Here is a 72,089-nt window from a genome sequence, read left to right on the forward strand (position 1 = left end):
AAAGGCCCTGAACTGCATCACTGACTCCGTGTCGTTACTGCTGCTGCCCTGCACCATCACCCCCATCCTCCGCATACACTGCCCTGAGGCTATACTCCTCCCGTGGGGAGTTATGCTACGCTCTGCTGCACCCACAACACCAGCCTTAGCGGTCTGCCCTGTAGCGGCGGTTCACTCTGACCGCAATCCACGGGTGGCGTAGTCGGACATTTAAACATCAAAACCACATAAATAGTTCCGCCACTGGTTTGACCGCCCTGAGCCACGGAACCGGATCGCCGCCACGAAGACTACAACCACCAGCATCCACCAAAAAGGGTCCGGCTCCGGGTGTCCCAAGGCCCAGGGGGTGCGTCAGAACATTTTCATCACCTTTCACAATCACCAATGGGACAAGGCAGGGATGTCCTCTGTCCCCTCTCTTATACATCCTAGTGACGGAGCACCTGCTCTCATCAATTCGCCATAACCCCAATATTAGGTGGATTGAGGTGGGAGGCACCGAGTACAAGTGCTCTCTATTTGCTGATGATGTCCTAGTATATATCACTCAATCACATATATCCATCCCTGCTGTTATGGCTGAAATAGATCACTTTGTTACATGGTAAAATTTTAAAATCAATGCAGCGAAGTCTGAGGCCCTCGATGTCTCCCTCCCTAAATCCATATAGGATTCCATCCAGTCCAACTTTCCCTTTGCCTGGCCCTCACAGGGTATCAAATACTTAGGAATTCCTATTCATAGAGACCTCTCCCATCTATGTTATCTTAATTTTGGGCCCTTTATTGAACAATTCCATACAGACCACGGTTGGCAAGTTAGAACTGTAAGATTCACTACGTGAACCACTGGTGTTTTGTGGAAAAGCACATGTACACCGCGTTCCAAATTATTATGCAAAAAGTGTTTAGGAGTGATAAGGGAAGAATTTGTTTGTTTGTCAGTTAAACTCATTGATGGTGATGTGTGTCAGGGCTCCTTATATCACTGTAAGCAATTGCAGACACCTGTGCTAATTAGTTTGGCAGGTGTGTCCAATGAAAGGCAAGACTACTTAAGAAGGCTCTCTCACATTATTAAGCAGCCTACATTTTCTGCCAAAATGGGAAAGAAAAAGGATGTGTCGGCTGCTGAGAAGCAACAAATTGTGGAGTGTTTAGGTCAAGGCATGACTACAATCAACATTGTGCGATGATCAGGATGAAGTGTCTTGGCAATCAAGAAGTATGTAGCTGATTCACAGTACACACGTGTGCGTGCTGATAAGGGCAAATTGAGGACTCTTTCCTACAGGCAATTACGTCAGGTTGAAAGAGCAGCGGCAAAAAAGCCTTGTCATAGCAGCAGACAAGTTTTTGAAGCTGCTTGTGCCTCCAACGTCCCCCGAACAACAAGATGCAGGGTCCTTCAGAGGTTTGCAGCTGTGCATACGCCATCCTGTCGACCTCCTCTATCCACTTCACACAAGCAGAAACGGCTCCAGTGGGCCAAACATTACACGAAGACTGATTTCAAAACTGTTTTGTTCACGGATGAGTGCCGTGCAGCGCTCGATGGTCCAGATGAATGGAGTGGAGGATGGCTGGTTGATGGACACCCCACGCAAACACGGCTACAGCACCAACAAGGAGGAGGTGGAGTAATGTTTTGGGCTGGAATCATGGGGAGAGAGATTGTCGGCCCCTTTAGGATCCCTGAAGGCGCTAAAGATGAACTCCATAATGTATGTGGATTTTCTCAAACAGCACTTCCTGCCATGGTTCAAGAAGAAGAACCGTGTATTTCACAGCAAGATCATTTTTCTGCATGATAATGCACCATCTCATGCTGCACATAAAACATCTGCATCTCTGGCTGATATGGGCATAAAAGGGGACAAACTTATGGTGTGACCCCCATGCTCCCCTGACCTCTACCCCATTCAGAACCTTTGGAGCATCATTAAAAGGAGTGTCTATGATGGCGGGAGGCAGTTCACATCTAAGCAACAGCTCTGGGAGGGTATTCTGTCCTCATGCAAAACAATTGAAGCAGAAACCATCCAAAACCTGACAAATTCAATGGACGAGAGAGTTCAGAAGCTCCTTTCGAACAAGGGGTCCTATGTGAAAATGTAACATCACCTAGAATAAAGTTTTGAGTTGAAAACTGTTTGATTTCAGTTTCTAACAACCTGCTAATGCTTATAATTTCAAAAATGACCATTTTTTTGGTCTTTATTAAAATGAAAAGGTTGATCGAAAAGTTTGGGGGATCTAAGAGTGTGGCAACCCAGTAGTCATGATTACTTCGAATTCTGACAATATGAGGGTCATGCTGCAGGTAGTGCAGCAAGAAGGCACTTATGTGTCTTGCGCATCTCGGAGCCCCAAAATTATTTTCCGGGCTAGATGCAGCTAAAAATTATTTTTAATTTTAAATCTGGTGAAGCTTATTATAGATGGCCTAATAGGATCAGTGCTGCACACTGCTACAAAGCCCAAATTATTTTCCAGTCAAGATACAGATAAACATGATTAGTAATTTGAAAGCTTAAAACGGTTGGTAGGGTGATTTTAACCAATCATCAAGCTTTTACTCTCCCCAGGATGACACAGGGGTAGAAAAGTCGTTTCGGATCCATGATTTGTTCATCTTTATGAACGTGAGTCTGTCTACATTATCAGTGGAGAGCCGCGTGCGCTTATCTGTCAGCACACCACCAGCAGCGCTGAACACACGTTCAGACAGAACGCTGGCTGCGGGGCATGACAAGATCTCCAAGGCGTAAGTGGCTAGCTCCGGCCATTTATCCAGATTGGAAGCCCAAAAAGAGCAAGGGTCCAGTGACACAGTCGTGGCTTCAATGTTTACTTGGAGATACTCCTGTACCATCGTCTCTAGGCGTTGACTATGTGTCAGACTTCTTGTCTCCTGTGGCCTTGCAAAGGATGGGCTAAAAAAGTGGTGAAATGATTCCGCAAAATTGATGTTACCAGCAGATACTGTGGTTCTGTTACGGTTTGAGTGCTGAACACTTGACGGTCCCACGGTTGGCAAGTTGGAACTGTGAGATTCACTACGTGCACCACTGGTATTTTGTGGAAAAGCACGTGTAAGATTCTGCAACAGTCTCTGCTGATACTCCTGCATGCGTGCATCCCTTTCTATGGCAGGAATAATTTCTGCAAATTTACTTTTGTACCGGGGATCTAACAGTGTGTCAACCCAGTAGTCAGGATTATTTCTAATTCTCACAATTCGAGGGTCATGTTGCAGGTAGTGCAGCAAGAAGGCACTCATGTGTGTTGCGCATCCAGGAACACCAAGTCCCTGTTGTGTTGGTGGCGAGGTAACAATCATGCTTCCTTCCTCTGTCCTCTCCCCCCAACCTCGCACAACAGAACTGTGATCAAGGTCTCCCTCATCTGATGAGTCTTCCATCAGTTCGTCCTCCACTTCTTCCTGGGCTCCTGCACCTTCCTCACTAGTTTGGCTGCTACCATGCGCCCTGGTTAAACCATCTCCCCCACCCTCACATGCCTGCCGCCCTGGTGCTGCCGACCGTCTGGACCTTGCAGATGTTAGCCCTTCCGCATACAACTCCTCCTCCTCTACTTCCTCCACCTCCTCTTGTGCCACCACCTGACTCCGAATTCTGTTTAACATGTGCTCCAGCATGTAAATCACCGGAATAGTCATGCTGATAATGGCATCGTCAGCACTAAACATCTTCGTCGCCATTTCAAAACTGTGCAGAAGGGTGCATAGGTCCCTGATCTGAGACCACTCCTCCAGCGTGATTTGCCCCACCTCTGAATCTCGTTGGCCCAGGCTATACGTCAGAACGTATTGCACCAGGGCTTGTCGGTGCTGCCACAGTCGCTGCAACATGTGCAGAGTTGAATTCCACCGGGTAGGCACATCGCATTTTAGCCGGTGAAGTGGCAGGCCCAACGACTTCTGTAGAGATGTAAGTCGCTGAGCTGCGGGATGCGAACGGCGGAAGTGAGCACACAGCGACCGTGCCCTCTGCAGAAGGCCATCTAGTCTGGGATAGTGGGCTAAAAATTGCTGGACAACCAGGTTCAACACGTGAGCCATACAAGGCACGTGTGTGACATTGCCCTGGCGAAGGGCCGCACCCAGGTTTGCAGCATTGTCGCACACGGCCTTCCCTGGTTTCAGGTCCAGTGGAGACAACCATTCATGAAATTGGTTCTCCAGAGCTGACCACAACTCCTCAGCTGTGTGACTCACATTTCCCAGACATTTCAATGTAAAAACCGCCTGATGACGTTGAGCCCTACTGCCAGCATAGTAAGGAGGTGTGCAGGATCCCTTCTGCGCAGTTAGAAAGCTTGTGGCATGACCAGACAGGCTTTGGGTGCAGGTGGAAGACCGAGAGGAGGTTGAGGAGGCAGAAGCAGTGGAGGAAAAATGACATAAAGAGGATTGACGCACAACTCGTGGGGACGGCAAGACTTGGACAGCAGCCCCTTGTCCTGCTGTCACCATAGTTACCCAGTGCCCAGTCAGCGACATGTAACGCCCCTGTCCATGCCTACTCGTCCAAGTGTCTGTGGTGAAATGCACCCTGTCACACACAGAGTTTCTCAAAGAAGCGGTGATGTTGTGTGCGACATGCTGGTGGAGCGCAGGCACACCTTTCTTTGAGAAGTAGTGCCGACTGGGCATCTGGTACTGGGGCACTGCGACGGACATAAGGTCTCGAAAATCCTCTGTGTCCACCAGGCGGAAAGGCAGCATTTCTGTAGCCAAGAGCTTGCAGATGGTGAAATTCAACCTCTTAGCTTTCTCATGGCTAGGAGGAAATGGTCTTTTACTTGTCCACATCTGAGGGACCGAGGGCTGGCTATTGTGCTTAGATGGGGTTGATAAGGGTGTCCCCGGCAAACTGCCGGTCTGTGAGGAAGATGCAGGCGGACATGTTAGGTTGCCTTGATCCAAAGGTGGTGCTATCGATGTCGGACAGCGCTCAAGACCAGCTGGTGTTACCACCTCCAAAGAAAATGATGACCTGCCAATCACGCTGGCTGTTGCGGGTAAAGAGGTGGCAGGTCTGCGCCCCAAAACAGGTGTGACTGCTGTCCCCCCAGTCACAGAGGATGAAGAGGCCGCGGATGCACAAGATATGGCAGACGGTGGTTGGCCCGGCCGGCTAGACCGCATTGTAGCACACTGAGCTTCCCACTGCAACTTATGCTTCATGTCCATGTGCCGGTTCATGCATGAAGTACTCAAACTATGTATTTTTTGGCCTCTACTTAGCTTTTGCTGACAAATGTTACAGATAACACGAGTTGGGTCATCTTTATCGATCTGAAAAAATGCCCAGGCTATGCAAGGCTTAGCACCCATGCGACCTGAAGAGCCACCACGACTTGTGGTGAGAGGCAGAGTTGTGTTTGAGGATGCAGTTGTTGACGTGCTTCCAGTACTACGTCTCTGTCCAGGAAGGCGCAACCTGACCTCGTCGTCACTAGCATCTTCCTCCACCTCCTCTGCTGACCTCATCTCTTGGCTGACTGTGGGTTGACAGTAAGTGGGATCTCCGACCTCATCATCATCACCCTGTGCGTTATCACACCCGTCGTCCTCAGAGCCAACCTGTTCCTGCCCTGACAAAAAACTAAAGTTGTCGCTCCAATCAGGTATTTGAGTCTTATCATCGTCTTCCTCATTGTCTCCACCAACAGGAGTTACAGTTTGGGAATGAGGGTCTACATTATGGTCAGAACCTTCTGCGTCTGGTCCTGGATCCGACTCATAAAGATTCTGGGCATCAGTGCAGATCATTTCCTCGTCTGGATTCACAGAAGCGCTGGAGTCGACCTCTGATTCCCAGGCTATAGTATGAGTAAACAGCTCTGCAGACTCAACCATCTGTTCCACCTCATACTCAGACGGGCAGCTGGAGATTTGGGAGCTGTGAGGAAGCAAGTGCGATTTGGGTGACACCTTTGAGGACTGGAGTATTTGTGATGTTGAAGTTGATGTGGAGGAGAGCCCACTTAAAGGAGCACTTGATATCCGTTGAAGCACCTGCTGTTTTTGTGCCTCATCTGGAATTTGTAGCGATTGGCGTGGCCGTAAGAAAGGGATCTTATCACATTGTCCGCTAAAAGAAGTAGACATTTTAGTTTGGCTGGAAGATGGTCTTTCTTCTGCACCTACCCCACGGACACAACCTTTTTTCCCCTTCCCAACACGCCTATTCCCCTTTCCACCAGCAGCAGGCCTTTTTCCACTCATTTTGGTGGTTAACTAATTCACAACTCTGGAGTTGTTTGCACAAAAAAACAATGGATGGTAACCGAGCAGAGCTGAGTGGCCAAACTGTGGTATTAGGCCAAAACTATTGGCTGGGTTAGATGCAGAAAAAAATTATTTTTAATTTGCAACCTGATGGAGGTCAGTATAGATGGACTAATAGACCAAGTCCCACACACCGCTAGAAGCCCAAATATTTTTTCAGAGCTAGATGCAGAAATTTTTTTTATTCAATTTGCAACCTGATGGAGGTCAGTATAGATGGACTAATAGACCAAGTCCCACACACTGCTAGAAGCCCAAATATTTTTTCAGAGCTAGATGCAGAAAAAAATTATTTTTAATTTGCAACCTGATGGAGGTCAGTATAGATGGACTAATAGACCAAGTCCCACACACTGCTAGAAGCCCAAATATTTTTTCAGAGCTAGATGCAGAAAAAAATTATTTTTAGTTTGCAACCTGATGGAGGTCAGTATAGATGGACTAATAGACCAAGTCCCACACACTGCTAGAAGCCCAAATATTTTTTCAGAGCTAGATGCAGAAAAAAATTATTTTTAATTTGCAACCTGATGGAGGTCAGTATAGATGGACTAATAGACCAAGTCCCACACACCGCTAGAAGGCCAAATATTTTTTCAGAGCTAGATGCAGAAAAAAATTATATTCAATTTGCAACCTGCTGGACGTCAGTATAGAAGGACTAATAGAACAAGTCCCACACACTGCTAGAAGCCCAAATATTTTTTCAGAGCTAGATGCAGAAAAAAATTATTTTTAATTTGCAACCTGATGGAGGTCAGTATAGATGGACTAATAGACCAAGTCCCACACACCGCTAGAAGCCCAAATATTTTTTCAGAGCTAGATGCAGAAAATTTTTTTATTCAATTTGCAACCTGATGGAGGTCAGTATAGATGGACTAATAGACCAAGTCCCACACACTGCTAGAAGCCCAAATATTTTTTCAGAGCTAGATGCAGAAAAAAATTATTTTTAATTTGCAACCTGATGGAGGTCAGTATAGATGGACTAATAGACCAAGTCCCACACACTGCTAGAAGCCCAAATATTTTTTCAGAGCTAGATGCAGAAAAAAATTATTTTTAATTTGCAACCTGATGGAGGTCAGTATAGATGGACTAATAGAACAAGTCCCACACGCTGCTAGAAGCCCAAATATTTTTTCAGAGATAAATGAAGAAAAAAATTATTTTTAATTTGCAACCTGATGGAGGTCAGTATAGATGGACTAATAGATCAAGTCCCACACACTGCTAGAAGCCCAAATATTTTTTCAGAGCTAGATGCAGAAAAAAATTATTTTTAATTTGCAACCTGATGGAGGTCAGTATAGATGGACTAATAGACCAAGTCCCACACACCGCTAGAAGCCCAAATATTTTTTCAGAGCTAGATGCAGAAAAAAATTATATTCAGTTTGCAACCTGATGGAGGTCAGTATAGATGGACTAATAGAATGATGCTATGCCCAAAAGATTTTACTTCGCTAGGTGCAGTAAAAAAATTGGTATTCTATACACAGGTGGTATATCTTGCAACACAGATAGGCTACTCCACTGACTAACACACTCTGCAATAGGCCAAAAAGGATTAGCTTTGCTAGATTCAGCCAAATGCTGTGAAAAAAACTTGCACAGCACTGGCACAGACCTGCCTGGCAAAAACTGATAGGAACTGATGTAACCTAGTCCTGAAAAGGACTCCAATTACAATTAGTCTTTACTCCCACAATCTATCTATTTAAGAGCACAGACCTGCCTGATAAAAGTCGTAGGAAATGCTGTAACCTAGTCCTTAAAAGGACTGCAATCACAACTATTCCCTACTCCCAAGCTATCTGTATATTTGTGCGAAAATTGGCTTGAAATTAACAAGGTATATCGCACACAGCAACAGCGGTGCCGTCTAACACGCAGCTGCAGCAGTGAGAAAATGGTGGCGACGGGGAAAATGGCTTGGTCTTATAGGGCAAGGACATGTGACATACACTGCCAATCACACATGCCCTTGCTTGTGTGAAAAAAAGCACTTCGCTCCGTGTGTGCGCTGCTGATAGGCTGACAGATTGCACCTCCCCACTGCAAATGCGGGAAAGAGAAAAAAAAATTGAGATCTTCATTGTTCCTGCAGAGATCCATCCCCTGCCCCTCCCCCCGCCCCGCTGTACACTCAAACTGCGTATTAACATTAATTTTCATCATTACTGAGAAAAAATCCAGTTATGATTTTGGTGCACGAACAGTTATCGAACATAACCTCGAACAGCCGAATTTTTCTCAAATTGTTCGTGTTCGCCGACCGGCTCGAACACCGCCCAAAACAGCTCGAATTTGAGATTGGCGAACAGTTCGAGTAGAACAACGCTCATCTCTAGTCCTGGCCACCTGGGGGGAGGACTGTCGCAGGGATACTAACCCGGCTGAGGGACACCTTTGATACCCGCACCTCAGCCGAGATCAAGCTTAGATTCTACGGGTGCAAACAGCGGGCACATGAGAGTATAAGGGACTATGCCCTGAACCTACAAGAGGCCCTGAGAGCCATTAAGCAGACCGACACTGACGGCGTGGGAGACGAGGACAGGCTGTTGACTGAACAATTTATAGAGGGTTTATATTGCAATGCCCACCGAACCCAGTTGCGGGCAATGGCCTTACAGGACCCTCATCTGGGATTTGCACAGTTCAAGGACAGAGCCATCCGGGTGCTTAGAGAACCGGCACCAGGTGGCGTTGTGACCCCCAGACGCCCCACTACCACTTACCATCAGGAGGCGGCGCCCTTGTCGGCAGGGCCTGTGGGAGCTGATGCGCAGGCTTTGAACAATGACCCGGCTCCAGACCTGCACCATCAGGTCCAAGAGCTAGCTAAAAGCGTTGCTGCGCTAACCCGAACTGTGCAGTCTTTACAGGTTTCCACTCCAGGGAAGATCCAGCTGGCATCCGGACCGGAGGACATCCCGTGGCGTCGACCAAGGAGGACCCCACCGGCCAGAGGAAGACCCAGCGACCGATACAACGAGGACGGACGACCCATCTGCCGCCGCTGCAATCAACCCAGACATATGGCAAGGTACTGTCCTTTAAACTGGCACAACCTGGGGTAGAGGGCCAACCCCCAGGAAAAAGATCACCAGGCCCATCGAACTGGCGCGACAAATATGTGGGAGGACATCCAGTCTTACCCGTGGTACTGGATGGCATTCCTATGAGTGCCCTACTGGACACCGGGTCACAGGTCACCACCATCCCGTACGTGCTCTTCAAGCAGTACTGGAATGACTCGGATATCACCCGCTACCCTGACGACGACTTGAGTATCATCGCCAGCAATGGTCAGCCCGTGCCACAGATTGGATTTAAAGAGGTGACCATTAAAATCGGTAGAGTCGAACTGGCAGCACAGGGACTGATCATTGTAGACATTGACAAACACGAGAGTCACCCAAAGATAACTCTAGGAACTAATGTAATTGAAAATTGTCTTGCAGAGGTGATTTTCCTTTTACAGCAGGTTGCCAAGAACGCCACCTCCGGCCAGCAGCGAGTGCTCCAGAAAGAGATCCGGGCACTGATGCGACGGCAACAGCTAGAACTCTCCGGTGGTGAGATTGGTAGCGTAAGAATGTGTGACCCTTTCCCTATTGCCATGCCCCCAAAAAGTGAAATGATGATATGGTGCCGGGCAGCTATTGGTCTGAGAGGTAGAGATTACCAGGCAATGGTAGAACCAGTTTACTCAGACAGTAGGCCCACCATTTTGACAGCACGGGGGGTGGTCAATGTACGCCATGGGAGGGTGCCCGTTCGCATAATAAATATCGGGAAGAGGGAAGTGTACCTGCCCCGGTATGCCACGCTAGCCAAATTGTATACCATCAATCAAAATTCCATACAGTCCGTAGAACCCTTGCCTCCATCTTCCCCGGAGGAAGGTAACGGCTCTAAAGAAACAATGGAGGACTGGTGTCAGCAACTACATTTGGGTACTGACTCCACTCCCTCACACCAGAAACAGGGAGTCTATCGGGTGGTTCAAGAGTACGAGAGAGTGTTTAGTAAACACCCGTTAGACTTCGGGCGAGTCAAGGGGGTAGAACACCACATCCCCACGGGAGACCATCCTCCCATAAAAGAGAGGTATCGACCCGTACCCCCTGCACACTACCAACACGCCAAGGGGATGCTTAGAGACATGAAGGAGGCTGGGGTGATCAGGGATAGCTGTAGCCCCTGGGCAGCTCCACTAGTCTTAGTCAAAAAGAAAGACAACACCATGAGGATGTGTGTAGATTACCGGAAAATCAACCGTATCACACACAAGGATGCGTACCCCTTACCAAGGATAGAGGAGTCTTTGGCTGCTTTAAGATCTGCTAACTTCTTCTCTACCTTGGATCTCACTAGTGGGTACTGGCAGGTTCCTGTAGCAGAGGCGGACCGGGAGAAGACCGCATTCACCACCCCGATGGGACTTAGCGAGTTTACCTGCATGCCGTTCGGACTCTGCAACGCACCGGGAACCTTCCAACGATTAATGGAGTGCTGTCTGGGCCACAGAAACTTCGAGACGGTCCTGTTGTACCTGGACGATGTCATCGTATATTCCAAGACTTATGAGGACCACCTGAAACACCTGGCGGAAGTGTTCGAAGCTCTGGCAAGCTACGGCTTAAAGGTAAAACCCTCCAAGTGTCACCTCTTGAAACCAAAGGTGCAGTACCTGGGACACGTGGTGAGCGCTGACGGAGTGGCTCCCGACCCTGATAAGATCACCGCAATTAAGGAATGGCCAAGTCCCTCCAGTGTAAAGGAAGTGCGGCAGTTCCTCGGGTTGGTAGGCTATTACCGCAGATTCATCCCCGGTTTCACCAAAAAGGGAACTCCTATGCAGGACCTCCTGATAGGCCAGTCCCGGAAGGCCAAGAACCAGAAGCCGCCCTTCAAATGGGAGAAGTTAGAAGAAGAGTCCTTCCGCCAGCTGAAGATGGCCCTCACGGGGGATGAAATCCTGGCGTACCCTGATTACAGCCAGCCCTTTATCCTCTACACCGACGCAAGTAACATCGGGCTAGGAGCCGTACTGTCCCAGATCCAGCAGGGGAAAGAACGAGTAATCGCTTACGCTAGCCGAAAACTGCGACCCACCGAAAGAAACCCTGAGAATTACAGCTCATTTAAGCTAGAGTTCCTGGCAGTGGTGTGGGCAGTCACCGAACGCTTTAAGCACTACCTCGCTTCTTCCCGGTTCACCGTGTACACGGATAACAACCCGTTGACACACCTGGACACGGCAAGACTCGGTGCCCTAGAGCAGAGATGGATGGCCCGTCTGTCCAACTACGAGTTCACAATCAAATACCGGGCAGGACGCTCCAATACCAACGCGGACACCCTGTCCAGGATGCCAAACCTACCGGACGTAGGAGAAGATCCAGAGGGACTGGAAGAAGTCGAACTCCCCGCGTTCCACCGTCATGGGACTATCCAGTATTCCCATCGGGTAAGGAGTAAGCAAGCCGCTACGTTTAACCCCTTGCCTCACTACGACTGGGAGGAAACGCAAGACAGTGACCCTGCCGTCCGGCTGGTAAAAGAGATGCTGACTCGGCCAGAGGCTCGCCTTGACCCAGACGCTCCAGAGGAAGCCAAGCAACTGTGGGCTGAGAAGAGTCGACTGTTCCTTTACAAGGGGAAGTTGTGCCGCAGAATGGTTAACTCCCGGACGCATGAACTAATCTGGCAAGTAGTGGTGCCACGGAGAGACGCAGCCATGGTGATGGAGGCATACCACGACGGGGCTGGACACTTCGGATGGAAGACGCTGGATTTCCTGCTGCGTGGGCGGTTCCACTGGGTAGGCATGAGGGGAACCATCGAGAGGTGGTGCAGAGACTGTGGCCCGTGCAACCTAAGAAGGAAGGACCGTGCCAGCCAGAAGACTCCCCTGCAGTCCATCGTCACCCGGCAGCCGTTGGAACTGGTAGCCTTGGATCATGTAAAACTGACCCCAAGCAGAAGTGGCTACGTCTACGCGTTAACCATTGTGGATCATTACTCCCGGTTCTTGGTTGTCGTCCTCGTCAAGGACTTAACGGCTCAAACAGCAGCTAGAGCCTTCCAGCAGCACTTCTGCCGTCCACACGGGTACCCGGACCAAGTGCTGATGGACCAGGGACCTGCCTTTGAAGCGGAGGTCTTCCAGGAATTCTGCAATCTGTATGGCTGCTGGAAGATAAGGACGACACCCTATCATCCGCAAACTAATGGACTTTGTGAGAAAATGAACCAGGTGGTAATGGATCTCCTGAAAACGTTGCCCCTGGAAGAACGCAGTCTGTGGCCTGAGAAGCTGCCCGATCTAGTGGACCTATACAACCACATCCCGGTAGGTTCCACCAACTGTACCCCGGCTTACCTAATGAGGGCGAGACCTGGTAAGTTACCTGTTGACCTGGAAATGGGAGTCCTGACACCCGAGGACACTTCACCAGAAACAGACTGGGACACAGAGAGGCAGCGGCAGTACCGGAAAGTACAGGAGAGCGTGGAGCGAAGTCTCTGTCAGGCTAGGGAAAGACAAGAGAAAACTTACAACCAGTATGCTCCCGCTGTTCCCCTGGTACCCGGAGAGCAGGTCTTGAAGAGGAAAAGACGGCTCCACAAGTTGGACGACCAGTGGGAGAAGGACCCGTACACCGTACTGCCCTCAAGCCACGAGAACCCGAAAGTCTGTACCATCAGTAAAGACGGAGGGGAGACCATAGCCATTGTATCCCGGGATCACCTGAAGAAGTGTCCTGAACAGCTACGGAACCCTGAAGAGGAACAAGAAGACCATCGACCCGTAGAGGAAAGGGAGGATATGGTTAGTACTGTGCTCGGAGACTTCCCTCGGTCCTGGACTCAAGTCAATGGTGCAGTTGTGGTACCCGTCCTCACGTTCCTCCAACCAGCATCCCAAGTGCCTACGGAGCAACAGGTAGAGCTGGAAGAGCAGCCGGTCCAGGAGGCAGAAGACTCCACACAAGCAGAACAGGAGGATCAACCCTCTGCTTATAGTGAGCCTGCCGTACCCCTAGTGAGCCAAAGAGCCGGTAGACAGCTGCCCAGTTTACCCTTGACAGCTCCTACACCCTGTAGGTCAGGGCTAGACAGTCAGCTCCGTAGGTCCACTAGGGCCACTAGAGGCCAGTTACCCGAACGTTGGAGGATTTGAAGTGTATAAATTGTTTTATTTGTGGTTACCTGTTTTTCTTGTTGCTTGTGTATAATTATGTGTTTCTAGTTATTTATAGGAGTCCTTGGTGGATTTACCGGGAATCCTTGTACATGGTTGGAGCGTAACCTAGGAATGGACTAAAGACTGTTAAGGACTCGGGGCAGGACAGACCCCTACCTGGTTACGTCTCCCTGTTTTGGTGAAATGGACACCTTGCTTTTCTTCAAAAACTGCACCCGGTTGCGGACACGCCGTAACCATCTTTATGTGTTTTTCTTATTGTATTATTATTGTTTATACCTTGTTATGTTTTTCTAAAAATATGTTTAGTCCCGGAGTACTAAATTTCACTAGGGGGGAATGTGGCACCCCAGGGGTCTGGTTTCCACAGTAACAGCAATGTTATGTCTGAGAGCAGGTGGGAGGTCTCTTGGTCAGGAATCCTATGCATGCCACACCTCCTGCCCAGTCCTGGGAGGGGAAGAACTTCCCCTATATAAACCTAGGGCTGAGGCAGGGTTAGTGAGTAGAGAAGAAGTAGAGACAGAGAAGAGAAGCAGATATAGGAAAGAACATCAGGAGCTCTGTGGGAGCAGTACTACAAGGAGTCAGGGGCTGGCAGCTGCAGAGCTCGCCCTGACTGAGAAGTTATCTCCGGACCCGGAGTCCGAGGCTGTGGGGACTAACTCCTATCCAGCAGCAGAAACCGACCGGTAGGGGATTGCAGGTCCTCTGGCCCAGAAACCCGAAGGCACGGTCACACGCGTGGGACCAGCACCGCCGTCGTGGAGCGGAAGCTACTAGAAGGCCCCGAGTCACCGGCCATACGGGTGAGCACCACACGGTACACTCAGGGACGTGGGCTACTTATACCCGCTTCTAGCAAGGTAGCCAGAAGAGTATCGTTAGTTTGGGAGGCCTACAACTCCGCCTGGCCAGGGGAGATCCCATCTGCTCAAGGACTGACCAGGCCCCAATCGCTAGCCAGTACTCCGGGAGGGTCTATCGTTGTCACCAGTAAAGACCCTGAACTACACCGTACCGTCTCTGAGTGGTTCCTGCTACCCCCATCATCCACGTCGGCTGCCCTGAGGCCATACCCCTCCCGTTGGGGGTTATACTATCACGCTGCACAATCCTACCACCGGCCTCAGCGGTCTGCCCTGCAGCAGCAGCTCCTTAGCTGTACTCAACGGGTGGCGTAGTCGTCCAACATCTACCGCTAATACAGCGCCACTTAGTCTGACTCCCTGGGCACGGACCGGATCACCGCCACGAGACTACAACCCTCAAGAGATCCGGCTCCGGGTAAGCTCCCGCATGCGCAACGCAGCGCGACACAGGCCCAGGGGCGCGTCACTGGCAACGGCAAATTTTCACAGCACGCAGTAAGCGCGATGTGAGCATTCACAAGTCTGCAGTTACATAGAGCAAATTGTAGTTTTAGACAGGACAACCCCTTTACAGTAAATACAGTGCAGCTCATGCCATAGTTACTCTACACTAACAGGCTGGGGATTATAATAAGCTTCCTACCTCCCCATCTCCACCCTCCCCAGTCAGCAACCATGACATGAGCTTGCATATAATCTCATAACACTAAGAAGTATAGTAATAAGGCCCCCAGCGCCACCTCCACCACCCCTTCAGCTCCCCCTCTCCTTCCACATTCTCCCGATTCCTACAGTAGGCATGTTTGAAATTAATATACATAATAATAGTAATTTCAGCAGTCCTTACAGGCCTAATGGATGGCAATTTCCCATTCAAAGCTTGGCGGGTGGCAGTGATGATTAAAAAAAGGTCAGGGACAGGAAGTGTCTTCCTTCAACCTATGGTGGGTACTAGGACCCAGAGGAAGTCCAGCATATGTGGACCAATCAGAGTGCGGGAAAGGGGTGGAGCAAACCGTAGTGCTGCCAGCCTGTAGGAAGTAGCTTGTCACTTCTGTCAGGTCAGCTCCAGCCCGCACCGTGCACTACACAGAGACTCAGACGTAGTGTGGAGAGTCTCACTCAGACAAGGGAGAAGCCGGCCTGTCCCTGACACCTCAGAGATCTGTCTTCTGCCTAATGAAAGAAGCGGCCATTAGTTCAAGTGGGCCCAGGGCAGCTGTCCTTTCTGCCTGCCCAATAGCTATTGTGGCGCCCCTGAAGGTTCAGTCGCCACAGAGATACTGCACCTCACCCTGAGGTGTGGTGTCTCCCTTCTCTCAGGTAAGGAGGGAGTGCTACATGGAATCCCAAACACCTGCATCCATTACTACACTGCTCCAGGCCGGCTGGAGGGGCAAAATGCAGAGCGCAGCTACTGAGCCCTGTCCCTGGCTGGAGAGGGGGGAACCCAAAGGTAGGGGGAACCAATAGTGGGTGTGGGTGGAGGAAGCAGATACAGGAAGCACTTTTACAGTAGATATATAAAAGGTAGATAACTTACAGTGAGGAGAGTGTATTTAGTGAGGGCTGTTCAGAGGAACAGTCCGGGAGCAGAGGCTCATCAGCAGCTCTGCTCCACAAGTTAGGGCCCAGGATAGAGGCCCCAGAGGGGAGCAAGGAGTAGGCTCCGTTCTAAGGAAAGGATCCCAGGGGGTACGGCGCGTGCAGGACGGCACCCGTGCGCCCCGCTCCTGCCAGGTGTCAGGAGGGATCGGTTGCTTCATTCTAATCTCCAGGGGGTCAGGTTGGTCCCGGATCCGATGTACAGGAAGGAATTCAGCATACCTGAGTGGGATTGAGAGTGGGCAGCGAAGGGCAGAGGAGAGAAGTACCAAGTGTAAAGCCGGTCAAAATAGGAACACGAGAAAGTGGGGTTCCGCCAGACATTCCTAAGCTGCTTGAAGAGGGATTGAACCCCTGTCCGGTGAACGCGGCGCCACGAGGGAGGCCTTCACCTGTAAAGTGCACTTGTGAATTGCCCAAGAACTGTAAGTAAAATCTTTGACGACTGCATTGAACTGCCTCTGACTGTTTCTTCACCGGCGCCATTCCTCCTCCCCCGCACTACAACGCCCAGCGCACCATTCATCTACTTTTATACTGCAATGAGGCGAGCTCCGCCTGTGAGGAGCCGTACCATCTTTAGCTGCCCTGACATCTGCCTCAGAGGACTGTTGCAGCACTGGTGATCCTCACCAGACACCACAGGTGGCGTCACGTACTCTCTGAACTTTTCACTAATAAGTGATACCCCTTTGTGCACTGACCGCCCTGGGCCAGCCACCGTGATTTTCTCTCAAAGAGTGCACCGAGGCCCCAAAGCATCACTATGCTTCTGGCCCCAAGGCAAAATCTGCAAAATGGTTCCCAACTTTCATTAAAATAATGTTGTCTTCTTATGTGGTAGAAAGGCTTTTGAGATAATAATGTCCTACTGCGTTTGCCGCTGCTGCAGTTCCGACATGCTGAGACTAGACTGTCAGCTTCTAGAGTTGCAATGGAAACAGAAATTACAACCCTGCATGTTTATATATCTGTCTATACATATATAGGTATGTGTGAGATTGAGAACCCTACCTTAGCAGTCCCAAGAATGCTGGAGTATTGTAATGTCATTGTAACTAGAGCTGTTTATAGACTTGGGATTTTTATCTGATGATCATTGGCAGATCATTCTTATTTGGTAGAATTTGTACTGCCACAAACATCCCAGTATTGTATCTCATCAAATTTTAATGTGTCTTTCAATGGTCAGCAGATAATTATCCCATAATCATTGAATGATTTAGTAGATTATTTAAGGGTGTATTTTGTGAAAGTACATTTATCTAAATTCAGGACCCTTTTTAAGTTAAATGTATCTTAACTTGAGCAATTGCAATTAGTCATTTTATACAAATAGAAAGACAAAAGAATGAAAGACTAGAAAATGTGCTTTATTCCAAATCTATGGTAATTTTTTTTATTATAAATAAAGTAACAGAAAATCAAAGTAAGGGTTACATTTTTTTAATACATTGTTTTCCTTGAAAATACTTATCCAAATAATTTTTGCATGCTTTCCTGTATCTTATGCCCCCTAAACTGTAAAAAACATTCCCCCATATGCTGTACACTGAACGTTTCACCAAATTTTAGCATATTAAACTGACCACATCATAGAATAGTGGCTGCACAGCTGAATAAAACTCATTTTTTTATTTTTTATTTCTCATCTCTGTTGCGGAGATATTAGCTAGTAAAGTATATATTCTAATTTCTTCTTCAAACAAGGGGGAGTTATTGGAGAATCGGCTCTGAGGGCAGTTATTTTCTCACCTGCATGACATAGGCCAATAATAAGCAGGAGGCATCATGCAGGAAAAAAAAAATGGTTGAAGGGGAAATTAGACTCTAAATTTTACAAGCTAGTATCCAATGGAGTTGAAAAATTATTAAATGCAAAATATGTTTTATTCAGTTCTGCAGCCACTATTCCATAAAATGACCAGTTTAACATGTTAAACTAGTGAAAAGTAGCGATGAGCGAGCGTGCTCTTTACTCGTGATTTACGAGCATGCTCGGGTGCTCGCCGAGTATCTTCGGTGGGCTCGGGTGATATGTTTGAGTCGCTCCGTGTGCATTATTTACGACTGTTTGACAGCTTTAATACATGTGTGGAATGCTTGTTTCTTAGGCATTCCTCACATGTATTAAAGCTATCAAACAGTTGCAAATCATGCACACGGAGTGACTCAAACAAAACACCCGAGCACGCTGAAGATACTCGGCGAGCAACCGAGCATGCTCGCTGAAAGGGTTAACAGAACATGCTCGCTCATCACTAGTGAAAAGTCTTCTTTGAAAGGCCATGTTAAGCGTATTGTTGTGAAATCTACATTCTCAAGATTGCTGGGAGTCCCAGGTGTCAGGTGACAACAGATCGTAAAGTCATTGTATATCTCAGCAATATGTTATAACTTGTTAAGTTGGCATTTAGATTGCTACATATTATATATCAAACTCTCTACTTTTCCTTTGCCATTTCTGAAATCCATCAACAGCACATTGGAGATCTCTCATTTGATGATCCCAATGTTAACCTCCATTTTTGTTCAACAATTAATATAACAAATGTGAAATTCAAAGACCCATGTGTTGTTTCCATTCTGTGGCCTTGATTCATGATTTGTGCTTTTTCAGTAATTTTTCTTTTAGCATCTTGTGGTAGTCGCTGAAGCTTTTTTGCGTCAAATTCATCAAAATGGCGCAGAGGAATTAACAAAAAACAGGTGCAAATGCAATAATGAATCAGGCCATTTTGCCAACTTTTGTACATTACTCCAATGCAGCTAAAATGAAGATACTTTGCAAATGGTCTTAATTGAAAGTACTCTACAGTTTTTTGTATAGAGTTCTATGGGTCTCTTTGACTACAAAAACTAGTGTGTCTGATGCAACTAGTAACTTGTCTGATTCTGCGATCATGTATTAATCCTTTCCAATTGCCCATACTTGTATTGATAGGAGTCTAGCACAATTGGATTAGGTCAAACTACACACAGGACTAGTCTGTAATCTGCAACTATGAAGATACAAAAGGTAATGGAGGTGAGCGAATCGATCCATAACAAAATTAATTCATTACAAATTTGCAAAGATTTGGAATTCAATTTACACAAACCCAACAAAATTGTGGCCAAGTGTCCTAGGCCCTCTCTTGTCCTCACATGTCCTTACATGGCTTCTGCAGCTACCTGGAAGTCCTCTGCATGGCTCTTCAGTTCTTCTGGCCGTGAGTCCAGTTATTGGTTTCATGCAGTCATGTGGTTGAGGGATGTGATGCAGATCATTGATGCCGATGCATGTGCCCCCCCCATGTGACCACATGAGGCTAATCGATGCAATGGGTGAAGAATAGAACTAAAGTGATAGAGGCTTCTAATCTACAGCCTAATTTTCATATCAGTTAACATGCTGATTTCTCAGTAACAGGAATGGAATGGCCATGTAAAGGTATTGCTGGACTTGTCTTTGAAAGATTTACATGTGCATGTAAAGAGTTTGGGGTGTGAAATCCTGCTGACCATGGAGGAAAATTGGCGTGCACACAGTAGTAGAGGGGAGGTGCAGGTAGAAGGAGGTTATGAGCCCCTAAGGCATCTAGTTAGGCAAATTCACAGCACACTCTTGTGATGAATGTAGTTTCTTTTTCTTTCAAAATTAAAGTGCAAGTAGACATAAGCTCAGAGAAAGCATAGGGTGCAAATTATAAATTCAACATATAACGTTTCGACCCGGTCCCAGGTCTTGTTCACAAATTCGCTCTTAGTGTGCTGAACTTGTCTATGAGAGATACTGGTGGTCCTTGGTGGGGTAACGCAAGGAAGTTTGTCCTTGGCTGTGGTATCCTGGGTTCACACATCAGAGGCGCAGACGCGCACAACAGGATACCACAGCCAAGGACAAACTTCTTTGCTTTACTTGCTCTGGAACTTTGAAATAAAAAGAAATTGCATTCATCACTCGAGTGTGTGGTGAATCTGCTGAACTAGAAATCCTGCTGACAGATTCCCTTTAATGAATTGGCTCCAATGTGTTTAGCTTTTTTAACAACTTCCTACCATTTATTATGCTTTGCAATATTGAGAAAAATGAAAGCATGATACACATCTTTTCACGGCAATAAGGGCACTTTAAATTTAGATTGATTTTCATTGGACTGAATCTAATCTATCTTCCGAATTGAGACAATGTGCTCCAAAACATTTCGGGACATTCGCTCGATATCTGAGCTGTATTAATCAAATTGTAGATTTTTAACTATTTGCAAAGGTGTTTTATTTCTTTAATTGATACATTTAAACAAATTGTTTGTATATATGCACATATTCTATATATGTATATATTCTATAAAAACTGTTATTTCCACATCATGTGATATCAACACATGATGTGAAAATAACTTTAGAAGCAGCTAAATATTCCCATAGGGGTGAGGAACCTTTTTCCTGCCAGGGGCATTTGGATATTTATAACCTAATCTGGGGGCTGTACAAAATTATCAACTTGAAATTCATCCTGCTTTGTTTTGTCAAATATTTAATTAACTCACCAGTAATGAGATGGCTGTTAGTGCGTCTCTTTAGTGAGCCATGTAATCTTTCGTGGTATTGATGATGTTGCTACTCACAACTACTTTTCCAGGTTTGCGTCTACCTGGAGCGCAGTCGATGCTTTGCAATAAGTTTTGTAAAGAATTTTTCACAGCAGTAAATTGTTCCACACACAGATGTACAGTATATTACATTGCATGTCTCCCCATTATGGGAAATTCATCACTGCTCACGTTACATTATAGAACTCAGAGAAGAGCTACCAGGATGGCGAGCGGACTGCAAACTGTGTCCTATGAGGAACGGTTAAAGGATCTGGGAATGTTTTGCTTGCAAAAAAGAAGACTGAGAGGAGACTTAATAGCTGTCTGCAAATATCCAAAGGGATGTCACAGTATAAAGGGATAATCTTTATTCTCATTTGCACATTGAAACACGAGAAGCAATGGGATGAAACTGAATGGGAGAAGATACAGAATAGATATTATAAAAACTTTTTAACAGTGAGAGTGATCAATTAGTGGAACAGGCTGCCATGAGAGGTGGTGAGTTCTCCTTCAATGGAAGTCTTCAAACAGAGTCTGGACAGACATCTGTCTGAGATGGTTTTGTGAATCCTGCATTGATCAGGGGGTTGGACATGATGACCCTGGAGGTTCCATCCAACTCCAACATTCTATGAACTCAAGCAGTGAGAGGTCTGCTGTATACATCACATTGGGGACACTGGGTTTGCTATATTTACATCACATAGGAGACACCGATACTGCTGTATATACATCACATAGGAGACACAGAGACTGCAGTATTCAACAATTAGGAGACACAAAGATGGCAGTATACATCACATGGATGACGCCAAGACTGCTGTCTACATCACAAAGATGATGCTGAAGCATATACATCAAATAGGAGACAACAAGACTGGTGTATTTACATCACATAGGATACTCTGGGGGGCTTGTGCATATACATCACATAGGAGACACTAGAGCTGGGTAATATACATAACATAGGAGACAATGGGGCATATACATCACTTATGAGATGCTGGAGCTGCAGCTTATACATCACATGGGGGATGCTGTGGCTGAAGCATATACATCACATGGGAGATACTGAGGCTGCAGTATATACATCACACATGAGACACTGGGACTGCAGCATATACATCACATATGAAATGCTGTGGCTGCAGCCTATGCATCACATGGTAGATGATGGAACTCCAGGTTATACATTACACAGGAGATGCTGTCATCAGTGAGACGAGAGCAGAGTGCCCAAACTCAGCCCACAAAGTATGTACTGATGCTGGCACTGGCCATAGTCAGGATGTAATCCTTCATTGCATGTGCTACAGAGAATGTAGTGAATGCTGGGTGTGCATGCTTTCTGTGTAAAGAGTAATTCAAGGGCTGGCGGCTGGCAAAATGGGACCATTCGCCCACGCACTGTGAATTTTACATCAGATCTCACTTTCCATATAGAGGGAATACTCTGTGTGGACTGAAAGGCCATATAAAGTTTTATCTTTAAAGGTAATCTTGCAAGATAACATATAAAAATATATATTTACATGTCTCTTTTAGGCATCATATCTTAAAGTTTACAATTTTTTTGCCATGAATATTTATTTTGCAGACCAGCTGTAGATATTTTCATTATTGGTAGAGATGGGTAAAATTTAAGTCTACAAATTTAATACAAATACAATTTTTTTGTGATTTGCTTCACATGAATTCAGCAAATTGGAAGTCAGCTGTGCCTGCTATCTTCCTAAATAGTAAAACCCAGGCCAAAAGTTTAAAAAAAACAACAACATACTCACCATTTATCTCTTTTGCCATTCCGACTGTTCCCTGCCTGCTGTCTGGTCCTCCACACTTCCATAGCATTACAACTCTTACCCAGTGTTCATTCTAGGCCAGGAATTCCATACACAATGAGGTCCCGGACTTCACTGCACATGCTCCAAGACCTACTCGCGGTTGGAAGTCCCAGACTACAGTGAACACCTGGCCGCAACTTCTAGCCACAGGCCCTGGAGGTCACCGCGCATGCCCAGTGATCTCCGTGGCCTGTTTGCAGCCTAAAGCTTTGGCCTAGAGTGAACATCAGACTGGAGATGAGATGCGACAGAGATATGGAGAACCAAACAGTGGCAGGGGACAGCAGGGATAGCCAGAAAGGTGAGTGGTGAAGTGAGTATGTTTTATTTTTTTTTTAACCTTTTGCCAGCCACTTACATCATTGCTGCTCCCTGCCCGGTCCTTCACACCTCGGTCCCATCCCATCTCCGGCCTGGTATTAACACTAGGCTTGGGGGCCTAAAGTGAGCACCTGGTCGAAGATGCGATGGAGGCACTTAGAACTATATTGTGGGCAGGGAACAGAGGGAGCGGCCAGACAGGTAAGTTGAGAAGTGAGTATAAGTATTTTTTCAAATTTTTACATCTTACCTTTATTGTAAGCATAAATAGCGGACATTCAATTCATGGAGAATAACTTGTCTGCTAATCAAATTTCCCAATAAAATTGTGTACAATATGGTGTACATTATCAGTGCTAGATGTTTTTAGACTCCAGTATATGGCAAGCGTTGCTTGCATGGGTATGCAATATATCTAATGTATTTATCTAATGTATTATACCAATCTTTACATTATGACAAGCTCAGGTTATCGTATTCTCAACTTGTGTCATACTTGAATATTTCCTTTTAACTAATTTGCTTTGAAATTCCTTTCCCATAAAATAGTAGGTGATGGCATCAAGACAGCAGTTAATGTTAGCAATGCAGAGAGCAACTTGCACAAAGAGACTGATGTGTTCCTTAGCCATGCAGTTTGAAATGACGTGCTTTCTGACCAAAAACTGCAGGAAAATACCAATATGGCTGAGAAAAAAAGACAGCATGAACACGACCAAATTAGAGATAATGATGCGTATGACATTAGTCTTCGATCTCTCACACTGTACTGATGAGGATGACAGTGGAACCTGCAGAGTCCTGATACTCTGGATAGAACAGTACAACATGACAGTCATAGGGATCAAAAATCCAAAAATCTCTAGAGGTATAATAATGTGGGTACTCCAGACACTATCTGACATAGTATGGAAACAGCTTCCACTCCTGAAGTTATTGGAAAAATCAAAAGTGCAGAGAGCCACGGTCCACACAAAAACCCAGACAAAAATGCAGATGCATGAAGTTTTCTTGGGCGAACGCAACACTTTGGACAGGAAGGGGTGTTTGATGGCAATATATCTGTCCACACTGATGAACATGATTGTGTAGATACTCCCATAGATATTAGTGAAGTAGAGGGACTCTAACAAGCTGCATAACCGTCCATCTATAATGATCCTAGATATCGTGAAGTAGAGTCGGAAAGGTAAAGAGAGAACAAGACAAAAATCTAACACTGCCAAATTCAGAAGATATATTGAGGCTTCCGTATGCTTTTTCATGGAAGAACAGAAAATCCATAGGGCTGATACATTGAGGATGAATCCTATGATAATTGTAGGAATGCAGATGAATAGTTGAACAGTGTTCATTATTGATGTTACATTTACAAGTGAGTATTTGTTCAGGCACTCATTCATTTCTCTGTTAAGAAAACAGAAATTTCATAAAGTCAACATGTGAGGTCTAAGAATCCATCTTATCAAAAAAAAACTCTGAATTTTCTTTGTGATGCTTACATCAGACCATTATCTGTCACAATTTTACCTTTTATTAGCTGTGCTTTTCTTGCACCTATTTATCTTTATAAAATACTTGCCTTTCATTTTGTATGGCTGTTTTCTAAAGGTACAAAGAAACCAAAAAGTATCTGCTTGTGTGTGAACATATATAGACCATAATTGTAGCGCTATATAGACTTACATGCTGAAAGAGTTTGCTATAGAGGAATAGGAAATTTTGGGGGAAATAAAGCGAAACTGTCAGAAATGAACTGTCCTAGTTTCCTTCATGGCTGGATAGTAGCATGAATCTCCAAGATGGTGCCTAGATATTTTATACCGATTGTGCCATACATTATGAATACTGTATAAAACCAAACATGTAGAAGAATACAGTGAAATATATACAAAATCCCCAAATTTATTATAAAACTTAACACTTTTAATAAATATAAAAACTCAAAAATGACATACTACATACAGTACACTTTAGTATTTCAAATCCTGATTCAAGCATCCAGAAAGGTCAGGAAATGACTAACACAAAAAGACAAAAACAAAAACCCTTGGACTCTCTAGATTATATATTAAAATTATACAGCTCATATGTATTTCTATATAAGGGCTAATACTCATCTGTGTTTAATTCGGATGAGTGCAATCTGATAAGTCATTTTGCACTCTGACTAATGTTATTGAATGATTATGTGTTCATCTGCAATTTTTTTTTTTTTTTCTCAGCTTGGATGGGACCGAGAAAAAAAAAATCGCAGCATACTGCAAGTGGCTGTGTATATCGGACAAGACTCGGCAATGCAAGTCAATGGGTGCGAAAACAAAAACGCACAGCACATGGACCATGTGTGTGCGGTCCGATTTCTACGCACACATCTCATAGGAAAAACAACATTTCATCAGCCGAGTAAAGTAAATTCACAGCGTGAACTGTCAGAATAGATAGAAAGATGTTATTGAGATATATAATTAGTGCAGTGCGTGTGCAGCTTACTGTACATGTATTTATCTAATAAATAAATAATTTAAAGAAAAAAATGGTGTAGGGTCCCCCTCATTTTTCTTAACTACCTCTGGGAGATAACTATTATTATTATTCTGGGAAGGGGCCACTATCCATGAATCTTACCAGTTTATTAATAACAACTATGAACTCTGGTCATCTTACTAATGTTAGCTCTGGACATTGCAGGCCCGTTCTCACGTTACTGTTAGTGTGTTCCAGCTAGCGTGCTAAGTGGTCGCATACTTATGCCACAGCTCAACACACCATCCGGATGTAGCAAAGCTAGGGATAGTCATGGGACATCATCAGTATGAATTATCTGCGGACAGGTGAGGATTACTTTTTTTTTTATGTGGCTCTTAATAAATGGGTAAAAGAGGTTTGGGGAGTGTTTTGTTCAAATAAAGGACTTTGCTCTGTGTGTGTTGTTTTACTTGAACTTACAGGGTTAGTAATGGGGGTGTCTTATTGACGCATCTCCATTACTTACCCCTGGGATTGATGTCAACAAACATAAAACAGCTAACATCAACCCCCAAACCATTATCCCATCTGCCAACGCACCAGGGCAAGTGGGAAGAGTGCCAGAATTGGAGCATCTAATGGATAATGCACCATTTCTGTGGAGGCTGAGGGCTGATGTTATTAGTCTAAGAAGGGGCCAATATCTATGGACTCTTCTCAGCCTATTAATATCAGCCTGCAGTTTGTTTAGTCTTTGCTGGTTATTAAAAATAGGAGGGCCCCCACTACATTTTTGGGGGGTACCTCTTTTTTAATAACCAGTAAAGGCTTCGCAGATAACTGTGAGCTGTTATTAATGAGCTGGGAAGATCCAAGGATAGTGGCCCCTTCCCAGAATAATAACACCAGCCCCTAGCTGTCTGCTTTCCCTCAGCTGGTTAATAAAAATGAGGGAGACCCCACGCCACACCATTTTTTCTTTAAATTATTTATTAACTAAATACATATACAATAAGCTACACACACAATGCACTGATTATATATCTCACTGAGATATTTCTTTCTATCTATCTATCTATCCACTGTGTTCCAAATTATTATGCAAATAATATTTTCTCAGATTTTCCCAAATTACCTATAAGAATTGCAGTCATTGTAATTTTCCAGTCAAATAACTATTAGAGTACAATTGAAAGGTTTTTGTACAAACTGCCTATGATAACAGTATATTTTAAAAAAAATAAAAAACTCAAACTGCACTCAAAATGCATGTTCCAAATTATTATGCACAGCAGAGTTTTCAACCTTTTCATTTTAATAAAGAACAAAAAAATGGTCATTTTTGAAATTATAAGCATTAGCAGGTTATTACAAACAGAAATCAAACAGTTTTCAACTCAAAACTTTATTCTAGGTGATGTTACATTTGCACATAGGACCGCTTGTTCGACAGGAGCTTCTGAACTCTCTCGTCCATTGAATTTGTCAGGTTTTGAATGCTTTCTGCTTTAATTGTTTTGCATGAGGACAGAATACCCTCCCAGAGCTGCTGCTTAGATGTGAACTGCCTCTCGCCATCATAGACACTCCTTTTGATGATGCTCCAGAGGTTCTCAATGGGGTTGAGGTCAGGGGAGCATGGGTGCCACACTATAAGTTTGTCCCCTTTTATGCCCACAGCAGCCAGAGATGCAGATGTGTTATGTGCAGCATGAGACGGGGCATTATCATGCATGAAAATGATCTTGCTGCGGAATGCACGGTTCTTCTTCTTGAACCATGGAAGGAAGTGCAGCTTGAGAAACTCAACATACATTATGGAGTTCATCTTTACCCCTTCAGGGATCCTAAAAGGGCCGACAATCTCTCTCCCCATGATTCCAGCCCAAAACATTACTCCACCTCCTCCTTGTTAGCGCCGAAGCCGTGTTTGCATGGGGTGTCCATCAACCAGCCATCCTCCACTCCATCCATCTGGACCATCGAGATCATTTCATGCATGATAATGCCCCGTCTCATGCTGCACATAACACATCTGCATCTCTGGCTGCTGTGGGCAAAAAAGGGGACAAACTTATGGTGTGGCACCCATGCTCCCCTGACCTCAACCCCATTGAGAACCTCTGGAGCATCATCAAAAGGAGTGTCTATGATGGCGGGAGGCAGTTCACATCTAAGCAACAGCTCTGGGAGGGTATTCTGTCCTCATGCAAAACAATTAAAGCAGAAACCATCCAAAACCTGACAAATTCAATGGACGAGAGAGTTCAGAAGCTCCTTTCGAACAAGCGGTCCTATGTGCAAATGTAACATCACCTAGAATAAAGTTTTGAGTTGTAAACTGTTTGATTTCAGTTTGTAATAACCTGCTAATGCTTAGAATTTCAAAAATGACCATTTTTTTGTTCTTTATTAAAATGAAAAGGTTGAAAACTCTGCTGTGCATAATAATTTGGAACATGCATTTTGAGTGCAGTTTGAGTTTTTTTTTTTTAAACAAAATATACTGTTATCATAGGCAGTTTGTACAAAAACCTTTCAATTGTACTCTAATAGTTATTTGACTGGAAAATTACAATGACTGCAATTCATATAGGTAATTTGGGAAAATCTGAGAAAATATTATTTGCATAATAATTTGGAACACAGTGTATATGCTTTTAAGATTCTTTTACTATCTAGAAATCAGCTTGAAATGACATAGAAAATTCTTGTATGTAAAAGTTGATGTTAAAAATTCATTGCATACGCATGTCATACGGATGTCATACGGATGCTACTTAATAAAAATTGCATTGTACTTGTATGACACTCACATGAGACTCGCATGACTCTCGTCCTACTTTTCAGGAACAACATAGGAACAATTTTATTTACGCTGATGAGTGCGAGCCCTAATAAACAAACCCCTTAAACTTATGCCTCATCTCTATGCATTTCATTGCCACTATGACAAACGACTCATGAGGAGATAGTTATTTTCGACATTAGTCTCATATTGCTAAATAACAGACTCCCCTAAAAAAACAAAAAGGTAATTCTACATGTCCATGTTCTGAAATAGGAGAATAGTACAAGGCCTTATAGTATTATGTCTAATTTCTTAAAAAATAAGCAAGGTCCTATATAATCGGATGCGTCATCCACATGAAGCAGGGAAGGGGGACAGCATCGCAAGAAGAGAGGATGTGCCGGATCAAGACCAGAGATGCTGATCGGATCGACCGCGCCATCTGTGAGCATAATTGTCTTGCTAGGTATGGGGAGAACCCAACATATAAAGACGGGAACAGGGGAGGAAGTCCTACAACTAGGGAAAGGGAGAGTGGAAACTCCTAAGCAGATTTTACAACACCCACACTCTCCTACCAACCCTAAATAGGTTCCGCACCTATCGCTAAGCAGGATACCTTAGCCTTAGCTGACCCTAGAGCTAGGCCCTAGGTAAGGAAGGGAAGGGGTGAGCACTAGTCAGCCCAACTGCAAACAAAAGTACAAATCAGGGAAACAAACAACAAACAAGGGAATACACTTATCTTAAAGATGACAGCAGAGAGAACATGGCTACAATCCACAAAGGAACTCCAAGGAAATTCTAGCCGACTACTAGAATTTCAGGCCTGAATAGAAGAGGAAGCTCTGTGAGTGGCGCTATTGCTGACTGCTCACTAGGTATCACGTGACCCCTGATGTCACGTTAAGTTCCAGCTGTAGTCGGGGGTGACCCAGTGATGCGCTCCCCCCTTATTGATGGGCTGTGGGCAGGGTTTCACCACATGTCACAGCCCAGCAATCACCGCTCTCTTTCCCTTTCTGCTTTCGTTGGAAAAGCACGGATGCAGGGCTGTGATGTGCGGTGAAACCTCGCCCACAGCCCATAAATCAGGGGTAAGCGCGTGAATGGGTCACGCCTGGCTGCAGCCGGAACTTGACGTGACATCAGCAGATGTCGGAGTCGGCTGCAGCCGGGTCATGTGATGCCTGGTGAGCGGTCAGCAATAGCACCACTCACAGGCAATAAAGACCTTACAAGATATTTACAAAAATAGTTGTTTCCACAATTTAAATCGATGGGGGCATTGTTAATAGTAGTGGACAACCTCTTTAACCTTATTATTTCAAGCACTACATTTACAGATACAGGGTACTGAAAGTGTATCCTACAAACACGGTATATCAAATGGCACCTTGAACACGCCGATCATTTAAAGTTTTCAGTCACGCCCATACCATGATGTCACACCCATGCCGGAATCCGATTGGTTTACTAAAATCAGATAAAAAAACATGATATTCCAGAAGGAGATGTCACAGGGGGCTCAACCCATGCGACCAATCATAAATTGGAATGTCTTCTCCAGAGCAGTGAATTTAACGAAGGGCTATGACTAAAACAATAAAAATGCAGGCAAATACTACCCAGGTTTTTTTACACAGTAAAAATATATATTCTTGTACCGTGTTAGCCAGTAGATAGAAAAATATTTAGATTTGAGAGTCCTCAGCGGTTGATACCTTTTAATGGCTAACTGAAAAGATGGTAACAAATTGCAAGCTTTCAAGACTACGCAGGTCTCTTCATCAGGCTAGTGGTTCAGATTTTGTGGTATACCAGCCTGATGAAGAGATGTGCGTAGTCTCAAAACCTTGCAATTTGTTACCATCTTTTCAGTTAGCCATTAAAAGGTATCAACCACTGAGGACTCTCAAATCGAAATATTTTACACAGTAAAAGAGCATAACCTTAGATAGAAACAAAATGAACATATATACTGCTATAAGTAAGTAAAAAGCAATAGCGCTTAGGGTACTTAGTAAACACTGTTTTGATCAAAAAAGCATAAAAGTCATCCCACTAGGCTAGCAACAAGGTGTACCCAGTTGCGGTGGTGCTAATCTCTAGTATTAAAACCTTACCATATGTCAAAAATGACCTCAATGTGAATAAGGGCCGAGTAGGACCGGGACCCGATTATGGACACCCCAGCCATGGGAAGCTATATAAACATGCCCAGCTCAAAGAAAGGGAGGCCATGCCCTTACTTGCACTGTGCAAGAACCTAAAGCAAAACCAAAATTTGATTGGGAAGTCAGTTTTTAATCCTTCCCACATTTTGACTGCGATAATGCCTCTTCCAAAACCCGATCTTAAGATGTCATCCAATTGGGTCTTGAATAGATTGGTGGGGTTGCTATCAAGTCTCTTATAACACTGGATCATATTTAGCTGGTGCTTTGCAGCTTCTCAAAGAAATAAACCATGTTATTTTCAAACCTTGTGCAGAGATAATTTATACCACAAACATCTGAATAAAACTACTAAAATTAAAAAAAAAAGTATGAAATGCTGAAAGTTATAACAACTTAACTGAATTAAGCATTAACGTTATTGACAAAAATTGTTCAGAAATCCATTAAATGATATTACCATCATTGTAAAAATAAAATAATAGGCCACACATTAAAAACATAAGCCACAAAAATATGTAATTAAAATCTGTGGGTGGGGGAACAGGCAGGAGTATGATCATACAGTGCTGGCCAAAAGTATTGGCACCCTGCAATTCTGTCAGATAATACTCAGTTTCTTCCTGAAAATGATTGCAATCACAAATTCTTTGGTATTATTCTCTTCATTTAATTTGTCTTCAATGAAAAAAACACAAAAAGAATTGTCCTAAAGCCAAATTGGATATAATTCCACACCAAACCTAAAAAAGGTGGTGAAAAAAAGTATTGGCACCCTTTGAAAAATCATGTGATGCTTCGTGTAATTAATAGCACCTGTAACTTACCTGTGGCACCTAACAGGTGTTGGCAATAACTAAATCACACTTGCAGCCAGTTAACATGGATTAAAGTTGACTCAACAACTCCTGTGTCCTTGTGTGTACCACATTGAGCATGGAGAAAAGAAAGAAGACCAAAGAACTGTCTGAGGACTTGAGAAACCAAATTGTGAGGAAGGATGAGCAATCTCAAGGCTGCAAGTCCATCTCCAAAGACCTGAATGTTCCTGTGTCTTCCGTGCGCAGTGTCATCAAGAAGTTTAAAGCCCATGGCACTGTGGATAACCTCCCTAGATGTGGACGGAAAAGAAAAATTGACAAGAGATTTCAACGCAAGATTGTGCGGATGGTGGATAAAGAACCTCGACTAACATCCAAACAAGTTCAAGCTGCCCTGCAGTCCGAGGGTCCAACAGTGTCAACCCGTACTATCCGTCGGTGTCTGAATGAAAAGGGACTGTATGGTAGGATACCCAGGAAGACCCCACTTCTTACCCCGAGACATAAAAAAGCCAGGCTGGAGTTTGCCAAAACTTACCTGAGAAAGCCTAAAACATTTTGGAAGAATGTTCTCTGGTCAGATGAGACAAAAGTAGAGCTTTTTGGGAAAAAGCATCAACATAGAGTCTATAGGAAAAAAAAAGAGGCATTCAAAGAAAAGAACACGGTCCCTACAGTCAAACATGGCGGAGGTTCCCTGATGTTTTGGGGTTGCTTTGCTACCTCTGGCACTGGACTGCTTGACCGTGTGCATGGCATTATGAAGTCTGAAGACTACCAACAAATCTTGCAGCATAATGTAGGGCCCAGTGTGAGAAAGCTGGGTCTTCCTCAGAGGTCATGAGTCTTCCAGCAGGACAATGTCCCAAAACACACTTCCAAAAGCACTATAAAATGGTTTGAGAGAAAGCACTGGAGACTTCTAAGGTGGCCAGCAATGAGTCCAGACCTGAATCCCATAGAACACCTGTGGAGAGATCTCAAAATGGCAGTTTGGAGAAGGCACCCTTCAAATATCAGGGACCTGGAGCAGTTTGCCAAAGACGAATGGTCTACAATTCCAGCAGAGCATTGTAAGAAACTCATTGATGGTTACCGGAAGGGGTTGTTCGCAGTTATTTTGGCTAAAGGTTGTGCAACCAAGTATTAGGCTGAGGGTGCCAATACTTTTGTCTGGCCCTTTTTTGGAGTTTTGTGTGAAATGATCAATGATTTGATTTTTGCTTCATTCTCTTTTGTGTTTTTTCCTTGCAAGCAAATTAAATGAAGAGAATAATACCAAAGAATTTGTGATTGCAATCATTTTTAGGAAGAAACTGAGTATTATCTGACAGAATTGCAGGGGTGCCAATACTTTTGGCCAGCACTGTATGTGCATGCCCATACAAAATAAGTAAGTACCAGGATAACCACAACACCAGTGTATTCAGCCACAAATGTATATATTATGACTGGAAATTTTAAATGTAAAGTATGTCAGAAAGGAAAGAATATAAATATGAAAATGATAAAAAACTAATATTCAAGAACCATAAAATATACATATTTATAGCAATAAATGTATTAAAGCCATAATTGGGTTTTGAACTGTATGTAGACTTTAGAAGACACAGTAATAAAAAAAAACCATAGATAATCATAATATAATTGATTCCAGTCATAGAAAACAATACATAATGTATACTCAATGTTTAATTAATACTCATTTGCAAGCTGATTCTCCTTCCACATACTCCAAAGCACGTTTTGCAGCATTTCTTATTCAGAGAATCCTTGATGAAGCAACACTGTGAAATGCACATTGGAGGAGTATGAATTATATTATGTCTGAAACATTTTGATATTCTGACAAACTTTACATTTGTACTTTTCAGTAATAGTATAATAATAATAATAATAATAATAAACTATTATACTAATAATATATACTCTTTGTATTTGGTCGCACCATTATTGTGGTTATCATGGTCCCTACTTATTTAGCATAGGCACAGTACTCCCATATATACACATAAATATGTTCTTATTTCTTTCCCTGCCCACCAGTTTTAATCATGTCTTGATGTGGTTTATATGTTTAATGTGTATTTTATTATCTATTTTTAATGTTTAATGTCTATTTTAAATAAAGAATTTATTTGTAGTTACGGAAATATTATTTTGTCTGTATTCAAACTGTGTACATAGGACCAATATTGCTTTTTCATCTGATGTATTTCTAAATTTGACGCTATTAAGTATTATCATGCATTCACAAGGATGTTCAAGATCAAGACAAGTGTCAGTTATTTTTTCCAGAAACAGCATCACATTTGTTGATGGAACTTGATGAAATATTAGATATAGCCCATGACAAGAATAGTGCTGTTTCTTTTGGGAGTCCCTGTCATCAAGATTTTTTTGTATATAAAGGTGATTTAATGCTGACTAAATCCATAACCTTCTTGCAAATTTCCGTTTTGCTGTTATGGAGAAATCCATAGTTGTATGTTAATGAGTAGCATCATGTGCAGTGGGTGGGCCCTGCACTTACAGCTCTCCTACTTATCTGCCTTTTATCTGCTTCCTGTGTCTGACTGACAGGTTACTGAAACATTAGTGACCTATCAGCCATAGACAGAGGAAGGCAGCAGGTGGTAAATAGGAAGAACACGGGAAAGCTGTAAGTGCATTGTCCAATCCACTGCACTTGCAACTCATTAGCATACAATTACAGTAATGGACTTTTCTAAAACAGCAAAACAGATTCCTTCAAGAAAGGAAAGAATTAGTGTTGAGTGAGCACTAAAATGCTCGGGTGCTCGAAGCTCGGGCTGAGCTCACCGTGATACTCGGGTGCTCGACCCGAGCAACGAGCCCAATGTTAGTCTATGGGAGACCCGAGCATTTTTGCGGCGGCACCCCCGGCAGTCTGTAGAAAGCCTAAAAAGTGCCCAAAACGATAGTGACAGTGCTCAAATGACATGGGGACAGCATGGGGATCATCCCAGGAAGCATTTCTGACCCCCGGGTCACTGCTGTCAACAACGTGGTCAGAGGTATTAAGCCACTTTTACGGGCTCACAATAAAACGTTCAAAAACGAAACTGAAATGGTTTTCCTGTGAAATATATTAAGGAACTTCCTTTCCAGGGTAAAGACTTGTGTATAAGGTAAAATAAATAACCAAAAACAAAGATACTCCTCCACACCTTGGGCTATGTTCACAAGTAGCATTTTTTATGCATTTTTGCACTTTTGTATTGCTTTCAACCGTGACAAATGCATTCACCGGGAAATGTCATTTTAACATTTTACAATCTTATCTGGCCATGTGCTGTGTGACACATGCATACAGTGCTGAAAATACATGGGAACAGCATGGGGAAGACCCCTGGAAGCATCTCTGACACCCAGGTCACTGCCTAAAAGTGTGCCCATTAGAAGTGATCCTTGCCGCATCAGAAGATGCAGACTTGCAACTATCCCCGTGCAAGTCCTTGTCCCAGGGCAGTGTTGCAATGCAAGCGCAAGTATGCAGCCTGCCACCCACCCACCCCCAGGCTGCAATACCATACTGCTAGCTTACACTTGAAATGGGGCCTTTTAGTTTGGAGGAGGCCGAAGCTGGCCACTACCTCATGGCTGCTTCGGCAGCGAGGTATCCATACTCAGTCCCCAGCCGCCTGGCGGCCGGGTGTCCACGCTCGGTCCCTAGCCGCCAGGGGGCGGCCGGGTGTCCATACTCGGTCCCCAGCCGCCCTGCGGCCGGATGCCCACACACGGTCCCCAGCCACCTGGGGGTGGCCGGGTGTCCATAAACGGTCCCCAGCCGCCCCTATTTCTCATTGGAACTTCCCCCACACTTTTCTTAGCCTGGCCTGCTTTAGGGCAGCATTGGACGAGCCCACCAGAGAACCAGACTCCTCCGGTGGGCCCTGGCTTCTCCATCAGGGGAGTTGAGAGTGCCAAGGTGAGGAGCATGATGATGATGATAGAAGATAGCATCTGCTTTGTTTTCTTGGAATGCAAGCGTAAGTGTGCAACCTGCCACCCACCCACCCCCAGGCTGCAATACCATACTGTTAGCTAGCTTGCACTTGAAATTGGGCCTTTTAGGCATGTGGAGGCAGACGCCGGCCTCCATGTTATGGCTGCATCGGCGGCCTGGTGTCCATACTCAGTCCCCATCCGCCTGGCGGCCGGGTGTCCATACTCGGTCTCCAGCCGCCAGGGGGCGGTCGGGTGTCCATACTCGGTCCCCAGCCGCCCTTCGGCCGGATGTTCACACACGGTCCCCAGCCGCCTGGGGGCGGCTGGGTGTCCATAAACGGTCCCCAGCCGCCACTATTTCTCCTTGGAACTTCCCCCACACTTTTCTTAGCCTGGCCTGCTTTAGGGCAGCATTGGACGAGCCCACCAGAGAGCCGGACTCCTCCGGTGAGCCCTGGCTTCTCCATCAGGGGAGTTGAGAGTGCCAAGGTGAGGAGCATGATGATAGAAGTTAGCATCTGCTTTGTTTACTTGGAATGCAAGCGCATGAATGTAGTAGCGGCTAGGCCTGAGGTGGTCAGCGTTTTGGCGCATATCCTACCTCCTCCGAGGATTGCTGGATGTTTTCTTGTTACTCTCCCAGTTCTAAAACTCCCGTTAAAACATAGCTTCAGGTGATGAATGATGGATTAGGTGGTGGCAAAGGAGAAAGCAGGAGGAACAGGGACCATTCACACCAATATCAGGCCTGTCAACCACACATGTCTTGTAGGATATGTTTCTGTACCAAAAGGAGCGGTTCGGCTACACAGTTAAAGGGCATGCAGTGAGTGTAATGCCTACCAAAAATTTCGAGGCACTCCAATGCCCCTTGGAAGTGACATGGAGGTTAGAGGGCCTTAACTAAACCGTTTTTTCCATTTATAGCAACTGGGTCTCCTGTGCACTGTTGGCCTAAGCAGTGAATGGAAGGCTTTCCAAAAATTATGAGGAACTGCAATGCCCCTTGAAACAGACGTGGATTACAGCATACTAAAAACCTTCTACCCATTATTGGGGAGTGGGTCTCCCTTAGTGTTCACCTATGCATTGAAAAGCAAAAGCTGACTAAAATTAGGAGGAAATCCAATGCCCGTTGGAAGAATAGTGGAGGTCGCAGTGGAATAAAAAGACAATATTAATGCCCCTGGGAAAAGTGGTGGAGGTCGCAGTAGCTTAACAAGATGGTTTTAATGCCCCTTGGAAGAGACGTAGAGGTCGCAGTAGTTTAACAAGACGGTTTTAATGCCCCTTGGAAGAGACGTGGAGGTCGCAGTGGAATAAAAAGACAATATCAATGCCCCGGGGAAAAGTGGTGGAGGTCGCAGTAGCTTAGCAAGATGGTTTTAATGCCCCTGGGTAAAGTGGTGCAGGACACAGTAGCTTAACAAGATGGTTTTAATGCCCCTTGGAAGAGATGTGGAGGTCGCAGTAGCTTAACAAGATGGTTTTAATGCCCCTTGGAAGAGACGTGGAGGTCGCAGTGGAATAAAAAGACAATATCAATGCCCCTGGGAAAAGTGGTGGAGGTCGCAGTAGCTTAATAAGACGGTTTTAATGCCCCTTGGAAGAATGGTGGAGGTCGCAGTAGCTTAACAAGATGGTTTTCATGCCCCTTACAAGAGCCATGCAGTACAGCATATTAAAAACATTATTCCCATTATTGGGGAGTGGGTCTTCCATAGTCTTTGCCTATGCCTTCCAAGCAAAAGCTGCCAAAAATTAGGATGGAGGAACTTGCAATGCTGGCAACACGGACCACGGTCACCCTGGTGTTATAGTGGTGGTGGAGGCTGAGGATAAGGAGAAGAGCAAAATACAGCCGAAATGAGGAAGCGTATACCCATGTGTGGGTGTGAAGCGGTGCATGGGAATACACCTCCCGAAATAACACAGTGGATTTTACTTTATGTTACTCTGCTGACATTTGGTGGTGATGAGAAGTCTGGCCCAATCCAGCCCTTGTTCATTTTGATAAGGGTCAGCTTGTCAGCATTGTCAGTTGACAGGCGAGTGTGCTTATCAGCTATAATTCCCCCAGCGGCACTAAAAACACGCTCCGATAACACACTAGCGGCAGGGCAGGCCAGGACCTCCAAGGCGTACAGAGCGAGTTCATTCCAAGTGTCCAGCTTGAATACCCAATAATTAAAAGGCACAGAGGAATCACGGAGGACGCTGGTACGGTCGGCAAGGTACTCCCTCACCATCTTTTGAAACTTTCCATTCCTTGTGAGAGTACCCCGCGCCTCAGGGCCTGTAAGCTGGGCGGATCTCAGAAAACTGTCCCAGAATGTTGACAGTGTTCCCCTGCCTCTGCTGGATTGGAGTTGCGTCTCTCTCGCCTGTACGCCTTGGTTGGTCAACGAACTGTGACCTCTGCCGCTAGCGTGCTCAGATGGGAATTTTTTTAACAGTTCTGCAGAAGGGCCTTCTGGTACTGCCCCATTTTTGTAGACCTCTCCACCTCAGGAATAAGAGAGTGAAAGTTCTCCTTGTAGCGGGGGTCTAAAAGTGTCACCAACCAGTAATGACTGTCACCCAACATTTTGACAACGCGAGGGTCACGGTTAAGGCAGCGTAACATAAAGTCAGCCATGCGTGCCAGACTGGTAACGGGCAAGACTTCCGTGTCCTCACCAAGATGATGACTGACCATGCTCTCCTCCTCCTCCCCCCTGTCCTCAGGCCACCCACGCTGAACCGACTGTATGACAGTTGTACAGGTACTACCGTCTACAGCGCATGATACCAGCTTCTGTTCTTCCTCCTCCTCCTCTCCCTCATTGTCCCTAAATGCATGTTGGGATGAGATGAGGCTGGGCTGTGTGTAATCGCCCATTACGAGTTCTTGATCCATCTCATCATACTCTGGCTGCAATGCCTCCTCTTTAATTTTCTGCAGAGAGCGTTGCAAAAGACAGACAAGTGGGATGCTGACGCTAATGATGGCATCATCGCCACTCACCATCTTGGTGGACTCCTCAAAGTTTGTCAGGATGGTACATATGTCAGACATCCAGGTCCACTCCTGAGGTCTTATGTGTGGAGTCTGACCTGAATATCAACGGCCTTGTTGCAGCTGGTACTCCACAGCTGCTCTCTTCTGCTCACAAATCCTTTGCAACATGTGGAGGGTAGAGTTCCAACATGTGGGGACATCACACACCAGTCGGTGTGCCGGAAGCTGCAAACGCTGCTGCAGCACAGCAAAGGTGGAGGAAGCTGTAGCCGACTTGTGAAAATGAGCTGACAGGCGGCGTTCTTTGACAAGCAGATCTGGCAACTTGGGGTATGATTTAAGAAACCGCTGAACCACGAGGTTAAGCACATGAGCCAGGCATCGTACGTGTGTGATCTCGCCTCAGAGCCGCCACAAGGTTACGGCCATTGTCACACACGACCATGCCTGGATGTAGGTTCAGCGGTCTCAGCCACAGATCTGCCTGCTCTTTCACAGCTGTCCACAACTCACAAGCAGTGTGAGGTTTATCACCTAAGCTTATGAGTTTCAGCACAGCCTGTTGCCGCTTGGCTGAGGCTGTACTGCAGTGCTTCCAGCTTGTAACTGATGTGGTGATATCTGAGATGGAGGCTGAACATGAGGAGGAGGAGGATGATGCGCAGGAGCAGTACACTGTGGGGGCAACTCTGACTGACATAGGGCCCGCAATCCTCGGTGTGGGGAGGATGTGTTCCGTCCCAAGGTCCGACTGGGTCCCGGCTTCCACTATGTTTACCCAGTGTGCCATCAGGGAGATGTATCATCCCTGGCCACAAGCACTTGTCCACGTGTCCGTTGTGAGGTGGACTCTCCCAGTAACTGCGTTGTTGAGAGCACGGCAGATGTTTTGGGACACGTGCTTGTGTAGTGCGGGGATGGCACACCGGGAAAAATAGTGTCGGCTGGGGACCAAGTACCGAGGGTTGGCCCCTGCCATAAGGTTGCGGAAGGATTCCGTCTCCACCAGCCTAAAAGGCAGCATTTCCAACGCAAGCAGTCGTGAAATGTGCGAATTAAGGACTGTGGCCTGTGGGGCGTTCGCTGCGAATTTGCGCTTTCGTTCAAAGTTCTGGGATATGGACAATTGAACGCAACGGTGGGACGTGGACGTGGACATTGATGCTGTTTCTTGAGAAACTGCCATAACAAGTGAAGACTGAGAGGAGGGGGCATCTTTGCATGCAGTATGGACAGGGGATTGCCTTGCATGCACAACAGGGGGTTCTCTTACACGCACAACTGCGGAAGAAGCAGTGGTGACACCCGTTGACACTGGTCGTGGACCCTGGGGTTCGCCCCACAAAGTCGGGTGCTTTGCTGACATGTGCCTGATCATGCTGGTGGTGGTCAGGCTTGTAGTTTTGTCACCCCTGCTGATGCTGGCATGGCAGGTGGTACAAATGGCCTTTTTGGGGTTATCAGCAGAGTCTTTAAAATAATTCCAGACTCTGGAAGACCTGCCGGTTGTACTGGCAGCGTCCCTCGTGTTGGTGTTACGGGGAATTGTTGCCCGCCTACTGTGTGCGGCCACCACACTGCTTCTTCCTGCCTGTTGGGGTACTCTGCCTCTCTCCCCCTGTGTGCTGCTGGCCTCGCTCTTCGTGTCCTCCTGCCACGTTGGGTCAGTTACTAGATCATCCACCACCTCCTCCTCTTCCACTTGTGCACCACGATCCTCCCCCTCACTTCGTGGCAATTGTGTCTCGTCATAGTCCACCTCTTGTGACAAATTGCCAGCGTCGCCTTCCTGTGGCCGTGGCTGTTCAAATATTTGGGCATCGCTACATGGGATCTCCTCTTCCACCACTTCAAGCGGAGCAGGCGAGTGGCACAAATATGGAAATGGACCAGTGAACAGCTCTTCAGAGTGTCCAAGTGTGGGATCAGATGCTGTCTGACGACACTCGGCATGGTGGGAGGAAGGAGCATCCGGGTGAGGAGGAGTATGCGGTCGAGACTCACGGCTACTAAAACTTGACCGTGTGGAAGACAGACCGGAGGTGGTGGTGCCAAGGTAACTGGAGGCATTATCTGCTATCCAATTAATAACCTGTTCACACTGATCAGTTCGCAATACTGGTGTTGTAGTGTGCTTCCCTAGTAATTCGGTCAAGAAGTGGAAGTGAGAAGATGTGGCTGATGGTTGTGGCACATTTTCACCTTGGCCACGGCCCTGTCCTCTACACGTGCCATCACCAGACCGTCCAGTTCCACGTCCCTTGCCATTAGCTTTGCCCATTGTAAATGAAGTAAAATAGCTTACACTCGCACTATCAATGGAAGAAGGGTAATAAAAAGGAGATTAGAACCGTGGAAGAGGAAAACCACAGTTTTATTTCTCAAGCCTACACCAGAATCTTTTAAACAGATATATTGGTGTCTGACCAGTTAGGGAGACACTATTACTGCTTTTTTTTACAGCAAAAAATGCCAAAAGCAGGATAATACAGAGATTTGATCCGTGGAACTGCAAAACCACAGTTATATTTTTCTGGCCTACACCAGACTCTTTTAAAGAGATATATTGGTGTCTGAACAGTCACAGACACACTCATTTTTTTTTTTGAGGGGGGGAAATACCAAAAGGTTAATAAGACGCATATTTGTACAGTCTGACTGAGGAAAAAAAAATACAGGATTTAGATGAAAAAAAAAAGAATTTTTCCTGGCCCCTGAGACCGGGGGATAAGTCTAGCAATTTGACCAATGGGAGCACACAGGACTGTAATGCAGCATTTGCTGGTATAACCACTGCGTCTCCTATACAGCCTGCCTGCCTGCCTGATATCTGGGATGGATATTAGTCCTGAGGTGGACTGTTTGTTTGATTTGGCAGGCTTTAGAGACCCTACACTACCTATTTCGTCCTATATATCTCTCCCTAACTCAGCAGCACACTCTCTACACTGTCTGATCCGGAGCGACTGTGTCCAAGATGGCGGCGCCCGGTTTTATATACTCGAGGTGACGCTGGGCGGCCAGACAATCACTGTAATGCCCACAAACATGGCTGCGGCATTACAGTGACTGGCTGGAAATCCCTGCATGTTCATTGGCTCTGTAAAGAGTGCCAAACGGGCAGGGCGGAGACCCGAGCTCCCGCCCGAGTAACCCGGAAATGCTCGGTGCTCGCCGAACATCCCGAGTAGTGAGATGCTCGGGCGAGTAACGAGCAGTGTCGAGCATGCTCGCTCAACACTAGTAAGAATTTAATCAGCATTAACGCACATTTACATACAAGCCCTTAGATCGGCGTATAAAATCATGATGGTAAGTTTTCTTTAAAAGAAAAAGTAAAATCATACTATTTTTTTCTAATCAAATCTTCTAGTGCAAAGCAGTTAACTATCCAAAAAGACAATATAAACCAAGCTAGGGGAGAATGCAAAATAAGCAGCAAAAAGTCTTAGAAGTACAGAAATGAAGATTTGGAGCATATAAATCCAAAGTATTGTGCTAGTACCTAAAGATATACATGCAAAAAGTCAATAGTAGCCAGCTTACCCAGATCGTAGTTTCTCCTTGGTCCGATCATCTGCCAGGGATCCGCACGGAAATGAGGGAGGCACACCCTCCTGCAATCGCTTGGAACCAAAACAAATAAAGTCCAGCGGAGGAATCCTTATTTTGGCATTTTTCTTAAAATCTTTTGATTCTTCAACAATCCTTAAAAGAACATCATTCCTTTTCGGACCAGGTATGTACATACAGTGGGCACTTTATGGCAGTATAGAGGACACAGCTGTCTAGGAACAGACTACGCGTTTAAACCGTATAGGTCTTCTACTAGGTCTCCCATAAAGTGCCCACTGTATGTACATACTGTACCTGGTCCGAAAAGGAATGATGTTCTTTTAAGGATTGTTGAAGAATAAAAAGATTTTAAGAAAAATGCCAAAATAAGGGTTTCTCCGCTGGACTTTATTTGTTTTTGTTAAAAGTAGCCAAAGATGGATTAGAAGTACAATCACATTTATAAGGGTACATGTACAGGACTGGTGGGACCATTAAAGTTTTCCAAGGTGAAGCCATCTCAAGAAAAAGCTGTATGAAATCTAGGGCCTTGCTGGTGTCTCCTTCTATAGCCACATTTCCTTACATAATTCCTACAACCCATACCTCTTGTTGGATGACTCCTCATCTTGAAGTCTGATTGTTCATACTCTTATGAACATGCATCTGGTCTATCTAATTACTTGCCCTTGTCCTTATAATTATATTTACCAGCTCTGCAGATGTAGTTTAGAAAATGTAGGAGATGTTAACAGGAAAGAAAATAAATCGCTTGCTAAACATCTTGGTGGAGACACGAGTTGCCTCCACTGCTCAGAATTTCTGCTTCATCCCTTGACTGCACCACTACCAACTTGACAATCTGCAGATGACAGGGAGCTTGTTTCCTCGACACACAATCACCGATAGATATTTGCTATTTTTATGAAGGCGTACTTGGAATACAACATGATGTAGAGGAGGATGACAATAATGATCATGGGGTTGGTGACACCGGACTGTTCCTACCTAAGGCTGACAAAAAGATAGGTGTGGCGAGAAGTTGGAGGAGGACAGCTTGAGGCTTGATCTGATTGCTGGCTGGCTTGACTTTGTTAAATGAGCAGGTGATAGCGCTTCATGTACTGCTGGAGAATCATAGTTCCTAATATATAGGTCCTGTCACATTTTTGGCTTAGTTTCATAGAATCATAGAATCATAGAATGGTAGAGTTGGAAGGGACCTCCTGGGTCATCTGGTCCAACCCCCTGCTCAAAGCAGGATTCACTAGATCATCTCAGACAGATGTCTGTCCAGCCTCTGTTTGAAGACGTCCATTGAAGCGGAACTCACCACCTCTCGTGGCAGCCTGTTCCACTCATTAATCACCCTAACTGTCAAAAAGTTTTTTCTAATATCTAATCTGTGTCTCCTCCCATTTAGTTTCATCCCATTGCTTCTAGTCTTTCCTTGTGCAAATGAGAATAAAGATGATCCTTCTACAATGTGACAGCCCTTGACATATTTGTAGACAGCTATTAAGTCTCCTCTCAGTCTTCTTTTTTGCAAGCTAAACATTCCCAAATCCTGCAACCGTTCCTCATAGGACATGGTTTGCAGACCAGTCACCATTCTGGTCGCTCTTCTCTGAACTTGCTCCAGTTTGTCTATGTCTTTTTTAAAATGTGGTGCCCAAAACTGTACACAGTATTCCAGATGAGGTCTGACCAAAGAGGAGTAAAGACCGATAATGACTTCACGTGATCTAGACTGTATGCTTCTGTTAATACATCCCAGAATTGTATTTGCCTTTTTTGCTGCTGCATCGCACTGTTGACTCATGTTCAGTCTATGATCTATTAGTATACCTAAGTCTTTTTCACATGTACTGTTGCTTAGCTCTATTCCTCCCATTCTGTATATGCTTTTTTCATTTTTATTGCCCAGATGTAGTACTTTGCATTTTTCCCTGTTAAAAACCATTCTGTTGGTTGCTGCCCACTGCTCCAGTTTATTTAGGTCTTTTTGAATCCTCTCTCTCTCTTCTCTAGTATTAGCTATCCCTCCTAGCTTTGTGTCATCAGCAAATTTAATCAGTTTACCCTCAATTCCTTCATCTAAATCATTGATAAAGATGTTGAACAATACAGGTCCCAGGACGGAGCCCTGTGGTACCCCACTTGAGAAATTCATCCAGCTGGATGTGAAGCCATTTACAACCACCCTTTGAGTCCGATCACTAAGCCAGTTATGAATCCACCTAACAGTTGCCTGGTCCATTGCATACTTGGTCATTTTTTCAATAAGGATGATGTGAGATACTTTGTCAAATGCTTTGCTGAAGTCAAGATATACTATATCTACAGCATTTCCCTGATCCACCCAGTCAGTGATTCTGTCATAGAAGGAAATTAAGTTAGTCTGACATGACTTGTTAGTTACAAACCCATGCTGACTCTGGTTAATCACTTCATTCTTATCCATGTACTTACATACATGTTGTTTAATAATTTGTTCAAAGATCTTTCCTGGTATAGAAGTCAGACTCACCGGCCTATAGTTCCCTGGGTCCACCTTCTTCCCCTTTTTGAAGATAGGAACAACATTTGCTCTTCTCCAGTCTTCTGGGACTTCTCCTGTTCTCCAAGAATTTTCAAAGATTATGGAGAGTGGTTCTAAAATTTCTTCTACAATCTCCTTCAGTACTCTGGGGTGTAATTCATCTGGACCTGGAGACTTGAACTCATTTATGTTAGCTAAATATTCCCTCACAATCTTTCTGTTTACTGATAACTTGGATTCCTCTATTCCTTTAAAAGGACAGTGAAGATCAGTTGATGTTACATTTTCTTTCTGAGAGAAAACAGATGCAAAATAGGAATTAAAAAGTTCAGCCTTCTCAACATCCTCTCTTACCATTTCTCCATTTTCATCCTGTAAAAATCCTATAGCATATTTGACTTTTCTTTTACTTTTGACATACCCCCAAAATCCTTTTTTATTGCTTTTGACATCTCTTGCAAGCCTTAATTCATTGTCAGCTTTAGCTAACCTGATACGTGCCCTGCAGGATCTGCAGACTGCATTATAATCTTCTTTAGATATGCCTCCCTCTTTCCATTTAATAAACATTTCTTTCTTTCTTTTTAGCATGTGTTTAAGTTCTGTGTTCATCCATCCTGGTTTCCTTAAATGCTTCCCATTCTTCCTACTTTTCGGGATTGTTAACGATTGTGCTTTGAGAATCTCATTTTTAAAAATTTCCCATCCTTCCTGGACATTTTTGTCCTTAAGGACATCCAGCCATTGGATCCCTCCTATTCTCTTTCTGAGTCTCTTAAAATCTGCCTTTCTAAAATCTAACCTTGAAGTTTGAGTCTTCACATGTCTTCCTCCTCTAGTTATCCAAAATTCTATAATAGCATGATCGCTGCCTCCTAGGGTCCCAGCCACCTTTACCTCCTCAACCATTTCCTCCCTGTTTATAACAATTAGATCCAAAGTAGCAGATCCCCTTGTTTTCTCCCCTACCTTTTGGAAGATAAAGTTGTCAGCAAGAGAGGATAAGAATTTGCTTGACCTGTTAGTTTTACTTGAGAGAGATTCCCAACAAATGTCTGGATAGTTGAAATCTCCCATGACCACTACGTCATATTTTTTGGAGAACTTGGTCATTTGATACATAAAGAGTTCATCCATATCTTCAGCTTGCCCAGGTGGCCTGTAGTAAATGCCTACAATGGTGTCCTTTCCGTTGTTCTCTCCTTGTATTCTTACCCAAACAGTTTCCACAGAACTCCCAGTCTCTGAAGCTTCAATCTCTGTGCAGATATACGCTTTTCTAACATACAATGCAACACCTCCTCCTCGTTTATCAAGTCTGTTTCTTGCAAATAAGTTGTATCCTTTTAGCCTTTTATTCCAATCATGTGTATCGTCCCACCAAGTTTCAGTGATTCCAATGACATCATATTCCTTTTCCTGCATTAGTAGTTCCAATTCTCCTTGTTTGTTGCCCATGCTTTGTGCATTTGTATAAAAACATTTTAGTTTGTGATTGGTTTCTCTTCCTCCCATATTTTTATTATTTAGATTTTTTTGTCTTTGTTCTTCTTTTCCACTTCCAGTAGCAGAGATCTCAATAGTATTTGTCAGCTGTATGGCTTTTTCTGGCCTTTTGCTTCCCTTCCCACATTGTTCTAGTTTAAAGCTCTTCTGATGAGTGTAGCAAGGCGACTTCCAAATACATGTTTTCCAGTCTTCGTAAGGTGCACCCCATCTCTAGCAAGTAGTCCATCGTATAGGTAATTCATTCCGTGATCCAGAAATCCAAATCCTTGTTGACGGCACCATCGACGTAGCCAGTTGTTCACCTGTAGAATATTATTCCACCTCATTGTTCCATGGCCATCCACTGGGAGGATGGATGAGAAGACCACCTGCGCTCCCAATTCTTTCACTTTCTTGCCTAAGTCTTCAAAGTCACTGCAGATGGTTTCCAGGTCCTTTCTTGCGGTGTCATTTGTCCCCACATGTATTAGCAGGAATGGGTAGTGATCTGTAGGTCTGAAGAGTCTTGAGTTTCCTCTTGCAGAGCCTGCAGAGTGACCAAGAATCATCTAACATCAACGTTCAAAAGAACAGTCACACATGAGAAGCCCACATATACTCACTACTACCACGACCAACCCTTTCAGATGCTGTAGAGCCTCCTTCGGCAATAGCATGTGCGGCATTACTTGCTTCAAAGATGACTGCAAGAAAAGCTGATTTGGCTCCAGAGGATGTTTTTATGTATGTCGCTTCCACCGATGCCAGCAACCTCCTCCTCGAATGACCTTAACTACTCATCACCCCTCTCTTTCTCAGGGGCTTTGTCCAACACAGAATCGTCATCATCTTGATCGTCATCTATGAGTCGGTTGACAGTTGCCTCTTTGTGTGAAATGGCCAGCGCTCCTTGCCCCCTGCCTGATTCCCTCCCCCAAGGTTTGCCCTGTCTCAGAGTGCTACTACCAGGAACAGTGTCCCTTCCACCTTGGCTCACAGAGCCTGCTATGTACAGTAGTTCGGCATTAGAATTGTGTTGTTCCTCTCTTCCGCCACTATGTCTTCCAAGAACAAAGGCTGACTGTTAATGTCTTCCAAAATATCAATTGGAAGATTTTTTTCTTGTACAGTATGTTCCTCAGCCCCCAAGGTGCAATTGCTTAGGGGATTTCAAGGCAGAATATAAACAGGTGTAATTGACGGATTCGAAATTCCACTATGTACAACATTAACTGTGATGGCGTCGTAGGTGGTGGACTGATCAAAATGCAAATTCCAGCTGGCTACATCATCCTGCTGTGATTGAGATGAAGGATGGGACATAGGCTTCATTACACCCTCCACTTCGTCCCTGTTATGTGCTTGCTAGAGGTAAAGAGGCCAAAGGAATCTTGCATTCCTACTACTACAGCTGGGATGGTTGCTGCCATGACTCCCGTTGGTATTAGAACTGTTGCTTGCAGCAACCATATTATTATGTGTGATATTAGTTTAGATATTAAACATTAGATATTAGATATCACCTGGGCCATGTTTGGGACTATAATAAAATTTAGACAAAAGTACAACCTTCAATTTGTTAATAAACTTTGTTAACAAACATAACCAATTTTTGGCTTAAAATTCTTACACCTTTGACAAAAAAAACTTTAACCCTAAATAAAGAGGTTGCTGCATAAGTCCATGCACGGACAGTAATTGGCGTCAACAGCCAGCAGTATTGTTGTGGCGCCCACAATTGTAAAATGCAGCTAATCAAATAATTGCAAAACCTTAACCTCTTGTTGTTGTTTTTTTTTTCAAATAATGATATAGAACCAAAATGAAAAGTAATTTAACCCCTTAACGACCACCTATTCGCATTAAAATAGCAGCCACTAAGGGGCCTTATTCCCTCATTGAAATTTTAAAACAGCGATCGGGAATAAAGCTATTGCACCCCTAGAATTGGAAAATCTCTGGGGTCTCAGCTACCAGGGGTAACTGAGACCCTGGAGAATATGAACAGGGCCTTATTTTACCGTCTCCGATAAAGTGACCGCCATTATTCAGTGAATAACGGTGATCAAGAAAAAACAAACCTGTGCCTGATGTTAAAATCAATTCTCTCTCTTCTGACATGGTCCATCCTGCCCCATCCCCCAACTCTCCGCATCATCTTCCTGGAAAAAAAAGACAGGTGCATGCACAATGCGCCCGCCGAGATCTGCCATCCAGTACCCAGCAACAATAGGGAATTTTGATCACTGAGATAAAAAGTCAAATATAAGTAAATCAAATCCCTCTTTGTCAACCCCTTGGTTAGAGAAAAATTATAAAATAAAAAAAATGTAATTTTTTCTTTTCTTTGCAGTTAGGGTTGAGGTTAGGGTTGGGATTAGGGTTATTTTAGGGTTAGGGTTGGAGTTCATGTTGGGGTTAGGGTTGTGTTAGGGTTAGGGGTTTGGGTTTTTTTTTTTTTCAAAAGTTAAAAAAAAAGATGACAATATGACTGCTAGTGTTGAGCGCAAGTTCTCGCTACTCGAGTTTGCATCGGGTGCTCGGGTATGCACCGAGTATCTCAGATCCCTGCATTTTTTTGGGGGGGTCTAACAGTCGCAAAACATGTGGCCGAAGACTCGAGCATGTCACTCGAGCACCCACGATACTTGGTGCATACCCGAGCACCCGATGCAAACTCGAGTAGTGTGCACTTGCGCACAACACTAATGATGACATACTCAATATGATGACCTAATGTTATCAAATCCTGTGTCATCACTGTGGGTTCAAAATACCCACTATACCCCTGGATAAAATCCTTTAGGTGTGTGGTTTCCAAAATGGGGTTAATTGTGGAGGTATTCCACTATTTAGGCAAATCAAGGGTTCTCCAAACGCAACATGGCACCCAGTCTCAATTCCAGACAATTATGCTTTCAAATAGTCAAACGGTGCTCCTTCCCTTCTGAGCCCTGCCGTGCACCCAAACAGTAGTTTTCCCTAACATATGGGGTATCGGCATGTTCAGGAGAAATTGCACAAAAAAATTTGCGGTCCATTTTCTCTTGTTACCCTTGTGAAAATAAAAAAATTGGGGTCTAAAGTTAATTTATTTAAAAAAAAACATTAACAGTTAATTTTTTCCTTCCACATTGCTTCAGTTCCTGTTTAGCACCTGAAGGGTTAATAAACTTCTTGAATGTGTTTTGAGCACCTTGAGGGGTACAGTTTTTAGAATGGTGTCACTCTCGGGTATTTTCTGTCATTTAGGCCCCTCAAAGTCACTTCAAATGTGATGTGGTCCCTAAAAAAATGATTTTGTAAATTTTGTTGGAAAAATAAGAAATTGCTGGTAAACCTTTAACCCTTATAACATTCTAAAAAAAAAATATGTCAAAAATTGTGCTGATGTAAAGTAGACAAGAAGTAAATTTTATTTTTATTTATTAACTATTTTGTGTGACATAACTCTCTGGTTTAAGGGGATAAAAATTTAAATTTTGAAAATTGTGACATTTTCCAAATTTTAGCCAAATTTTCATTTTTTTTCACAAATAAACCCAGGTCAAATTTTACCACTATCATGAAGTACAATATGTCACGAAAAAACAATCTCAGAATCAGTGAAATCTGTTGAAGCGTTCCAGAGTTATTACCTCATACAGTGAAACTGCTCACTTTATGTGGCAATAACAGAATTGTAAAATTTGGCCTGGCCATTAAGGTACAAATTGGCTTTGTCACTAAGGGGTCAATGAAACCTCAAATGCTAGGTTGCAAAGTTGCTACATGTAGGTTCATGGATTGATAACAATCATGTTGCAACAAGGGCAGTATGATCATGGAGGTGTACAGTATCTAGTGCAGACAATTAAAACAGGTATTTCAAAACTAAAAAGAGACCTTTATTTTAAAGGTGAAGAAAGAAAAAAAAAAAGACCACGTGCCTTTACAAAATAGTATGTGACCAGAAAATATAGTTAGAATCACTTCCCACAAGCAAGCATGTGCAACTGGCCGCTATATTCAGGTGGCATGTGTTGTGTGTGCGTCTAATATTAGTCAATTGGAGCAATGAAGCAGGCTCAAAAAGTTATTTAAAACAATGAACTCACTTTAGTAAGTAAACAGTTGTTTTTAAATGTCAGGATTATGCCGTTTTCTCTAAAAAAAGAGCCATGTGCCTTTACAAAATATAATGGGACCAGAAAACCTAGGTAGAATCATATCCCGATAACAAGCACATGCAACTGGCAACTGTATTAAGGCAGCATATCTACATCTCTAATACTAGACTATCGGTGCAATGAAGCTGGCTTAAAAAAATATTTTAAACAACTCCCACACTTTGGTAGATAAAAACTTGCATTTAAGTTTCAGAATTAGGGAGATGTCTCTAAAAACATCCCATAGAGATCACACTTTCATTTACAAACATAAAAACTAAAAGCTTGAATTCAGAATTTGGATTTAATTGCAATGTCTGCAATAAGTGGTTTAATACTACCCCGGCTTGCTGGCAATGTGTGATAAAAAAGGCAGGGAAATGTCCTACCTCACAGAAAAAAATCTGTCGCAATCCGATGCTGTCCTTACTGTAAAGTCTTTTGCTTCCTCCCCTGCCCAGGAGCTGTGGTATGAGCGGACCATGTTCCCGCACAGTCAGACACAACATATTACACAGTACACAGCAGGGACACATTTATAGTACTGTTTTCTAAGGCATTTGCACAGACATTTTACTTTGTAAGGGGAAAAATAGTGGGGCACTAAGATGAGCACTGATTTTGTGTCACAAAGCAGGTACAGTAACAGGAACAAATATGACAGCAGCAGACTCAATATTGCAGTCACAGTAGATAAGGAGTTTGTGTAGGTTGGGAATAGATGGGGATGATGCTGCAAATGTGAAAAGTAAAATGTGTCTTTGATGTAAACTCTGAAGAGGAGTCCTGGCTAAAAGAAGTTGTCATGGAGGTCTGGGCCAGATGGAAGGGACGGTAAAAGTTAATGACGCCATCAGAAAGAACGTTATCTGTATGTCACTATTTTCAACTGTACCGTAAACTTTTAATATGTTCTGCAGGATTGATAACTACCATTACATGGTTACTTTAGGTACTTTCTCTGTTAGTCTTTGTATAGACATTTATTTCCAGTACCTCTGGATACTCTGCTGCCCAGTGTCTGATAGAAGCAGAAGAGGAGATTGTGTCTATGTGAGCATCATTACAAGAATTCAGCCAAGGTTTTTATGAACAGCACTGACAGGAGAAATCAGTAAGCCTCTCATGAATCATAGAAAATAATTCTTGGTGGTACAAAAACCTTAGCAACTATGTGCACTGAGCGCTCTAGTGTAGATTTCTCAGTGTGCATCATTTCCTTTCATCTCTCTCTGTATACACAGGGATTCAAATGACCATTGATTGGTAAAAGTTTACCAATCAGCAATTGTATCGTACTGCTGGTTGTTCAGTGCAAACGGACCCTTACTTCCTATATTACTGCAATTAACGCTTGGAGGCTTACTCAATGAAAGATACCAGGAGAGAATATAATAGATCATAGTCATATTTCATATCACCCCATGGCATGTGTTCTAGAATAGACCTCATTTTAAGCAATACTCGACATATTCCATCTTTGTGGTTGCACCGTGATTGTGTTACCGTGATTGTGTACCATCAACCTTTTTATTGGCTTCTAAAAGTAATACCCTATGTAGCTGGAGGCTTAATGAATCCTTATTAACACAGACCCACGTATTAAAAGTCAAGTAGCTAATGAATTGAATTCCTATTTTCACATTAACAAAACACAACACACATTCCCTGGAATAACATATATAGCTTGTAAGGCAGTCATAAGGGCTATCCTGATCCAACTGACAAAAGTGAGGAACCAGTAGAGAGGTTAGATGCAACAAAACCTAGAGTACAGTAGAATATTGTATATACACTTGAACGGGCTAACCAAATATATACCTCCCTGTAATTAAGAAAACAAATTACTTACAAAGAGAATAGAAAGACAAAATGGACTCAGGTGACTCCTTATAGACTTGCTAATAAATCTGATAAATTCTTAGCAAACAAACTAAGAGCAAGAGAGAGAATTAACACTATCTTCAATTGAAATTAGTAAATGATGCCTGAGAATAATATACAGAAACATCAGAGCTCCAATCAGGATGATGGTCCCGATATAAGAATATCAAGTACTTCTTAAATGACTGAGACAGTTAGTGGGATTAGATAATAATAATCAAAAAGAAATGCGTGCGAGCTGAATCAAACCACATAATCCAGATCTGTGATTATATCCTTGCTGATGAGATGAATGATTAAGAATGGCTGAAATTTGTTTGCACAAGAAACTATATTTATTTCATGTGCGATTGGTCCCCAGATGACTCCAAAGGGAAGAAATGCGTTGGGACGCATGTATTGAGAGTGCAGGGCCTTCTACATAGGGCTAGCTGTGAAAAAACGGGAGGAGCCAAAGGGCTCAAAATGATGATTCAAAAAAATTTATGTTATCAAAATATATAAACTTTATTATCCAAAATACATACAGGTAAATTGGTGACTAGACATACACAAAAACTACAAAGTGTATTAAAATGACGCGCCTGGTGGAAACGATCTCCCCATGGTCCTATGAAAAGTCATTAGGGCTCCTAAGGGTAACCAGATATGTAATGGTATAATATAACATAACGCACTAGCTATTATAATATCATATAAATAGTATATACATAGTTTCTGTGTACACCGTGCACTGTGCACACATATTGAGAATAGTTACCTGTAATTAGGAGGGCCACTCTGCAGTCACCACCACCCACGTGCCAACCCCTAGCTCTGGACTGGCCTTGTCAGAGCGGGAGAAAATAAGGCTTCAGGATATATCAACCTATTGTAGGGATCTATAGGGCTAATTCCTACCTTACTCTGGACGTTTGGGAGCATTGTTAAGGACCTGAACATTCCAGCACCCTTCCGTCATTGATCCAGCATTGAATGGGTGATGACGTTCCTTTGTGTATGTAACATCCCTGGCGGCGTGCTTGCATAGTGCACCACCTCCCACCATGCAAGACCGCAATCTTACCCATCAGTCCAGCTTGCAAACCTTGCTCCAGTTCATGCTGTGTGCATGTCTCTTGTCTGATTGCTTTGGGCGGCGGCCCGGTTACTTCCTGATTCTTAAAGCTGCTGTGGGCGCACTCCTAATGCGTCCCCAGCCTATTGCTGTGAGTCACTGGATATTTAAACCCCCTCCACCCAGAAGGAGGTGCCTGAGCAACACTTTCTATCAGTGTGCTCTTTGCATCTGAGTTGCCAGGTCTTGTCCTGTATCTTGTCTGTTTCTGCCACCCTGGGGGCTGCATACCCAGGCCCGTTATCTCTGACATTTAGTCTGTTTCCGCCACCCTGGGGGCTGTATACTCAGGCCTGTTACCTGTGACTTCTAGTCTGTTTCCGCCTCTGGGGGCTGTATACCCAGGCTCGTTCCTGTATCTCGTTGCAGTATCAGTTCCTGTCTGAACTGTCTCCTAGCCTGTTACCTGTTTGTCTCTATGTCCGTACCTTCCCTTTTCCTGCAGTGTCTGAACCTGCACCTAACTCCAACTCGTTGTCTCTGCACTTCTGTTTGTGAGTTTTGTGTCCACTCGCTACTTCATTATAAGTACCTTGTGTATTTGCTTCTGCTTGTCCCTTTTCCCTTCCTCCGTATCTACCTCCTGTGTTCTAGCCATCGTCCTATATTTTCCAGTCTGTTCCATGTGAACAGAGCCCTGTCCTCTCTGCTTGCACCTGCAGCCCTGTTCTGTTCTGTTTGCTCACCGCGCCAGCGGTTTCTCTCTGCTCAGCCTTGTCCACCGCTTCGGCGGTTTCGCTCTGCTCTGCCTTGTCCACCGCACCTGCGGTTTCGCTCTGTTCTGCTTGCACACCGCACTTGCGGTTTCGCTCTGCTCTGCCTTGTCCACCGCTCCGGCGGTTCCTCTCTGCTCTGCCTTGTCCACCGCTCCGGCGGTTTCCTCTGCTCTGCCTTGTCAACCGCATCTGCGGTTTCGCTCTGCTCTGCTTGCTCACCGCACCTGCGGTTTTGCTCTGCTCTGCCTTGTCCACCACTCCGGCAGTTCCTCTCTGCTCTGCCTTGTCCACCGCTCCAGCGGTTTCGCTCTGCTCTGCCTTGTCCACCACACCTGCGGTTTCGCTCCGCTCTGCTTGCTCACCGCACCAGCGGTTCCTCTCTGCTCTGCCTTGTCCTCCGCTCCGGCGGTTCCTCTCTGCTCTGCCTTGTCCACCACTTTGGCGGTTTCGCTCTGCTCTGCCTTGTCCACCGCACCTGCGGTTTCGCTCTGCTCTGCTTGCTCACCGCACCTGCGGTTTAGCTCTGCTCTGCCTTGTCCACCGCTCCGGCGGTTCCTCTCTGCTCTGCCTTGTCCACCGCTCCGACGGTTTCGCTCCGCTCTGCTTGCTCACCGCACCAGCGGTTCCTCTCTGCTCTGCCTTGTCGTCTGCTCAGGCAGTTCCGCTCTGCTCCGCCTTGTCCTCCGCTCCGGCGGTTTCGTTTTACTCTGCTTGTCTACCGCATCTGCGGCTCTGTTCCTGTCTCCCAGTCTGTACTGGACCCTATCCAACCTGCGCTCCAACCTGCTAATACCTCCCTGTCTGCATACCAGCCGTGCTTGCCAGTACCCACCTGTCTGCATACCAGCCGTGTTTTCCAGTACCCACCTGTCTGCATACCAGCCGTGCTTACCAGTACCCACCTGTCTGCATACCAGCCGTGCCTGCCAATACCCACCTGTCTGTATGCCAGCCTAACCTGCCTGTTCCTGCATTCCCCAGTGTGGGTCAACAGCTGTGACCGGGGTCTGACCTGGAGAAGCACCTGGTCCCTCTGCTCGGTTCCTCCTTGGTTCATGGAGTCGACTGAGCAGCCTTGTGACCTTGGTCGGATCAGGTTGATACTTAGTTACGCCCCTCGAGGCACTCCTCGGTTCATGGTACAGTGGGATCACTAATCACACTCATGCCAGTCAGTCCAGGCGCGAGCGTAACGGTGTATATTTATCCACATGTAATGTTATACTATGTTATGGGATTTATACCTCTGTAAGGAAGTTAATTATGTTGGGATAATTTGACCACTGTTAATGTATCCTGATAAAATTAATTATTGTGGGTCTTGATCATTAAAATAGGCCTTATTCACCTGTATGGGCCATTCTAGTGGGTTCTTTATTGACCATTGCCAAGGAATCAGTTTTATGATCAACCCCAATATGTTTGTCCAATAATATATTTCTTCAACTTTATATGTATTGGAAAAACAAGGCATACTGTGAGAAAACAGTGTCATTATTAGCATCTAGATAGGATCACAGATCTAGATTTTGTGGTTTGATTCATCTCACAAGCTTTTGTTGTTGATTATTATCTGACCCTACCAACTGTGTCAGTCATTTAAAGAAGTTTTCCACTACCTTTACATTGATGCCCCATCCATAGGATGGGGCATCAATGTCTGATTGGCCGGAGTCCCGCACCCAGCACACCCGCCAATTAGCTGTTATCGGTGCCAGCGGCGGCCTATTCAATTCAATGGAAGATGGATATGCAGTACCCCACAGCGGCCACTACAGCTAGACAGCCAAACATTGTAAGTACTTCTGGCCAGCAGCCTCTGCCGACATCGATAACGGCTGATCAGTGGGGGTGCTGGGTGTGGGACCCCGGCCAATCAGACATTGATGTAGGATGGGGCATCAATGTAAAAGTAGTGAAAAACAGAGAAAAAAAGGCAAATTGGACATAATTTCACACAAAACCCCCAAAATGGTCCGGACAAAATTGTTGGCACCCTCAACTTAATATTTGATTGCACATCCTTTGGAATAAATAACTACAATCAATTACTTCCTATAACTTTCAACAAGTTCTTACACTACTCAACTGGAATTTTGGATCACTCTTCTTTTGCAAACTGCTCCAGGTCTCTCATATTTAAAGGGTGCCTTCTGCCAAAAGCAATTTTAAGATCTTTCCACAGGTCTTCAATGGGATTTAAATCCAAACACATTGCTGGCCACTTCAGAGCTCTCCAGCACTTTGTTTCCATCCATTTCTGGGTGCTTCTTGAAGTAAGTTTGGGGTCATTGTTCTGCTGGAAGACCCTTCGATGCAAACTCAGCTTTCTGACACTGGGCACTACATTGCAAACCAAAATTCTTTGCTAATCTTCAGATTTCATAATGCCTTGAACACAGTCAAGGCACCCAGTGCCACAGGCAGCAAAACAACCCCAAAACATATTTGAACCTCCATCATATTTGAATGTAGGTACTGTGTTCTTTTCTTTGTAGGCCTTATTCTATTTTTGGTAAACAGTAGAATGATGTGCTTTACTAAAAAGCTCTATATTGGTCTCATCTGTGTGCAAGATGCTTTCCCAGAAGGATTTTGGCTCACTCACGTACATTTTGGCAAACTGCAGTCTAGCTTTTTTATGTTTCTGTATCTGTGTGGGGTCCTCCTGGGTTTCCTGATACAGCATTTAATTTCATTCATATGTAGACGGATAGTTCACACTGAGACTGATGCACCCAGCTTAAATTTCTTTGGAAGTTGATTGGGGCCACTTATCCACTATCCGGACTATCCTGCCTTGCAACCTTTCATCAATTTTTCTATGCCGTCCACGTCCAGGGAGATTGGCTGCAGTGCCATGGGTTGTAAACCTCTTGATTATGTTGTGTACCGTGGACAAAGGAACATCGAGGTGGACTTGTAACCCTGAGATTGTTGATATTGCTCAACAATTTGGTTTGCAATTCCTCAGACAGTTCTCTTCTTTTTTTCAGTTCTTCATGCTTAGTGTGGCACACATAGACACACAATGCAAAGACTGAGTCAACTTCTCCCCTTTTATCTGGTTTCAGGTGTAATTTTGATATTTCTCACACCTGCTACTTGCCACAGGTAAGTTTGAACGAGCATCACAGGCTTGAAACAAAGTCATTTACCCACAATTTTGGAAAGGAGTCAACAATCTTGTCCAGCCCATTTTTGGGGTTTTGTGTGAAATTATGTCAAATTCGCTTTTTTTTCCCTCTGTTTTTTTGTGTTGTTCCTATACACACAAAGGAAATAAACATGTGTATAACAAAAAATGTGAAATTGCAATAATTTTCTGGGAGAAATACTTCATTTTCTGGAACAATTTCAAGGGTGCCAATACTTTAGGCCATGACTGACTGTATATCTATCTATAGATAGGTAGATATATAGATATACAGAGGGAGGGGGAGCAGGGTCATCTGTGACATCACCTATCATGATTGGTGGCTCCAGTATTATCAGTTTTATTAAAGGGAATCTGTCACCCCCTGGAACTTTTCAGACCGCTAATATGGGCATACAGGTGATAGAAATGTGAATCTATACTTACCTGTATGGCCCATATTAGCGGTCCGGTTGCTGCGTAATAGCAGAAATCCCCGCCTACTAGTTTTATTTCCGTACTCATCTCACCTTCCCTGCACGTCACAGGACCCTGTGACGTGCAGTTCCCGGCCTGCGCTGTTTCCTCTGTATGAACGGCGCTCTTCTCCCTGTTGTCAGTGTAGTGTTTTGCAGCAGGGAACTTGTTCCAGGCGCTGGGAAGGCAGAGTGACTCACTGGCGCCTGCACACAAGTTCCCTGCTGCAAAACAATACACTGACGGCAGGGAGAAGAACGCCGTCCGTACAGAGGAAACAGCGCAGTAGTAAAATTTCAAAAGTTTTAATTTTGTTTATTAATAGATATCATAATAGGAAAAAAAAGTACATTACCAAAAATATTTTCAAAAATACATTATCAACACAAACCTGATTTAAACAATAGGTCATTCCCATTAAATTCACAGTAGAAATGCACTATTGTCTGTTGAGGATCCAGTGAAAAATCCACAAGCCAAGAATATAAAAAACAAACAAAACAAAACATGAAAAAGTAAAAATAAAACAAAGAAACAAAAAGCTCCCCCAAAAATGATACTCTTTGGAGGACGTTTGCACTGTAAATGGCAAATGTGTATGAAGCAGCAGTGACAATACATTTTCTAAGTGTTTGTAAAGAACTTCATATTTTCCCATTGAAAATACTTAGCTGATGTGTTTTTGAAAAATGGCAAAAAAACAAGTTTGAGTTAAGTCTTAGTAAAATTTATAGCAATACACATAAAAAATATATACAGGTATAGAGATATAAATAAATAGGAAACAATCTCTGGTCTGTTTCTCTGCTATTAGTATTATATATGCTAAATTAATCTTAATATTCTTTGAATGAAATAATCTCCATCTATTTAATCAATATTAATCAAATATCTCAACTTTAATTAAACAAAAACTAAACAAAATTACCTGCAGATGAAGCTTGCTTGTGTAACCTGTGTAACAATAAGTGAATTAACCTCTATTCACGCCATCAACCTCAGACATTCTAAACCATATCTCACCATTCATAACCACTTCCCCTAGAAGACGAGCAGGCTGGCACATCATTGCAAGTGTACAGAGCTACACATGTAATTGGGGAAGGATGTTATGTGCTGATTAGCGCAAATGGATGTGGTAATGTGTTTTATACCCACTTACCAGCAAACACTAGCAAAAGAGAATATACAGCTTTAAAAGAGGCAAACATTGCACACTATTTTTAATAGGTTTCCTTAATCATATAGAAAATGCAACATTTTTTAAAAACTTTATATAAACTTTTTTTTTTACACTTAAACTGATATAGACTGATATTTAAGTATCTTCATATATCTCTTCTCCTCCCCCACAAGTACGCCAGCAGAGCATTTTGAGCAAATTAAAAATTAACATAGGACCATCGTGGTCTGTATCTCAAGTCCTCTAGCAGACTATTCGCCTGCTGAGCGACTGGATTCCATTTACATATAAAAAAAAGTGTATATACTTTGTATTGATACAATCTATATCTTGTTTTTTCAATTATAACCAGGTATTTTAAAGGAACTGAATTTAAGAACTTGAGAAACACCGTTTTAAAGAAGTTAGGAAAACTGTGACACTAATTGTGGCTAATAAGTTATTTCTTTATTGCATACTGGACAGAGGATACATACAGACAGAATGTAGGGCATCCCGACAGTCAGTGGAGTGCCCCTGACTGAGGTGCCCCGCTATGAGGGGTTAATCTGTCCCAATTCCCATGTCTCCCTCCCCTTTTCTTACAGGTCCAATCGGGCTCCGCTTCTTGTTTTTCCCCTCCCTGCTTTTCCCTATAAAGTTGTGGCGCCCCTGAGGGTTCGACCGCCACAGGGATGCTGCACTTCTCTAATGGAGTGTAGTGTTCCTCCTCTGAGGTAAGAACAGTGCGATGGTCAGGACCCTTCCTTCACATCCAACACCACACTCCTCCCACCAGAGGGGGCTAGAATGCACTAGGTGCTGCCCTCCTGGTTACCGGGAGACTGGGGAACCAAGAGTTAGGGGAACCATTTAGTGGGTGAGGGTGGAGGACTCACATTTTAGTGACACTTTAAATTTTATATTTAATAATAAAGCCATTTTGGTTCTTGGTCTTTTGTACTGTGATCTCCCTCCCTGAGCGTGGATCCTGTGTGGGCCTGCAGAGGACGGAGACACGGCCCTCGTAACTTAGCCTTGGGTCGAGGGGCAGGCTGCAGATAATGAACGTCTCAGCCCGGTCAAGGACCATGACCAAGAAGGCCAGGAGCTCAGGAGTGTAGCTCCATAGCAAATGGATCCCAGGGAGGATGCAGACGGAGCGGTATACGCCACCTGTCCTTGCCACCTGATATACTTAGAGGGAGTCCGGCTGCAACAGCGCTACCGGTCCCCGACACCCGACCTTGCTACTTCACGTCCTGGTCGGGAAAGCCCGGTAGGCCCTGAGGATCCCACTGGGTAACGGAAGGAGCGGAGCTGCCACTCGTACCCTTTTTCTGAGAGGAGTTCAGAGGGAGACCCGGCCTATCTACACACACGGACAGGAAAGGACCCGGTCTGAAGTCTAGGAACACTGTTGTGCAGGGTCTTGTGATTTAACACTGGACTTACTCGGAGGTTGTCGGACCCCCTTCGTCTCTGGTGATCGCAGAACCCCGCGAGGAGCAGGGAATCGCCTTCCTACTGCCATTTCTTTCGTGAGTAAAGCCTTGGAGGTTCACTCCTATGGCCTCCGGACTCGTTATTCTGCACTACACCGCACTACGCAGTACCAGACCTCCTGGAATACTACCCTCTCCATCCTGTCCCTCTGCCCTGAGGCCCTGCTCCGCCTGTGGGGAGTAGTAACAACGTCGGCTGCTATAACACCATGCCTCGGCGGACTGCAGCAGTGCTGGTGGCCTTCACCAGGTGCCACAGGTGGCGTAGTCGTAATCAGCCACTCAACCCGGATAAGCCCATACCATCCTTTTTAATGTGACGGCCCTGGGCACGGAGCGGGTCCGGGCCACGGCTGCACACCAACTCTCCATCACAGGACCCGACTCCGAGTCCACCATCTCCCAGGGTAAGGGGCTTACAGAAGGCTTTGAGGCATCACAAAGTTCCCTACCCGTCATCTTCCGTTCACTCCTCACAGAGTGGGAACCGGAGACGGATTGTCCCACCCTCCCGCCCGTATTGATGTTACTTATAATCACAGCAGTGGTCAGATTGGTCAAATGATGCTTCCTGATGTTCACCAGGAGTCCGGCTCTTTTCAAATACTTTTTTAGAATTTTACCAGGCTAAATCGTGCCTTAAGTTTTTCATACTCTCATGCTGTGACTGATCTCCACTCATTAAAAGAAGTGTTTAGGTTTAATGGTGTGTGTTTCATTATTATGGGAATTGGGGTTGTTTTGTTATTATTGTTGGGTCACCTCAGTCAAAAGAGCAACGTTTGTTTCACACTGCCAAGCATTTCATTCAGGCTATGAAAGCCTGGATGAAGCCCTTGAGAAGCTCTGGAGAGTGACAGAAGCACACACAAAATAGAGCAATACCATTTGGTAAAGGATTGGTATAAGCAGCTAAAAGTGTTGTGTGCAGGCACAGCACCTATAAAGACGTGAAAAGCCGCAGCTTTTGCCCAGTCGCTGGAGGAAATGGTTCTTCCTGATGTATAATGTCAAAAATGGATGCTGGCACATTTAGGTAGGGAGTAGAGATGAGCGGTGTTCGACTCGAACTTTTCGCCAATCTCAAATTCGAGCTGTTTTAGGCGGTGTTCGAGTCGTTCGACGAACGCGAACGATTTGCAAAAAATTCGGCTGTTCGAGGTTATGTTAGATAACTGTTCGTGCACCAAAAGCGTAACTGGATTTTTTCACATCATGCAGGGATTGTCTGCCACTCACTGTAATGCCACAGCCATGGTGGTTGTGGCATTACAGTGGTTGCCCAAATAGATGGGAACAGTGCTCACAGTAAAACATGAAAAGCCGGCAATTCAGCAGCGGCATACACCGGTACCCGACAATTTAGAACAGAAAGAATAGAGCATCACACATAGATTAGATAGATAGAAACATGTCAGTCACATATATAATAAGTACAGTGATAGTGTTGATTACTGTACTTGTCATTTAGTGTTAAAATAAAGGATTTAATAAAAAAAAAATTGGCGTTGGTTTCCCCGTAATTTTAGTCTCTAGCGGAGGTTAAGCAGACGGCTGGGGCAGATGTTTGAAGCCTGGGAAGAGGGTAATACCCACGAAGCTTCCCAGGCTACTAATATCAGCCCCCAGCTGAATACCTAGCCTTTACTAGCTATTAAAATGGGGGACCCCCAAAAAATGACGTGGGGTCCCCCCTATTTTAATAGCTAGCAAAGGCTAGGCAGACAGCTGGGGGCTGATATTAATAGCCCAGGAAGGGTGCCATGAATATTGGCCCCCACCCAGGCTAGAAACACCAGCCGTCAGCCGCCCCAGAAATGGCGCATCCATAGGATGCACCAATTCTGGCACTTAGCCTTGCTCTTTCCACTGCCCTGTAGCGGTGGCAGTGGGGTAACAGGGCTGGGGTTGATGTCAGCTTATAATGCCAGCTGACATCAAGCCCAGGTTAGTAATGGAGAGGCGTCTATAAGACATCCCCATTACTAACCCCGAAGTCAAAGTAAAAAAAAAAACACAAACACCCCAGAATAAAGTCCTTTAATTGAAATAAACACACAATTCTTTAATGTTCTAAATTAAACCATACTTACCATCACGCCCATTCCAACTGAAGCCAACGATCTCCTGCAATAAAAGTAAAATAATAAACCAACATCATCCTTACCTTTCCATGGTTCCCAGGACTGCTCCAGCTCTGCTACATTGACATGACAGGCTGGATCGCAGCAGAACGCTGCCATCCAGCTTGCCATGCCGCAGACACTGAGAAGCGCAGGCATGCTTGTGCTCCTCAGTGTGTGGCTGTGACGGCATCCACTATTTTTTTTTTTTAATTATTTCATGAAATTCATGAAATAATTTAAAAAAAATTGACGTGGGGCTTCGCCCTATTTTTGTGTCCAGCCAGGTACAGCAGGCAGGAACGGGCTGCTCCCAACCACCAGCTGCCTATTTGTACCTGGCCGGACACAACAATATAGGGAAGCCCTTTTTTTTTTAAATTATTTCATGAATTTCATGAAATAATTAAAAAAAAAATATGTGGGGCTTCGCCCTATTTTTGTGTCCAGTCAGGTACAACTAGGCAGCTGGGGGCTGGAATCCGCAGCGCAGGGAGGCCCAAGCTTTCTGGCCCCCCCCCCGCTGCAAATTGCAGTCCGCAGCCACCCCAGAAAATGGCGCGTTCATAGAAGCGCCATTTTTTGGCGCTGTACCCAACTCATCCAGGGGCCCTGGTGCGGTGGCTCACTGGGTAATAAAGGGGTTAGGGCCAGCTTGGTATTATCAGCTGGCCCTAAGCCCGAAATTCATGGGGTCACGCCAATATTAGACATGACCGCCATGAATTTCTACTAAAGTATTTAAAAAAAACACAACACCCAGAATAAAGTCCTTTAATTGAAATAAACACACAATTTTTTAATGTTCTAAATTAAACCAAACTTACCATCACGCCCATTCCAGCTGAAGCCAATGTCTTCTGCAACAAAAGTAAAATAATAAACCAACATCATCCTTACCTTTCCATGGTTCCCAGGACGGCTCCAGCTCTGCTATATTCACATGACAGGCTGAATCGCAGCAGAACGCTGCCTTCCAGCTTGCCATGCCGCAGACACTGAGAAGCGCAGGCATGCTTGGGCTCCTCAGTGTGTGGCTGTGACGGTATCCAGATGAGCCGAGTCCATGTTCAATGAACTCAGCTCACTCATGCACATCACTGACAGCGTGGGAAAATTCTCCTGCGCTTGCGCTTGCCGTGAGTGCAGGAGAATTCTCTCACGCTCACCGCATGAGCAGGAGAATTCTCCCACACTGTCAGTGATGTGCATGAGGTGAGCTGAGTTCATTGAACATGGACTCGGCTCATCTGAATGCCGTCACAGCCAGACACTGAGGAACGCAAGTATGCCTGCGCTTCTCAGTGTCTGCGGCATGGCAAGCTGGATGGCAGCGTTCTGCTGCGATCCAGCCTATCATGTCAATGTAGCAGAGCTGGAGCTGTACTGGGAACCATGGAAAGGTAAGGATGATGTTGCTTTATTATTTTATTTTTATTGCAGGAGGTCGTTGGCTTTAGTTGGAATGGGCATGATGGTAAGTATGGTTTAATTTAGAACAATAAAGAATTGTGTGTTTATTTCAATTAAAGGACTTTATTCTAGGGTGTTTGTGTTTTTTTTAACTTTGACTATGGGGTTAGTAATGGGGGTGTCTTATAGACACCTCTCCATTACTAACCTGGGCTTGATGTCAGCTGGCATTATAAGCTGACATCAACCCCAGCCCTATTACCCCACTGCCACCGCTACAGGGCAGTGGGAAGAGCAAGGCTAAGTGCCAGAATTGACGCATCCTATGGATGCGCCATTTCTGGGGCGGCTGACAGCTGGTGTTTCTAGCCTGGGAGGGGGCCAATATTCATGTCACCCTTCCTGGGCTATTTATATCAGCCCCCAGCTGTCTGGCTAGCCTTTGCTAGTTATTAAATTAGGGGGGACCCCACGTAATTTTTTGGGGGTTCCCCCATTTTAATAGCTAGTAAAGGCTAGGTATTCAGCTGGGGGCTGATATTAGTAGCCTGGGAAGCTCCGTGGGTATTACCCCCTTCCCAGGCTTCAAACATCTGCCCCAGCCATCAGCTTAACCTCCGCTAGAGACTAAAATTATGGGGAACCCCACACCAATTTTTTTTTTAAGAAAAAATCCTTTATTTTAACACTAAATGACAAGTACAGTAATCAACACTATCACTGTACTTATTATATATGTGACTGACATGTTTCTATCTATCTAATCTATGTGTGATGCTCTATTCTTTCTGTTCTAAATCGTCGGGTACCAATGCTGAATTGCCGGCCGGCTTTTTTAAAGAGAGTGTCTTCAGAGTAGTTTGTCAGCTTTTGGACACCTTTGAAGGTGTTTTCTATGTGTTTTTATTTGCCTGCCATTGGTTTTAACGGTGTTCGACGGTGTTCGACAGTGTTCTAAGGTGTTCCACGAACATCCCGGTGTTCGACAAACCGAACCGAACCCGAACACTATGGCTCAACACTAGTAGGGAGAACTGTGGGAATGAATAGCCTTGGGATTCCAAAATGTTTTTTTATTAACAACAACCCGTTTCTGCGCCAGACAAGCACTTTTCTCAAGGTATAAAAACCAAGGTAGCAAAGTACAAAAAGACATCCGTTTCACACTGCTAAAAACTGCATCCAGGCTATGAGACCCTGGATGAAGGACTTGGCAACCTCTGTCCAGTGTACAATAAAGGAATCATTTTTTAGCCACAGGCAGGACCATATTTGCCCTAGGGCGGCAGGCTGCAGGGTGCGGCGGCATCATGAAGAAGTTTAAAAATATATATACTGTATATATATATTTTTTTTTAATTTGCCCCTTTTTTTCTGATTGACAGTGTCAATACTGCCGCTTTAGCTTGGGGGAGATGGAAGGGGGAAGGTGGTGAAAGTTGATGAGGTGAGCGCTGCATGAGCAGAGCAGCAGTAATAAACTCCCTGCCAGGACAGAAGAGGCAATTAATTCTAAAGGTGAAGAACCTGTAATGACATCATGTTCATGTCACTCGTATGGGAGGAGCCATCCTAGAGATTGCAGGAAGTGAAGTATTTGCCCATGCAGGAAGCAGCAGCAGTAGATGGAGAAGATGGGGGCACAAGTGACAGGTAATCAGGGTACAGGGGTACATGGGGGGCAGTCTGCATATGGGGGTGTGCAGTCAGTATATGGGGGTGTGCAGGCTTTATATGGGGGTGAGCAGGCTGCATAGGGGGTGCAGTCCGTATATGGGGTGTCCAGTCTGTGTCTTGAGGGGTGAAGTCTATATATGATGGTGTGCAGGCATTATATGGGGGGTGCATTAGGTATATGGAAGGGTGCAGCCTGTATAATGAGGTGCAGTATGTGTATGGGGGTGTGCAGTCGGTATATGGGGGTATGCAAGCTGCATATGGGGTATGCAGGCTGGATATGGCGGTGTGCAGGCTGTATATGCGGTGGTGCAGTCTGTGTATGGTGGGGTGCAGTCTCTTTTTGGTGGTGTACAGGCTCTATATGGGGGTGCAGTAGGTATATGGGAGGGTCCAGGCTGTCTATGGGGTGTGAAGGCTGTATATAGTGGTATGCAGTCTGTATGTGGGGGTACATTGGGTGCAGGCTATATGTGTGGGGGAGTGAAGATTGTATATAGGGTTGCAAGTTATATATGGGGAGTACATGGGGTGCATGCTGTATATGGAGGTATACGGGGTACAGGCTGCATATGGAGGGGGTTACATGTTCAATATGAAGGTTCATGGTGTGCAGGCTGAATGTGGGGGGTAAAGATTGTGCATGGGGGTGCCGGTTCTATATGGGGGGTACATGGGGTGCAGGATGTATGTATGTGGGAGGATGAAGGTTGTATATAGGGGAGCAGGTACATACATGGGGGTACATGGGGTGCAGGTTGTATATGGGGGTTGAAGGCTGCATATGGAGGGGGATGCAGACTGTATATGGAGGTACATGGGGTGCAGGCTGAATGTGGGGGGTACATGTTGTATATGGGGGTGCAGATTGTATAAGGGTGTGCAGTGTGTATATGTATTTATTGGGGTGTGGTGGTTTTAGGAGAGAAGGCCATGTATCATAAGAGGGACATAAAAAAGAGGCTACGTGGCACTCCTATTTTTTTAGGTGCTCAGATAGGATTCAACTCCAATGTAAATAATAGCAGAAACCTGGCATTCCAAAAATATGAGAAAATAATTTTCAAGAATTTTTATTATATGATTCTTCAAAATGACATTTTGGCCTCATTCGGCCTTCATCAGAACTGTAAAGTAAATTAACATAAATATATATATATATATATATATATACATATATATATATGAGTATAACCCCCATATTATAGAATGTATAACACAACAGTTGATACATATATGAATCACATTTTGTATACTGGATATAGAGATAAAGCAAGTATACAATAGAGATAATACATGATACAAAAAACAATTGCTGCTCTCAACAGGCGTGATTCACAGACATGAAACCAAATAATAGACATAATGGCAAAATCTAGAAATATATGTCAATATATCATACATTATGAATCATTGTGAGTTATCATAGATCATTATTACCAGGGTTCTGCCCAGTGGATGTGTAGAAGCAACCAACCAATGAATGTAAAACAGAAAGACATACCATGGATCACTAAGAAAGTGCACACAGTCACATCACAATAAATATATTATAATTTCAAAGTTTAAATTGCAGCTCACCAGGATCAGGAGAGAAGTTAGGATAATTGAATAACGCTGTATGAGAAAAAAAGCACTACCGTGCTGGAGAAGATGCGGTGTCTGCCACAGGAATCAAGCGTGTTTATATACTTCCTGAACGAGCGCCTGGAAGTCACGTGATAGTTTACTAGGCGCGTCACCGGAAGTGACGCGTCAGGAAGAATATGTCGCCGCTAGGCGCCATATTGGTGGGATAAGAGTGATGTCATGTGTACTATAGTATAATGTCTACCCGGAAATACCATGGCAGTGTTATATGCAAACGACTGACTAGTCAGATTAGGCAGAACAATGGGAGATACCTTTGATACATTAATATAAGGAACAATGATCAGATGTGATTAAACTAACTGCAAAAGCATTATTAGATAATAGAATAAGGGATGGAGATATGGATATAAGAAAGATTAGGACCAAAAGAAAAAAAGAAAAAAGAAGAAAGAATTATATGACACCAAAAACTAAATGAAGAAAAAAGGAGGGGGGGGAAGGGGGGAAATAATGAAAAAATAATAAAAAAAATAATAAAAAAATAATAAATAATGAAAATGAAAGAAAAAAAAATAAAAGTAAAAATGAAAATAAAAATAAAAATAAGTAATAAAAATGAAAACTGAAAAAAAAAAAAATAAATAAAAATATAAATATAAAAATCAAAATCAAAATCAAAATAAAACGCAAAAAAATTATTAGGAAATTGCAAAAATGAAAATTAATTATTGATACAAAATGTAATCATACCAACCAGTTTGATAGTGGGACTCAATTTAGACGGCTCTATTATAAAAATAAATAGAAAAAGGTAAGAAAAAAAGAATTTGATAAAACTCGAAATTTCATAATCCCTATTCAAACCCCTTGGTTCTAAGGTATCCAATCTATGTATCCAAAAGGATTCACGACGTTTTAGTGTTTTAATTCTATTGCCTCCTCTCCTAGGAACTGGCACACATTCAAGAACTTGAAATTTAAGTTGAGCTATGCTGTGTTTCATACGCTCAAAATGAGATGGAATAGGTAGATAGGTCTTGCCACAACGGATACTAGATTTATGCTGCGATATGCGGTCTCGTATATGTTGGGTGGTCTCACCAACATACACCAGACCGCATGGGCACTTTATAGCATAAATGACGAATGAGGAATCACATGTGTAAAAATCTGTAAATTTAATGGCTTCCCCCGTGTGGGGATGAAAGAATTTGTCACCCTTTTGCACATTATCGCACTGGGGACAATGCAAACAGGGAAATGTTCCTCTTTTAGGAGTATGTAGGAACGTTTGTCTAGAGAGTATCCTTCTGGAGCCAATATCCGCTCGTACCAGTCTATCTTGCAAATTAGTTGGTCGTCGAAAACATGGCATAAAGGGTAATTTGAATTCCTCTATTGAAGGATAACTCTCCTTTAAAATGTGCCAAAATTTACGTATGCTCTTATGTACCTTGTACATGAATGGGTGAAAGGTATGTACAAGGGGAATTCTCTTCCCTGATTGTTCCCTAATTATGTTAATTTACTTTACAGTTCTGATGAAGGCCATATGAGGCCGAAACGTCATTTTGAAGAATCATATAATAAAAATTCTTTTCTCATCATATTTTGGAGTGCCAGGTTTCATAAGAGGGACAGTGTGGGTATCATTTTTTGTGCACGGAGCACAGAGAGGGGCAATTATTTATTCAGGGGCACAGCATAGGGCTTATTTAGGGCACAGTAGGGGCAGCTATTTTATTCTGATGGCATTATAATGACCCTTTTATTTTTAAGGGCACGTAGCCTTAGACTGTGCACTGAACACTTTGATATCGGCGAGTGCGGCCGATGTAAGTCTAGTGTGTATAGGGGACCTTAAACCAGTTATGCAGGACTATATAATTTTTTTTTTTACTATGGGCTTAAGAACTAACAGGCAAGTAGTTGCTAACCTGCTTGTTCTACCTGGCGCCAATCTCTGCTGGCACAGACCGCTCATGTTGGCGATTGTGCAGCTTCTGCTGACATCACTTCGACAGAGCAGCAGCTTCTCTTCAGCTCTGCACTGTTAACAGGGTATGACCTGCCAATGTCATGATAATTAACAGCCAACTTTCAACTGCCTAACTACAGGAAGCTGACTGTCAATCAGCATGACGTCGGCAGTCACGCCCTGTCGACAGAGCAGCCCGGAAGAGGAAGAGCTGCTCTGTTGATGTGGAGCAGCTGAATTGCCAGAATGAGCAGTAAATGACTGCTCTGAGCTGGCATTGGATAGAACAGGCAGGTAGTTAGCATCTACCTGCCTGTCAGCTTTTTGGCTCGTATTAAAAAAATTATAGTCCTGGATAACCCCTTTAACTACTATCTAAAAGGTATGTGCACTTCTAGTCTGACTTACCAGTAGGGGGCGTGACCACTTAAAGTGCCTAGGGCAGCATGAATGCCAAATATGGCCCTGGCCACAAGGTGAGTGTCCCAGTTTTTCTTAGCTCCTATCCACATTTGCCTGTTTTCTGTAGAGAACCACATGTGGCTATGATATAACTGACTCAGGATTTAAACAATAATACTATTTCCATACACTACTTCATCAATTGCATTGCAAATATTAGTAATACTGACCTATCCTCTTTTTTTTTTACTTTTAACCCCAGCTTAATCAATTCAGGACCCTAAATAAAATAAGAACAGTAAACACTCCCCTCTTGCAGTGGCGCTGTTCCAGTGATGCCAGTGCCGCCATTCTCGGAGTGTATCGTGACTTGTTGTATCACGTGCAGAGTGCAACCAACGTGCAGCCCCTCGTCAGTTGCAACCTTTAATATTTCATCAGAGTGGACTTCTGCCATGAAGAAATATTGATGAGCTGCACTGACATTGCTGAAAATGCGGCGTTGCACAAGGTCGGTATATACTGTTTTAATTATAATTAGGGTCCCAAATTCACTGTGTGCTTATTCAGTGCCTTGTTATCTCTATGTATAAACATAGCAATAGCAGTGTAGATTTAAAAAAAAACCCATTGCCCTGACCCTGGAGGCGGAGCTACCACGCTTGCAGGGAAACCAGCCCAATCTTATGGAGCATTGCGTTCTGGAGTAGTAGGATGTGTAAGAACGTGGGACACCATATTTCCCATGGATTTCACTGCCCGGGGAACATGGGATGCTGTGTTCCCTGGTTGCTAGGCAACAGAGGACAGTGTTATGTCTGGCACTAGGCAGTGGTAGGATTGTGTCCTGCTGTGTCTGCTGTGCGTCCCATGTTCCCCGGGCAGTGAAATCTGTGGGAGATACAGTTTCCCGCGTTCTCATACATGCTACTACTCCATAATGCAATGCTCCATAAGATTTGGACGGTTTCCCTGCACGCGTAATAGCTCTGCCTCGAGGCTCAAGACAATGGCTGTGCCTGTTACCGGAGTAGCGTGGCACCGAACCCGATCCATTCCCAGGTGGGAGCACAGAATCACAATTCCTAACAAGCTCACCCTGATAGAAACCAGGAAGTAAGAAAATTGCACTGCTCTTAGCTGCTCGAGAGACAACTTTAGAATACCCCTTTAATTTACCTATTACATCCGTCACTGATGGAGGAGTTTCTGATATCCAATACTTGAATGGTATCACATAAATAATTAAATTTTAAGTTTTTCCTTTTGTACCTCCAAGAACCCCCTCATAGTGAAATTAGTATTGGCAGAAGTCTACTTAAGCCCTGGAGTACCCTACTGTAGCAACCTCATTTCAGCCTAAATATGACTAACTTATTACAATTCCAGAAACAGTGTTCATGACTGGCTCCCAATGTGCAAGATTGGAGCATGCAGGCTAATAATAGGAAGGACACTTTCTAATTTAAAGGGGTTGTCCACTACTTGAGCAACCCCTTCTCAATCCCTATGGTTACCCCTTGTAAAATAGTAACACCTATACTCACCTCCAGTGTTAGCGCTGTTCCAGTGGTGTCCAGTACTGGCTCTTGTAACATTGTTATGGCGAGAGCAAGTGTCGACACAGCTGAATGGTGCCAAGACTAGAGGTGAGTATAGGTGTAAATATTTTACAAGGTTGAAATATAGGGTTTGAGAAGTAATTGTCCAAGTAGTGGACAAATCCTTTAATATGACATGCCATGTATGAGTGATGGCTTATCTTAATGCAAATTGTCTCTTCAGAGAGGAAGAGAACTAGAACTCCAGTGCCACCTATAGGAAGTAGCAATCCTAAAAGTCAATATCGACCCTTTAACAAGCTTTGCCACACAATAATAGGATAAAAATAAAATCTCAATTTGCAGACACTGTGTTTCAAGGGTACTGCCCCTCGTCAGTGCAAAGCATGAGATATGGTTTGACTGGGTGAGAGGCATCTGTCCAGTATCCAATGGAGACAGAATAGAGACAAATAAAGACATGGGGGCAGGATGAAGACAAATGGAGGCATGATCACGGTGTGGCGGTATTTGTCCCTTGTATGTGGTATTATTCGGTCACTATGTGGTGGTAATATGTGGTCTGGTCATGGTGTGATGGCATTTGTCCCTTGTATGTGATATCATTGGTCATTTTGAAAAAATGTATGTGACACATTCCCTTAAATAAAAATAAATAAAAATATACCTAAAAAGAGTACGGGGTATTATAAGACATTTTTAATAGGTTAAAGTAGAGTGGGCCCTGGCCAGAAGAGTCTACCTTGTCTTGATGACGACTTAAAAAATCTTTTGGCCAAAACAAAAGCTGCTAGCTGTGTATGTGATATGGTGTTCGATGGGAACTGTTAATGTGTGATTGGTGAGAATGTGGTGCAGAAAGCAGAGTTTTTCCAAGATTGGGGGCTGGGACTGTGGAAAGTTCAAGAGATGGGGGTGGAGCTGGGGTGCAGCCTGGGCGCTCAAGTGGGCTCGAAAATTTTGCCAGTATGGGGCCCCCAAATTCCTGGTGGCAACCCTGGTAACAGGGCAGCTACTACAGTTGAATAGTTAAAACGTAACTATTATTGCAATTTTTCTTAACTCCTTCACTCCGCAGCCCTTTTCCGTTTTTGCATTTTTGTTTTTTACTTCTCTTCTTCCCAGAGCCATAACTTTTTTATTTTACAGTCAATATGGCCATGTGAGGGCTTATTTTTTGTGTGACGAGTTGTACTTTTTAATGACACAATTGGTTTTTCCACATCGTGTACTGGAAAACGGGAAAAAAATTCCAAGAGCGGTGAAAATGCAAAAAAAAGTGCAATTCCACAGTTTTTTTTCTATAACTGACCTGCCATTATGATTTTCTAGGTCATTACAAGTTCGTAGATACCAAACATGTACAGGTTCTTTATTATTTAAGTGGCGAAAAAAAGTCTAAAGTTTGTTAATAAAAAGTCGCCATTTTACATGACCCGTAGCATCTCCATTTTTCGGGATCTGCGGCTGGGTGAGAGCTTATTTTTTGTGCGCCGAGCTGTTATTTTTATTGATACCACTTTGGGGTAGATATGATGGGTAGATATGATGTTTTGATTGCTCGTTATTGCATGTTGCGCTGACCAGAAAAACATAATTCTGGCGTTTTGA

The 72,089-nt window shown here is 44.2% G+C and overlaps 1 protein-coding gene across 1 annotated transcript; it reads right to left on the reverse strand.

Annotated features, from left to right (window-relative positions):
- Positions 1-18,251: 18,251 nt before the first annotated feature.
- GPR55 (G protein-coupled receptor 55) lies at positions 18,252-58,141 on the reverse strand. The gene is made up of 2 exons (XM_073673015.1): positions 57,992-58,141; positions 18,252-24,176 (listed from the first exon to the last, which is right to left on the reverse strand). The coding sequence occupies exon 2, from the start codon at positions 24,170-24,172 to the stop codon at positions 23,234-23,236; it is 939 nt and encodes a 312-aa protein (XP_073529116.1). The 5' UTR covers positions 24,173-24,176; positions 57,992-58,141; the 3' UTR covers positions 18,252-23,233.
- Positions 58,142-72,089: the final 13,948 nt, after the last annotated feature.

Source organism: Phyllobates terribilis, unplaced genomic scaffold (genome assembly GCF_046119375.1).
Source record: "Phyllobates terribilis strain yellow unplaced genomic scaffold, ASM4611937v1 Scaffold_3__8_contigs__length_932513732, whole genome shotgun sequence".
Lineage (NCBI taxonomy): Eukaryota > Metazoa > Chordata > Amphibia > Anura > Dendrobatidae > Phyllobates > Phyllobates terribilis.

What these genes read in the sequence shown, in the direction of transcription:
- GPR55 (XM_073673015.1), bottom strand. Translation starts at nt 24,172, where the DNA reads ATGAATGAGTGCCTGAACAAATACTCACTTGTAAATGTAACATCAATA.